Below are 72,089 nucleotides of genomic sequence, written 5' to 3'. Positions count from 1 at the left end.
CCAGCAGTCTCACATTCTCCCGGGGACGCGGGGCCCCCTGCTGGCTCCAGGGCTGCAAACACATCTCCACAGTGGGTCTGTCGGGGCTCCTTTCCACGTGTGGACAGACGCCCTCAGCTCAGAGAATATCAGTGCTCACCACGCTGGGGGAAAGGATGGGAAGGAGCTAGGAAAGCCGTCCCAAGTCCTTCGGGGTACACCCTGCACTGAACATGCAAGACATGTTCACTGCTGTGGAAGGAAGCTTCTGGACTAAGTGCAGCTTGGGTGGGCTACAAGGAGGAGGAGGGCACCTCACCTCTCTCGCTTTGCAGTCCACCAGAGGTCTTTTGCTCTCGTTGGTCCCATCTGCTCCTTCAGAGCAGCTGCTCTCAAGTCACTTTGCAAGCATTCAACGCTGATCAGTCTGGCTGGTGGCTTACACATTACACAATCTTAGGACAACTGTTCCCCTCCCCCTCTGCCGATTTTCCGGGACAGGCTTGGGCGGGGGTCATGCCCCCTCCCAACTCTGGTGGAGGGAGGCTGGGTTTGCCCTGGCAGGAGTGGGGTGCACCAGCTTCGAAGCAAGCATGACTTGCCATTAAGGTGTCCGGACCATTTACTGATGGAAACCTGAACAAGAGGTACGAGAGATGCTCTGGGAGGTAGGGGGCAGGGAGCTTTAACCTCTCTCTCGGTTGTCCTCAACCTCTCCCCTTCCAGTAAGATCCAGTACAGGTAAAACTGTGGTTTTACCAAACAAACAAAACAAACAAAAATGTTTGTTCCAGACCAGTCCCAAGCCATCTGCCCTGTTTTTCTAACTGCTTTGCTGTCCCTGGTCCCTTCTATTTAGATGTTTAGAGCCTGCACCGTCTGCGTGCTCAGTGTTTGAACTGGTGGCACGCCAGTTCTGAAGCCCGTTCAACGTGGCAGTCATTCCTGGCTCAGGGCTGATGGCTGGTTCGGCAGATAAGTCCCCTTCTCCAAGTGACAAGGGACAAAGCAACGTGGGTCAGTTTCGAGAAACAGACACCTGCTCCTTAAAACTAGAGAGAGAAAGGCTGGGCAGGCATGGGGCCCTGGATTCTGGGATGAAATTCCCCCTCAGGAAACACCCTGAGATAAAATGCTCCTAAAAATGTTACTGTAAATTTAACAAATGTATACTCTGATTTATAGACATTATGACCACTCCCCCACAACTCCCCCTGAGATAACCAGATACACCTGCAGTGTCACACCCAGAGCTGGGACTTACTGGCCCTATTGGGAAAGTCTGAATGAGTCTGAGGCTGAGTGGGGGACGACCCAAGTCAGAAATCTCCAGAGTGTTTCCTGCAGAGCCTAAAGGACAGTATTAGACAATGGTTGTAGAGACCCTGTGGGAATAGCTGTGCTGTGAAAACCAGCCAACAAATAAAAGGCAAGTGTCTTAAAGGATTATGTTTCTTTGCTAAAATCTTGATGTGAGGGGTTTCGATCTGCTCTCAGAGTGAACAGAATGGTAGATGTGTCCTCCCCCGTGAGCCGTGAATCTAATTCTGGAGGGAGTGAGACCTGGGGCTCCCACTAGCCTCTGTCACCTCTGTCCTCCAATAGGCTTTGTAAGCAGGTGCACAAAGTGGTGGCCTAGGTCTCTCAAGTATCTGAGCGCATGCCCTACGGAAACACGCAGTCTCCGTGCTCACAAGCAGCTCACCAGCACCCCCCGCCCTAGCCCCAACACCTGCCTTCTCCTCCGGTTCGGATTTGCCAGGGACTGTCCCTATCCAAAAAAGTGTATTGTATCTAATTCACAGGCATGGATTCCAGGATGCCACAACTCACCAATTTGCACTTAAATGGCTACCCTTCCATTTAGCCAAGTGTAACGAAGGATGGTGTGTGCTGCACATTCCAGGCCAGAAACCCCAAGAGAAGCTGGCGTGCACACTTACTTCCTGCCACGTAGGTGCCCTCTTTGCCCTCTGCTCCTCTGCTGTCACCCTCTCCCCCTGACTCTCTGTAGCAGACAAATGCTATGAGTTCTCCACCACATTCTTCTTAGGCACACAGCCGAGCCACGTTTCCCAGCCTCCTTTGCAGCTGGGGTCACGGGAGAGTGTCTGGACGGATGGGACACAGGCTGACGTGACTCATGCCACTCGCAATCCTGGCCCTGCAGAACCTTCTATACAGTCTCCAGATCCGTCCTCACCTGCTCCTGCAGCTTCGGAGCTCAAGGGGTCTGGATGGCGAGCCTACAGCCCAGAGGCAGGCCTCGTGACCTGCACTGCAGTGTGCCCAGAGTGGTAACGAAACTTTCTGGCAAGCCGCTGAGTTTGGTTATTTGTTGCTGCAGCTTAGCTTAACTTAGCCTGGCCAACAGGGCCCTCCTTCTAGCAAAGCTCTTCTCCCTCATGCCAAGAAAACACTTCTCTAGGCCTCTTGAGTGGTAGCCTAAGGCCAGGAGCTCCCTCCACCACCACCACCACCACTGAGCTCTTCTGGGTGTCACTGTCCCTCAAGAAGCTGTGGCCGGTGGCCCCATGACCCACCACCCACTGAAATAAAGACCAGAGAGTGAATCTTCTGCATAAATATCTAAAGAGGAAATGAACACTTCGCTTATGCTGATAGCCTTCAGGATTCTTTCCAAATGACAATTAATAAACCCTTTTTCATCCATTCAAAACCATTTTATCTTGCATCTACAATGGATCTCGCTGTGTATAAGGCACTGAGGATTGTGGGGGAGGAAAAGTAAAAAGAATGAGAAAAAAAATTTGAAAAAATCTTTTGTTGAGAGCAGAGAAGAATATCCTTCAAGACTCTCCATCCTTATTTTATTTTTAAGGTTTTAATTTATTATTAAAGACAGAGTTTTTAAGTTTGCCAACAAAAAACCCCAAACTAATCCAGTGACATTCCTTGACTACGTTAATTTCCAAAAAAAAAATCAACAATTATTCTAGAGTTTCAATTTTCACAATACGGTGAAGAACTGTCTACCTAATTAAAGAATACCAAATAAAGTTCTTTAACGTGTCTGTAAGAGCGGGGAGGGCGGTTCCATCACCATGTAGGTTTGGAGGTATCACCTGGGTGGCACTTAGTCAGGCAGCCATTTCCCCCCCACACACCACTAGTTCCCCTCACTCTCTCCCTCCTGAGGGGTCAGGGTATTTGGAGGAGGGATATTCTACAGTACTGGGTCAGACAAAGCCTTAGTGAAGTCTTGGGGCCCAGAATAGCGTCCCTCCTACAGGTCTCTTGGTGGGCGACCTGCTCCCTGCTGCCATCTTGGGCTTCCCCTAGACAGCAATGAGGATGAGAACTGCGCACTAACTCAGTTTCCCCAGTGTTCTCTGGCACTGGAAGAAGACGGTACCTGCCCCAGCACAGATTCCAGGTTTAATCTAGGAGTACCTCCTCTCCTCCTCCCACCCATCCCCAACCCTAGGAATTTTCTAGCTAGTTTGGAGAAAAAAGCAAACATATTCTACAGGAATATCTCAGACTCTGTTTCACACCTAAACTAGTGACTATTGAACTTAACACCACTTTTTAAGTTCACCATAGCCACCCCCTTTCCCCAAAGCTGATGTGTTGGACCGGGCAGAGGTCTCTGGAGTACAGGTAAAGAAATGAAGTGAGCATGGGGGAGCATAAAAACACGGCAGACAGAAACAGTGAAAAATATCCATCCACACACATCGGCACTAAACTAGAAGCTCTTTGCTTCAGATTTTTTTTTTTTTTACTTCTTACTGCACTTCATAGCTGTTCCCCCCCAATATGCTTGCTATTTTCTTTTTCAAATACATAATATAAAATCTATTTATTCCATATCAACTAATCCTCTCTTCTTTACATCAAAGGAGAGAAAATCTTCCTATTTTACTTAGTATCTTGATCAGGGAGCATTTAATAAGAGAAACAAAAACCCACTTAAAACATCTTCAGCAAGAAGCAGGAAAGTGAGAGCAAGAGTGCATGGGGGCGGGGAGAGAATGAGAGTCAGAACGTGCAGTCCAGTCCCTCAGGATCCACTCCCTCGAGCAGACGCCCACCTGCGCTCCACACAGCTGAGGTGAGGGAGGGATGAGTCACAGCTGCAGGGAGGGCAGGGCATGGGGGGTGCACGCATGTGTGTGTGTGCACGTGCGTGTGTCAGGGGAGTTCTAGCAGAAGAGCTTGTGAGTTTGAGAGGTACCCCAAAACTACCCACCATGGCTGGTTATGTGTTTCTGCATCTTACATATTAATCTTTACTCCTAGGAGTCTTTTTGTCTAGTTTCTTGCTTTATGACTGACCATCAATCCTAACCCATTTCCCTGTTTTCTAAAATCAGAGAGAAGACAGAGACACATTGAGAGAAAGGCCTGGAGACACAGCCTAACTTTTCTCTGTGTATCTCATTCACAGATATCCCAGTTGACTGAACAGTACTTCCTTTGAAAAAAAAAGAAAAAAGCACTTGATTTTTACTGACTAGGCAAAGCAGTTTCATTTCTAGATTTCTTCATGCTACTCAAACATGACAGAATGTTTTCATCCTCCTCTGGTGTTCCCTCACTTCACAGACCCCTCTGGCCAAACCTGCATGTACACAAGAAGCTGGGTGAGCAAAATGGCCTGAGCTGAGAGTGTTCTGATTAAGTTTACAAACACACATTTCTCTGCAAGAAGCTAACGTCAAGCCTTCTTATCTCCCTCCTGCCTTGCTTCCAGCTCTTCTGTGAGTCACATTAAAGTTCTTTATCTCATGAAACACAGGCGAGATCGATAGCCACAGCTTTCCTGTGTGTTTACTGTCTGCTGCATAAAGCTGCAGGGCCTGACTTACCATGGGCATCCTCGCCCCGAGCTATGGCAGACAGATGTAGTATGAACTGACGAAGACTCACCATTCCCTTCAGGGTGACAGCTCTCCTGGCCTCGTCGTGGGGCATTTTGCTTGTTAAAGTAATCCCACCGCTCAGCCACAGAGTATCCTGTTTTGGGGAGATTCTTCGAGAAATGTCCTTCTGGTCTTAGTATTAGGATTCATTGTGCTTGTTCTAAAGAGCCGTGGTTGTTTATTTGTTTCAATGGTATCATCACCCACTGTAGGTTAGTCACTGAAAAGCCAAGGCCGCATCTGTGGCTCACTCGTTGCTGTGTCTAGGATTGCAAGGGTGCATGTTGTATCCTCATAACTAGCCTTATTACTGCTGGGTTTTGGGTTCCAATGCTTTTTAAAATTGTCTAAAGTTCCTTTTACTTCTTCTACTTCCATTTTAATCTTGATGAATTAATTGTATACTACTTTATAAGTTGCTTTAAGTTTTTTAGAACAAAGTGGCATATAAATTTTACAAATCCAAGACTGTTCATCATCTTAGGACTAGAAGGCCATTAAGGAGAAATGTAAATAAAACATAACCCCATCCTTAGGGCACCTGGGTGCCTCAGTTGGTTGAGGGTCCAACTCTTGATTTTGGCTCAGGTCATGATCTCAAGGTCATGAGACTGAGCCCCTGGTCAGGCTCTGTTCTAGGTGTGGAGCCTGCTTGGGATTCTCTCTCTCCTCTCCCTCTTCTCCTCTGCCAACCCACATGCTCATGTTTATCCACACACACTCTCTCCCTCTCTCTCTCTTTCAAAAAAAAATAATATATATATATATGTGATATATATATATATATATATATATATATATATATATATATATATAACCCCCTCCTCAACATGCTTTCACTTTAGATCAATTCTGTGTTGTCCACTGCTGAATCCCTGGTCCCTAAAACAACAATCCCTGATGTGTATTAAACACTAGATAGATATTTGTTGAATGACTATTTTCAACCCTTCTTTCTGTTCCAGAAAGGTGACTGCTTCTTCTTCTTCTTTTTTTTTTTTTAAGATTTTATTTATTTGAGAGAGAGAGAGAGGCGGGGAGGGGCAGAGGGAGAGGGGAAGAGAGAGTCCCAAGCAGACTCCACACTCAGCGCAGAGCCCGATGCAAGGCTCTATCTCATGACCCTGAGATCATGACCTGAGCGGAAACCAAGAGTCCAATGCTTAATTGATTGTGTCACCCAGGCGCCCCAAGCTGACTGCTTCTAACCTGTGTTGGAGTCCCTAAACCGAGTCCCCTCCCTACCATCTTGCATGTGCCCCTTCTCGGTCTCCATCTAACCATAAATCTTCCAGGGCCTTCAGGCCCTCATGTTGAAGGGAGTGATGCTTTTGAGACATACGGTCTATTATACTGCCACATCTCCCCAATCCTTTGCCAGCAACTGCCCACAACACACAAGAGAAGATGCTGTTGTCCGCTCTAAGGAATGAGTCAGATGATTCATGCGATGATGATTAAGCGTTAGCCATGTGCCCTAATGGAAAGAGAAGCACAGGACATGGTCCCTGTTCTTAGAATTTAAGTCAGTTTTCAAAAATCACAGAAACAATGCTGCTGCTTAGATACAGACCATTTCCTCAATAAGCGAACTCAAGTTGAGCCAGCTTGTTGAAGGTGGGGAGAGACTTGGTTCAAGGCCAAACTCCTGCTCTCCCCAGTTCCCCAGCGCTGGAGAACACCTAACTTTTCCTGACATTTGTGTGCTTATCTGAAACTAATCTACATGTCTGCAGACTTCCCCAATCGATGAACATAAATATAATCACACAGTATTTAATTTCCAAATTTTGATGGCTCTTAATACTTAGCCCCCTGCCAAATAAAGAACCAAGGCATTGCTCCCTGCCCTCTCTCCCACGGCCCTCCCATTTCATTCTGGGAGTGTCTAAGTTCTGTTTCCTCAGGAACAAGTCTGTTCACACCAAGGCAGCTCACAGCCTACCTGCCTCCCAGGCCTCTGTGAGGAGACCGTTTTCCCAAAACAAAGGGATTGTTCCACGAAGGATACTCTGCAACCCTAAGGATCCAGAATGCACTGAGGTCTGTGACAGAGTGGGGGCAGGGGCGGAGAAGAGCCCCTCCTCCACTCTGTTACACACCTTGTCACCTGTTTTCCCAACTAGCCTTGTTTGTGTCTGGGATGTCACATATCTTCCAAGAAATCTCAAAAACAGACCCACAGGCTGAGCATGACACAAAGGCTTACCTGCTCTCCTGTCACAAGACCCTTCTCTCTCCTCTCCAGATACCCAGCTACAAAATTCTCTTCTCCACCCCAAAAGAAGAAGCCTCATGCATATCAGCTCTTGTCAATGTCATATCAATGCATCCAGAAGGGTCCCCAACTCACGTTCTGTAGCGTCAGGATTCAGTCCACAGCCGGATTATTCACAACATGAAAGATGATCTCTAGGATCCCTCACAGCTAAAACAGCCAATGACGCGAAGGAATCCAGGTCTTCTTGAGGGCACAGTACCACCAGCCGGGCAGCGCATCATTGCAAGCACAGACTTCGGTGGCACGAGGGTGGGCAGAGGATAGTAGGCCTGCCATAACCCAGTGGCCCCACATCAGGGCATTTGGGAGTCTGTTCTCTGTGCGGTTCCTCCATGCAGACCAGAAAGGCAAGAAGGTGGACAGTCAGTATTTAAGGCTGTCAGTATCCCTTGTTCATCTAATCTTTGAGGTTTCGTCTTCCCTTGTTTTTCTTCTTCCTTTATATTAGCACTACTTTCCATTTTTCTCTAAAAGGCTCCCTTTGGAAATTGGAAGTTTCTGTGTCGGTCACCTCAGGGGCTTTCCAAATCTGCCCCTTGCTCAGAAAGCTGAAAGCTGTATCTTTAGCACCTTGTGACTTGTGAATATTCCAGATGCCAAGTTAAATTAATCACTGCCTTTAGCTGAGGTTTCTTCCACCCGCTGAAGGTAGGGAGGACTGTGTTGGTTTAGCAAGCTGAGGTCATAGCCCGAGAAGGCATGTACGATGCTGATTAGATCTACCTGGTGGCGGCAGTGTGGAGAGTGCTCGGCGTCCATGGGAGGCCAGCGGCATAGAGGCGCCATGGCGGAAGCAAGCACAGAACCCAGGGAAGGGCCATGCGGGCTGGCAGTTCCACCATTTCTGAGGAGAAATGGCACAGTTGGATTTACACTACAGAACAACCACCTGCTAGTGCCTGTGGAGGAGGGATTGAAACAGAGACTGGTCAACCAAGAACATTTTACAGAAACTCAGGAGAAGAGAGGCTGTCTCAGGCAGTGGAGGGAGGCAGACATGTTTATGAGGCAAAGTTAGCTAGGATTCAGTGATTGACCAAATGTGAGGAGTGAGGAACCAGTTGTCTTTGCCGTACTCAGAGCTGAGTTGTCTCTTTCCCTTACTGCAATAGCTTGAATAAAATCTCTCCTGCATTTTTAACAAGGGTGTGGTGAAAGGGTGTTGTACTGTACCACCGCCGAGCCACCCAAATGTCCAGAGTTGGTGAGGAGCGAGAGGACGGCAGGACTGGAGCCTCAGACGTGGGGTGCACAGGTCAGTGAGACCCATGGGAGAAGCCACACAGCAGGTCTAGGTGCTTGGGGGGAAGGGGGCGCTCAGAGGGAAGCAGAAATCGCCCGGGAAACATGTGAGGAGCCAGGTCTTCTTTCTTCAAAAGCTAGATGGCTAAGCCTGCATGTGATTGCACAGTGTGGCATGGATGCGTGCTGATGTGGGGATGCACACGTGTGCGCACGCACACAAGCCATCTAGACAGCCACCTGTGCAGACCGATCTCAAGTAGAGGTGGACAGGGTTGAAAGATCGTCCCTTCCTCCAGGAAGTCCACCCTCATCTCTTTCCTGATATATCAAATCCCTTTGTTGGGGAAAAATATGTGTTTTTTTATGTAATTAGAATTAAGGATAACATTGTCACTGGAGGAGAGGTAGATATCCAAAAACTCACACGTTTTCATGTGATTGCTGTCGGAGCCTTCTCTAATGGCTAAATTTGAGTGGGAAAAAGCGTGACAACAGGAAGAAACCATAACTTACCTTTCACTTTGAGAGGTGAAAGGGCATAGATTTTTAAGACGAGGGCATCAAATGTTAAATTTTGCTAAATTTCCCAATAGCCGAATTGCTTAGTTTAAGGTTCTTGTAAGGAAGAGAAACTACGCTAACAAACGTCAGCAAAGAAGTGAAACGTATTGAAGAAATAAGGTATCTCACAGAATACAAAGACTTGCTGACTTCCAGGACTCAGAAAAGACTCCAGGACCCCACATTCTCTGGAACGTTCCTGCAACGTTCCTCCAGACCTTGGCCTCTAAGAGGACTCTGTCATCATCAGCTGACTCTGAAGTCCAAATACATGTTTCCAAAAGCAATGATCAAGCCAATTTGGGACAAGAGTCTATGTCCGAATCACCCAGCTGTGACTGGGGTGTGGTCCTGTGTACGAGAAGGTTAGTGTGATCACATTCAGGGACAAGACAGTGCACCAGGGTTCCCTCCACACATTACTTTCCAGTAATGTGGCTTTTTCTTTAAAAGCCCAGGCACTTCCCCATGACTCTTCACACCCTCACTTATCACAGAAGATAGGCTAAGCAAGGGCTCTTTCCTGTGATGCAGTGATGCTTTCGTCCGTGTGAGGAAGATGGGGCTTACAAAGCTTAGCTGACCTACCCAAGGTTACATACCGGCTAGATGAAGGAGGCAAGAGTAAAAACCCATGCCTCCTGAACTTCAGAACCAACCACGTGACTGTGGGTGTGGATGTGGGTGTGGGTGGGCGGAGCGGCTGGGTGACGGCATGGATAGGAACGCATGCACAATAGGTGAGTGGGTGTCTGGATCAGAACCACCAGACCGGAAGAAATGTGGTCACATGGGTTCCCACACCAAGCTGTTTACGAGAAGGTAGGGAAAAGGGGAGGAGAGGTCAGAATACAGATGGAGGAGAGGGAAAGGCATAAAAATAAACTCATATCAAGAGGGAGACTCCCAGAGTTTGCATACAAACATAATGTAAACATAAATATAAACATCCACGGCAAAGGCTTGTCATTGTGCCCCAATAGCTATTCTCTCCTTACTGTGGACTTAAAATATTCCTAGTAGAATGAATGGCTGCCCAGCTAAGGACTACATTTCCAACCTCCCTTCCAATTAGTAGCCACACAATTCTGGCCTGTGGAAGAGAAGCAGGAGTGACACGTGCAAATTCTGTATCATGCCCTCAAACGGCATGTCCTTTACCTTTTTCCATTTCCTGCACTCTGGAATGCAGAGTTAATGGCTGGAGGTGAAGCAGCCACGTTGGGCTATGAGATGCAAGCCCAGCAGGAGGATGTCGGAGCCACAAAATGGAAGTGGCTGTGGCCTGAGGCCCGAATGTCTGATGATTGAGAAGCCACTACACTAATCACTGAGAACTCAGATTTATTTTCAAATCCAAGAAATAATTTTATGACAGCTATATTGATGAAATAATGAAAGTCCATGTACCATGCATCATATCATAGTAAGCACCTGACAAATGGTAAATGTTTCCATGACTGATGCACACGCTAAAAATACAAAAAAAAAAAAAAAAGTTGATTTGACTAGGGAATTAGTGGTAATTTCTATGTCTTCTTTATTTACCTACTTTAAATTTTCAAATGATTTTTTAATCAATAAAAATTTTATTAATAAGATTGAAATTGAAATTTTTAAATGCTTACAACCATTTTCCCCCAAGGATTTTTTTTTCTCATATGAAAATTTGTTTCTAAGTATTTCCATTATAAACACAGCTACAATGGCTGTAATTATACACTTTTGGCAGTTGTGTGAAATTTTTCATAGACCAAATTCCTTTTAAGTACAAATTTTTAATCACTGGTTATGAACACTAAATATTTTAAACTTTTCTTATGGAAAACTTCAAATATATCTATGATTAGAGAAAGTAATATAATGAACCACTATGAACCTATTACACATTTTCAGCTACCAACTCCTGACCAATTTTTTTTTTTTTAATCTATACATCACCCACTTTCAACCCTCCGCAACTGGATTATTTTGAGGCAAATTTCAGACATCACATCATTTCATCCATAAACATTTTAGTATGGCCCTCAAGATAAGGACTCTTTAAAAAAAAAAAAAACTTAATGACAGTACCATTATCACGCCTACAAAAATTAATAATTCTTTATTATTATCAAACATACAGGGCTTACATGTCCCCAATTATCTCATACATTTTTTTTTTTTTTTTGCGGGATCCAAATAAATTCTATAGATTGCAATCAGTTGATGTCTTTAATGTACTGGTTACCTGGACTTTTACAGAAAAGTCCAGTGAGCTGCTGGTTTGTTGAAGCCGCTATTTTTCAGGTTCTCTGTCACAGCAGGAACATCCTAACACCTTATCCGTTCACTAGGCCTGCAGGAGCCTCAGTCCAGAACCCCCACCTGTCCCCACTCTAAGGGCAAACCTGTGGCTCATGACCCTGGTCCTCAGGCCTGAGCCGACCCAGCATGAGGGCAGGGCCAGAGTCTAGCACCCCATCTTGTCTTGGGCCCAGACATATCTAGTTTTTTCAGGCCACCCCAGGGCAGCAAGCAGGACTCATTGGAAGTGCCAGATTTCCTGGAAGAGCGGCCCAGGCGTGGTTCACCTGAAGCCTGGAATTTCTTGTCCAGGGTAAGAGGGAGCTGTGCGAAGAATCGGTCAATTTGTAAAAGGAGTTATAGGGACCTAAGAGACAATCTAGCTCAGAGGTCAGCAAACTTTTTCTGTAAAGAGCCAGATGGTAATTCTTTGAGGCGTTGCAGGCCTTAACGGCCTCTGTTGCAACCACTCAACTCTGCTACTGAGTGCGAAAGCAGTCGCGGGGGGCAGGTAAACAAATGAGTGTGGTTGTGCTCTGATAAAACTTTATTTGTGGATGTAAATTTGAAAATCATAATTTTCATGACATATTATTATATATTATTACATGTTACATCTTATAACTATATATTGTTATAGTATACTATGATATAGTATAATATTTTGTTTCATGAAATATTATTCTTTTCATTTGTTTCCAACCATTTAAAAATGTGAAAACCACTCTGAGCTTACAAGCCATACATCAACAGACAGCAGACCGGATCTGTGGGCCTCCGGGCCATAATTTGCCAACCCCTGATTCAACCAACGCTCTCATCTCTTTCACCGAGAATTAAACTGAGGACCAGAGAAATGAATTAATTCGCCCAAAGTCACACAGCATGCTGATGACAGAGGCCAGATTAGACCCAAGCCTTCATCTCTCCAAATGCACAAAAGAGTTAAATAATTTCCAAGAAAAGTCTACTTGAGAGCCATTCGAAAAGGCCGAAGACAGAGAGCCGGAGCTTCTACTCAATGCCATATGGATACGTAATGACAGCAGAAAGCCTGACGACGGGGCCCGTCTCCTAGTAACCACAGCCTCTCTGATGAAAGATTGCTCTGACTTGGTATTTATAACTTATTTCCCAATAGGGAGGGTGAGTGATTTGTTTATATTTAGTTACAAGGGCCAAGGAAATCCTCATCTACCATCTTAGGATAGACACAAACCTTAGCGCCACAGCTGCCAGGAGATGGGTGAAAGCAAAGAAAACTGCAATGTACAGTGTTGTCCCCGTTACCAACAACAAGGGTCACATATAGCGATTACTGACTGCCTGACACAAATAACAGATGGTGTGAGGGGCGACGGGGAGGGAAGGGACGCATTCCTATTTATACTCTACGGAGGCGGCCATTATGAACCCTTTCTGCACCTTGTTCATTACTTGGAGCATCTGTTAATTTTGCCTGGCTTTTGAGGTTGTTAGCATTACTCTGCTTCTGGTTCCTGGAATTACATTCCTGAGAATGAATTCTGCTGTCTCTGAAGGGGCTTTCTTGGTTCCATAGAAAACTGAGTAATCTGAAGTCCAGGGAGAGGGTACAAAGTATTACAAAACCTCAGTCTATAAATAAAGAGGGCTCAGAGGCCTGAGTCAAGAGATTCGGGTGGAATTAGGTAGAATTGACAAATGAGGCCCAAATCACAGAAGGTAAGCACTGGAGGGGTTATCAGGCGAGGATCTAGTGTAGTCCAATGCCTTATTTTACCTTCCCAGGCCCAGAGAGGGTTAGTGACTTCCATAAGACCACACAGCAGATTCAGTGAACCCACATGTCATTATTTGCTGCCCCATGACCTTTCTGACACCTGAGCAGCCTCTAAGACAAGACAGAAAATATCTCAGAGCAGGCAGATGTGAAACATCAACAAGATGAATCAATGCAGAACCTCTGCTTCCCTCCGTCCACAAATATAAAGAGACAATTACGTGTCATTGCACATCAGAGGAAAGAAATGAAAGGCTATATTCGTTAAGAATGAGGAAGACAAGCCCTAAAACAATAACCCATCTCATTTGTGTGATTTTTTCAGTTAACAGAGATGTCTCATCCCCCTGAGTTTTGTAACAACCCTGGTCAGGTGATCAGAAGTACCAGAAAGCGGCAGCAGTTTTCCCTATTTTGAAGAAAAATAGCTAAAAGTCACTGAACACTTGCTATGTGGCACTGTTCTAAATGCTTCTTAGGTACTAATTAATGAATCCTCGTAGTGAATCAATAAGATAGTTAATATTATTATACCCATTTTACAAGAGTAGAAACTGAGGCACGTAGATGAAGTGATTGACCCAAGATCACTGCCAGCATGTACATGTGGTGGACACAACCTAGGATGACCTCCCTCCCCCCTGACAAGTGTAATGTCCTCCCCTTGAGTGTTGGTGGGACCTGTGACTTGCTTATCAACAGAATATGGGATACAAAAGGGAATTACATAATGACATAGGGGTCAATTCTCCAAGAAGACATAACAGGTCTTAATGTGTAAGCACCTAACAACAGAGCGTCAAACCATGCAAAGCAAAAACGAATAGAACTGCAAGGAGATTGCCCTGGGTGTTATACACAACTAATGAATCATCGAACTTCACATCAAAAACCAGGGATGTACTGTATGGTGACTAACATAATATAATAAAAAATATAATAATAATAATAATAATAATAATAATAATAATAATAATAAAGAACTGCAAGGAGAAATAGATGAATCCACTATCATAGTTGGAAACTTCAATACCTCTCTCTCAGAAATGGAAAGATCTAGCAGGCATAAAATCAGTGAGGACATAGTTGAACTCAACAGCACCATCAAGTACCTGGATATAATTAACATTAAGAGACTGCTTTATCCAACAGCAGAACACATATTCTTCTCAAGCTCATATGGAACACTCAAGACAGACCACATTCTGGGCAATAAAACACACCCGCCCAGTCAACTGGCTGACCCCTTATGGTTGTTATAAAACTTAACAAATTTAAAATAATAAAAATCATACAAAGTCTGCTCGCAGACTACAATGGAATTAAACTAGAAATCAGTATCAGAAAGATAACAGGAAAATCCCGAATACGTGGCAATTAAACAATGCACTTCTAAATAACACATGGAGCAAACAAGAAATCTCAAGAGAAATAAAAAATATTTTGAGCTAAATGAAAATGAAACACAACTTACCAAAACTTGTGGGATGCAGCAAAAGCAGTGCATGGAGGGAAATTTATAGTATCGAATGTATATATTAGAAAAGAAGAAAGATCTAAAATCAATAATCTAAGTTTCTACCTTAGGAAACTAGAAAAAGAAGAGCAAATTAAATCCAGAGTAAGGAGAAGAAAATAAGTAATAAGAATTAGAGCAATTGAAAACAGAAAATCAATAGGAAAAAAAAAATCAATGAAACCAAAAGCTGGTTCTCTGAAAAGATCAATAAATCAATAAGTCTCCACCTTCGGGGCACCTGGGTGGCACAGTCAGTTAAGCGTAATCGGACTCTTGGTTTTGGCTCAGGTCCTGATCTCAGGGCCTTGAGATCAAGCCCCGCCTCACATTAGGCTCTGCGCTCAGGGTAGTCTGCTTAAGACTCTCCCTCTGTCCCTACCCACCCCCTCTCTAAAATAAATAAATAAATCTTTAAAAAAAAAAAAAAACAAACAGTAAGCCTCTAGCCAGGCTAAGAAAGAGAGAGGACACAATGGCTAATATTAGAAGTGAAGAGGGACATTCCACAGATTCCACGGACTTAAAGAGGATAATAAAGGAACACTGTGAACAACTCTGTGCTCACAAATTTGATAACCTAGATGAACTGGACCAATTTCTCGAAAGACACAATCTGCCAAAACTCACAAGAAGAAAGACACAATCTAATAAGCCAACAGAATATGGCAAAGGTGAGGGGTTATCACTCCCATGATTGTGTTACCTTATCCAGCAAAGGTGAAGGGCTTTTCCAGATGTGATTAACGTCCCTAATCAGTTTGGACTTCAAAGCAAACAAAAGGGAGACTATCCCGGGTGGGCCTGACCTAATCAAGTGAATTCTTTATAAGGGAGCTGGAGCTTTCCCCATGATCCGAGAGCCTTGAAGCAGCAGGGACTCCCTTTTTCTGCTAGTCTTGAAGACACTAGCTCTGTAATTGCAAGGAAATGGATTCTGCCAACAAGTCATGAGCTTAGAAGAGGACCCTGAACCTCAATGGGAACCGAAGGGCTGGCTAATACCCTGACTGCAGTTTTGTGAGACCCTGAGCAGAGCACTCACTTAAGCCACGGCAGGGCTCCTGATGCATAGAATCTATGAAATAATAAATGGATGTTGTTTGAAGCTGCTAAGTCTGTGCTAATCCGTTAGTCAGTAATAGATAACTAACACAGTAAAGGAGCAACGATTCCTACCCAAGTAGCCTGACTCCAGGACATATGCTTTATATGCTGGTTGCCAAGTTGTTTCTGACACTTAAATGAGAAGTTTTTTTCCCCCACACCAACCAGTTCTCCAATTCTCCAACTAGGTGAACTAGGTGTCCTACAATTAATTCAATTCTGGCACTAACTATCTAAAGTTAGAATCCATGGGTTTAAGGGCTCAGTTCCACAAGAATGTTTTCACCTCTCATTATAGTCACCAGTATCAGATCATCCTGACCAACTGGCTAGAATCGGGGCTTCTCACAACCCCCTCATCAGTATCAGTAATTTATTAGAACAGCTCACAGGACTCAGGAAGCCCTTTACTTACATCACTAGTTTATCATAAAGAATATAAATTAACATCCAGGTGAAGAGGTTCATAGGGTGGGGTCCAGAAGGGTCTCAAGAGCAGGAATCTTTGTCCCCAGTGGAGTTGGGGTATGTCACCCTCCTGGCACACCAATGTTTGGGGGTTTTATAGAGGTTTCATTACACAGGCATGATTGAACAAATCATTGGCCATTGGCTATCAATTCAATCTATGGCCCGTATGCCCTCCCTGGAGGTTGGGGGCTAGGGCTGAAAGTCCTAGGTGGTCCTATCACTCTTTGTCACTCAGGAAATTCCAAGGATTGTTAAGAGCTCTGTGCCAGTAACCAGAGACAACGACCAAATATGTATTTCCCATTATATCACACTGGTCTTTAAGGTCTTTTGGATGAGAACTGGGGCCCACATGAGTGACTAAATGACCAACCAAAGGCCACATGGACTAAAGGACTGATGGGGACCAATGTCTGCATTTTCTTACTTTAAAGACTTTGACTTCTGGCTCCATGATGCCCATGATGTGACTCTCAAAATGCATGAACCCATGAAAAAATAAAATGTTTAAAGTTAAGAGTTTTTACATACGGGAGGCAAGAAAACATGGGTGAAAGATTAGGAATTTTCACGTAAGTTGTATTCATTATGATTCTATGAATTAAGTCAAAGGAGCCACAGGAAATGAAGCTCAGACAGACTAACTTTTCCAAGGTTACCAAGTCATGGGGGAGGCCCTGGGGGTTGACACTGGGCCTGACACCCTCTTTCTCCTCCTCATCTCATCACCAAAGAACAAAAAGAGAAGATATCAGCCGTCTTCTAGTTTCCAGTGGATTGGCAGAATTCTTTGAGTAAGGAATGTAATTAGGAAATTTCCATCTCCACAGAAAGTAGAACTAAAGAAAATGAATGATAATCAAAGCATAAAGGATTTAACTTAATCCTAAGGAAGAGCTTTCCAGGGGTAAGGTTAATTAAGCACTAACGAGATTCTGTTTAAGAAAAAAAAAAGTCAGAAGTCTCTAAAATTTTACTTGCGGATTTCTGTTTATGAAGCATCATAAGAAAACAGCAAGAAGGGGGGTTGGGGATCATTTTGCAAGCTAGTCAAAACGCTTGCAAGCCCAACATTTTCACATTGGACCATAAGGCTGATTGAGTAAGTGATTGTAAAGATCAATCATAGCTTTCTGGGAAACTATAGCAAATGGTAATCACATTACGTTTTTACATCCTATTTTCCAAGTTTGGAATAGATACAAGCTTTTCTTGTGAAATCACTAGTACTATGTTTCAAAATGATCAACAAAGAAAGCTAATGGATTCAGACGCAGGTTTCTGCACTTACCTAGTGCACTCCCTTCACAGGTGAATGATTTCGGACCCTCCACCGTCACACACTGCCCCCACTACACAGCTGCAAAATCCTCCTCCTGCCCCACCGTCCCTGTTTGTTCTTGCCTTGCCTTTTGCCGCTGCAGACCTAGTGCTGCCCGAGACTCCATTTCCACCCCCAGTCCTCTGCCACGGCACGGACAGTCTTGGAACAGGAGCTTTAGGTGACTGCACATGCCATGAGGTAGGAGCAAGGGCATAAGAATGTAGAAAAGGATAATCCCAGATTCCACATGTTTCTGGACCCCTCTCCTGCCCTGTCCTTTCCAACCTGGCCCAGGATCCCCAATCCCATCTTTCCGTTCTACCCCACTTCTCACACCCAGACCTCCTGCTCTAAGTCTTGACAAAATGCCCAAGGCAGGGGGGGGGAGGGGTAGTTTCCTCTGAATGTGGCTGAATCACACATTCTTGACTCTTGGTGTATTCCAGAGGCCAGCCCTTTTCCATCTGTAGAGCCCTTATCAGCATCCAACTGAAAAGGGAGAGCATGGCAAGCAAGTAAAGGCAGTACTTTCTTTATTAAAAAGAGCAGAACCACGAATTTCAACTTAAGAATGAAAGGAATAGGGGCACCTGGGTGGCACAGCGGTTAAGCGTCTGCCTTCGGCTCAGGGCGTGATCCCAGCGTTCTGGGATCGAGCCCCACATCAGGCTCCTCCGCTATGAGCCTGCTTCTTCCTCTCCCACTCCCCCTGCTTGTGTTCCCTCTCTCGCTGGCTGTCTCTATCCTGTCAAATAAATAAATAAAATCTTTAAAAAAAAAAAAAGAATGAAAGGAATAAGAGGGGCTGAACAAGGGATGTTCACCAACAATGATGAAAGTTGGAATATGTATCTAAAGTCTTTAAAATGACCATACCATTTGATTCAGGCATTCCACTTGTGGGGATCAAACGATGGGCAGAGAAATCAGGTCTAAATAAGTGGAGTGACATACTGTTTTCATAGATTTGAAGTCCTAATATGGTAAAGATATGAAAGTATCCCCACTTCACAGATGAATAAACTGAGGCACAGAGAGGTTAAATAACTTGTCTGAAGCCATACAGGTAGCAAGAGGTGAAGCCATGCTTCAAAACGAAGTCGTTTGGGCCCAAAGACCACATTGTTACCCACTCTGCTTTCCTGCCTGTGTCCTATGCACCCACAGCCCGCTGAGCCTGTGTTCACAGCATTTTCCTCTCTCAGTGTGTCTGTTTCCACCACTAGAGAGGGCAGGAACCTCATCGTATTCACCTTGGCATTTCCAAGAGCCTGGCACGTAGGAAATACTCAAAATATGCTTATTAAACCCAACAAAACAGTTTACTGGTTAAGTTGTCTATTCACTGGTATTTATGCTTCTACCTTTACAGAATTATCTGTAAAGAAGGACAGAGACACAAACAAAAATACATAGATTTAATAATGATTCTTAAGAAAAAGTCTTTCTTATGATCTCAGGGATATGTGAAATTTAAGAAACAAGGCAGAGGATCATAGGGGAAGAGAGGAAAAAATGAGACAAGAAATCAGAGAGGGAGACAAACCATAAGAGACTCTTAATCATAGGAAACAAACTGAGGGCTGCTGGAGGGGAGGGGGGTAGAGTAACTGGGTGATAGATATTGGGGAGGGTATGTGTTGTAATGAGCACTGGGTATTATAGAAGACTGATGAATCACAGACCTGTACCCCTGAAACAAATAAAATATTATATGTTAATTAATTGAATTTAAATTTTTAAAAAGGTTAAAAAAAAGACAAAAGCTTTCTTAGCTACTCTCCTTTCTTGGTTTGGGGTTGTTAAACAATTTAAATGGCAGATGCAGAATTTATTCTTTAACATGACTTTCTAAATAGGGAAATCCAAGACATTTCTCATCATTATATTATTTGAGAGCAAGGATCACATAATTTATTTTTTTCTATACTGGGAGTGCCCAATAAATATTAACGACTGATGCCACTATTAAAACTATAAAATTATAAAGCAGGGGACAGTAAGGATTTAAAAAAAGGATTTATGGTTAGAGAAGGGAAATAAGAAAGGAATTATTTGTGCCTCTTACGTTTACAATAAAAACATGAAATCTGATGGAAGTTTATGGAACTTGTGAATATGAAATGGTTCTACAACCACCAAAAGTTCATTTAAGAAACTGGAGGTAGAGAAGTCCAAAGCAACCATGGACACCTAAATCCACCTATGGTCTATTTAGTGACTTGCTGTGTTTCAGGGTCTCTGCCGTATTACGTATAACCAATCCCCCCAGCCCTGACCACGCTAGTCATAAATCCAAATCACCTCTTTGCCTTGACCTCTCAGCATTCTCAGGATTTTACAAAACTCGTGATCAAAAATGTTCAAAGAGAAAAATGACCTCCAGAGGCTCAATTCTGATATTCAACCAAATCAGAAGAGACAAGAAAACTGTTACTGGTAGACAGTATTTGTTTTCGATAAACACTATTGTATTACTCAGGGTTCTCCAGAGAGAGAGAGAGAGGGAGAAAGAGAGAGAGAGAGATCTTTATTGTAAGGAATAGGCTCACATGATTGTGAAGGTTGATAAGTCTGAAATGTGCATGGCGCTTCTCTGGCTGGAGACTCAGAGAAGAGTTGCCGCTGCACTCTTGAGCCTGAGGGCTATTTACAGGCAGTGTCCTTCTTCCTCGGGACAGCTGAGTCTTTTCTCTTAAGGCCTTCAGCTGATTGGCTGAGGTCCAACCACATTTTGGAGTGTAATCCACTTTACTCAAAACCTACCATTCAAGTGTTAATCACATCTAAAAAAAAATTAAAAATACCTTTAGAACAACATCTAGATTGGTGTTTGACCAAAAACTGGGTTCCATGGCCTAACAAGAGGACACATAAAATTAACCATCCCAACAATGAATATTCGTTATTATGCTGGTGATTGCAGCTACATTTATTTCATTTAGCCAACAGGACATGACATAATTTTAGACCTCTCCCTGAAACAAATCAAACCAGTCCTTCTTCAAACTGTGTGCAAGATTTCTGTGTACTCAACTCTATGTCAAACATCTGTTGGCCAGTTTCTTCCTTGGCCTGCATATGATCCAACAGTAGTTGATACAGTTTTTAGATATCAACAGGATGGCTATTACCCCCCTCCCCCGACTTAGTATTTCTGTACCACAAGCACTTCCACAGAAGCATGGCAGCTGAAAGTACTATCATGTTCCACCAGGACGGTATCCTTCGTCAATTACATTATCCCAATTGCTTTGATACAGAGGAGTAATTGCAATCCTTTTGTTTATAAATCCACGTCTTAGATTCAACATTCATGGCATGTATACAGGGCACAACAATACAGAAAGTATTCCAGCTCTAATGAAAGTTGAATCATGATCTGATAGCGGGGCTTACAGAGAGCCCAGAGAAGCGACCGTGTGGTGTCATCTCCTCGCTGGTCAAAAGTCGGGGCGGCACTCCAGCTGGCCAGTGTCTCACTGCCCCACGGCCAGTCCTCTCTCTCCCAACCTAACAACTCCCTTCTTCAGTTCCCCACGTTCCTCCAAAGGACTATGCAAGTCTCAGACCAGGAACAGTGCTCCCGGGAGCTGGATTTGGAGGAGATAACCAGGAAAATTTCATTTCTTGACAAATGGCGGCAAATCTTTAGTTGTCACAGGTAAGATGTTCTTGTTTTCTCATTTCTCTAGAACCAGAGGGATTTCAGGTGTTGAAATAATCAGCTTTTACGCTCGCTACATGAGAAGTGTCCATTATAGGTTTACATTTAAGATGCTTCCGGTATAACCATTTGTGGAGAGAGACTTCCCTAGCAAGGTTGGGTTTGAGAAGGTTTGAGGGTTGAATAGAGTGAGTCTTTTACTTTATGTTTTCTCTTTCATTTCTAGGTTGGGAACCAATAATACCACTCTTCAGGTAATTACTTTTCTCAAAGCCAATGTGTTTTCCTCCAGCTGCTTCTTCAAACAATCACATTAACGGCATAATCCGCACTTATTCTACGCACATAACGTCACTCAGGCACCCGGCATTTAACGTGTGAACACAGAAAACTAGAAAGCCCGTTGAAATATTTTCTTGTGCTTTCTTTTTCCATAAAAATCTCTTCCTACTTTTAAGTACTTTTCATCATTAAGAGCACCATATGGTTATTATTTTAGAAAAAAGTAATATTAGAATCTAGAGTTCTTACACTTGTGAAATAACACTAGATTCTGACATCCAAGTGCTTCAGCGTTCCTGAAGAAAAGTAATTTTGAAAGTAGCTATCATCTTTATTCAGCTTCGGAAAACCTGTTTTCCTTCATCATTTTCAAATAAGGCAAAGGTGACTGAATTCAGGTGTTACTAGGTATTTTAAAATCTGTTATACGATATAAGATGAAAGATGTGTTTTATCTTCTGTAACCTGAAAAGGTTACAAGGTAATGAACTTGGTATTGCGGATATTAATTCAATCTCTGAACAAACACAGCACAAAATATGAAGGTGATTTTCCTGGCACTAATATATGATATGATCAAACAACTGAATTATTAATATTTTAACTGTAACGCTAAAGCATCTTCCTCCAAGTAACCTGACATCAAAAGCCTTATTGTGCTAAAACTTTCGTAACCACAGTCTAAATTGGAATCAGGGAGATAATGCTTCCATTTTAGTCCTGGAAGTATTAAGTGGAAATAGCTACCATTTGGGAGAACAGAATATTCAAAAGATAAAACAATCTTTGAAAGGAAAAAAAAAAGTGTCAAGTTACGCTTTATACAAGGTGAGGGAAACCCATCGCTACAAATGTAAAGATTTTCCATTTGATTTACGGAATGCATCATATCCCAACAGTAGTCTGCAATTTGGATGCTGTGTTTCTGAGATAAGAAAGCATCTTAGCCTCTAGGAATCCAGAAAACTAAGAAGGCAGTTTCCTTCATGTTTCGGCTACCGATAGGGCAGATTTGTTTCATGACATCAGTACAGAAGTTAAGTAAATTGGAAGAAGACTTGATGCTAACATATTTAAATGCCATAAGAATCAGTCAAACAAAGTAAAAATAGATTTTTTTTTCTTAAAGGTAGGGGATGGATTTTTTAAAGAAAAAAATTATTACAGCTCACTTATTAGGAAGAAGGAATCTGAGAGATTTAAAAGGAGGTAACCTGACTTCATTCATTGGCCAGTTAACAACACAGGGAGGAATACCTCATATAGACTGGAAAGATTCATTGATTGTTTATAAAATGTTGTCTTGTCAAAACAAGAGACAGTGACATTTACATTCTTCTCTAAACATAATTTCAAGTCAAGGTCTTGATAGCATTAATTATGTTTCCATAGTTACATTTAACCTCTCCCAGTCACATAAAACTTAGGAGAAACCCCTTTGACACAGACCCTGGGATTTTTCTGCCTCTTTTATCGCTATTTATCACAATTTTCAGATGTCTGTAAAAGGGAGGCAATATTTTCTGAACACTGCTATTTCAGAGAGAAGGAGAGAAAAGGGGGAAACCAGGTCATCACCAGCTCTGTTTACTTTGTTTTTTGGTGGTGGCATTTTACACAGAATCATGAAGGCAACCATATACCTGCTGATGAAACAGAAGATGGAATGGGAATACGTCAGCCCAAAGGACAAGGACATTTGCCATCAAGTAGCCTTTGTTCTATCCCCAAACCCTCTATCATCTCTTCAAAATCAGGCGGCTTTCCTATCTCCCTAGCAATGGCCACGGTAAGTATAGCTTGTCAATTAAACATGAAAGGAAACGTAATCTTCCCCAAACAACAAGACTGGGGAATCTTATCTGCTGTCACATGAGAGTATTATTGAAGATAAGACTACAGATGGTTGTTATTGGTAAAAGGAGAATATAATTAAAATGACTTATTTATGGTATTTTTCAAGGACGCCGGTAATGTTACAGTCTTTTCCTCCCAAACTCGGAGAATCTCTCTATTCACTTCCTTGGTCTGCCAATTAACTCTGAGGGAGTGAGGGAGTTAAACTCAAATTAATCGCTCGACAAGGTAAGATAGGGCAGGTGACGAGTGCTGCCAACAACAGCGCAGAAAGCCATGCGGCTGTGAGAGGAAGGGCCCTGTCCGTGTGCGGGCAAGAGGGGGGAGGCGGGGCACTGTTGCCAGGCCTGGTCCTTGGGCAAGAAGCTGATCTCAGGAAATGTTTTCTGGGGCTGCCAACCAACAAACAGATTTGAAAAGAACCCGACACTGAGGATTCCAGTGGCTCTGGAAACTCCTGGTCCCGGGGACCATTTGCTCCATTCCAAACTTGATTGCGGGGTTGAGAATAGGGCTGAAGCAGAGACCCAGCCAGGAGGTGAACTAGCAGCATCTCATTGGGTCAAACAGGCCAGGGCTGGAGCCAATGCCTTGGCCACGGTCCCGAAGGCCCAGCTGTCGAGGTCCTCACATGGGACATCAGCACGAATAGGGACCAAGCCCCCACGTTCTTTTTTATCACGAATGTCCTCACCAGCTTCATAGAGCAACTCTCTTTCCTGTCATATTTGCAGTACCAATGGCCTGGGAGGCCCACCGCTCTTTCTCATTATCACAAATCCTTCTGCCTCCATCCACCTTCCCTCTGTTGCTCAAAGGCCAGATGTCACCAGAAGATAGGTCAGCAGGGCTCTGCTGAGACGCTGCCCTTGCTCAGGGCCCTCACAGCCCCTGGATGGTGCCCTAACTCGTGTCTTATGGATCTAGTTAATGGCTCCCCCTTTCAGGGAATGAAGACAGGCAATGAATGGGGGATCCTGTTCGAGTCTCCAGCCTCCGTGATTATTCTGCCGATGCTGTGCCACAGAACCGGAAGTTAGAGCAACTGCCTGTATTTTACTGGACAAGATATGTTTTTACAAACCATCTTTAATAAGAATGTATTCCCAGCTCTGTAATGAAATTCTATGGAGACCATCATTTTAGAATTTATTCCTATCTGGAAATTAGACTACCTTTTCTATGAAAAAAGAGAAAGACCGTGGATCTATATCAGTATGTGCCCTTATATGCTTACAGAAATTCCAGAAGCCTTCACGGAACGTAGCAGTGGAGGGAAAGAGTGGGGTAGGAGACACAGGTGGGAGGGAGTCTTCTCTGAGCGTACCTTTTTGTACTCTCTGGATTTGGAACCATGTGAATGTGCAATCTATTTTTAAAAACACACAGAAATTTTAAAAACAGAAGAAAAAAAAAAAGCATTCGCAGATGTTTCCAAAGTCTTCTAGTCTCTCTTTATATTGTGGAAACAAGAGAGCCTGGGTCTGAATTCCCCCACTTATCTATAAACACAAATGTGGTGTGATTGCAGACCTCCCCCATGACTTTTCCAAGGTAATTCTCTCCCTTTGGAAAAGCCTGCGGGACAAAAGAATCAGACCACTCTAGCCTGAACAGGAGTTGATGGAGTATTAAGGAAGTCCCAGAAGTGGAGATAATTGATTTTTTTCTTGGAAAAAAAAATGAATTTGGACTTATTCCCATTACGTGGGCCAGATGATAGTGTGTCCTTTAAATAGCAATAGCATTAATTAAACACACCCTGGGATTTCGAGATGCTGAGCCTTGGGATTCTGAATACGTGTGTGCCAGGGAGGTGGTTTGGAAGCTTGACCAATTCTAATCGACATTTCGGCAGTGTAGCCACCTGGCAAATTATCAGAGCTATTGAATCCTAATACTCACTTGAGAGCGCCTTTTGTTGTCATTCTGCCATTCTCTTTTCCCTCCTCCATTTGGGGTTGTGATGCCTGGGATTTCCTGACTTTGGCACGCACTCTTTGCTGGGAATCCGCTGAGAAAGGAGGGGGTGAACCTTCTCTCTCCCCAGCACTCCTGTTTCTCAACTTTTGTTGACCATTTCCACTACAACAGCTTTCTTCCTTCCCCCAACCGAACATCTTACAGCGCATGAGGTATAATGACTGATGGTCAAGGCTGCGGGCCCAGGTCAGATTGTAGAGAAGGTGAACATCCCTCTCTGTGCTCTTCCGCCGGCACCTCTCCGCCCCTCCCCCCCAAAACTGCCTGCCTCCCTCCAGGGCACTTTCCCATCCTCCTCCACAACCAGGCCCTTCTCCAGAACCCAGCCTGGAACACACTCCTGTAGCCTCTTTGATCAGCAGCCAATAAACCAGCCCCTGGTGTGTTTGCAATACCACCCAGCAGGATCATATTAAAAATGTAACACTGGGAGATCAAAATATTCTGGCAGAGCCCCAGATGAATGAAGCTTCCGTGGAGGGCAACAGGCAAGGGGGTGGCTTTTTGGAAGTGGGAAGCACAGCCCGGTGCCCCAGAATAAGGTCTGCTCAATAGATGGACCTTAGTGGATGTCTGCCTAATTAATTCACTGTTCTGGTCAATTCCCCAGAGAGGCATCTCAGTATGGGGCAGCAAGCATCATCCATGTGCCCCTCAGGTGCGCTCTCTACTCTTCTCCACCCTGCTTTCTCCCAAAACTGACCTGGAGGGACTCCATCAACAGGGCTCCCTCCTCCTCTGGCTTCCTATTAGCCCCAGAGGGAGCCTGGAGGCTGGAAAGGGAGAAAAGTCAGGGCTGTGTAGCCAGCTGAATCCCTCTTCTCTTCCAGCAGTTCTCTCCCCGGGACTTTCTCCTTCCTGTTTCAGGTCACTCTCCCCTCTTCTACCATTCAGGTCTAGGGGAGATAGTGTTGCTAGCTGCATTAGTCTGCATTAGCCACTGTGGTTGCCCCACATGCAGCCCATATCTTTGTAGATAGTCCCTGTCTTAAAACTTTCCTCAAGTTAGTTATCCTGACTTAAGCGCGCCATCTGTTTCCTGCTGGGACTCTTACTGGTACTTGCATTGGGGTCCTGGAGCTGCCATTTACAAAATACCTGACCTTGGGCATACACGTAACTGCTCTGCACCCCAACTCTTTTAATTGTAAAATGAAAGGGCCAAATTAGATTTTTTTTTTAATTCAGCAAATGATTATTGCAAACCTGTTCTGTACCGCTCTCTGCACCAGATGCTGAGGAATCGTGGTGAACGTAATCAAGCCAAGAGTCTACCACTCTAGTTGACAGGCTAGGAGAAAAATGTTTCTTAGGACTCACTAATTCTAAAATCTCTGATTCCATGATGAGCTTGTAATTTCTAAGGCAAGAAAAGATTTAGAGAAGAAGCTTCAAAAAGAGTTATTCTGCCTCATGTTGGGGGTGGGGGCAGGTGTGGAGATGCTCCCAATTGGACAGGCAAGGTGGTCACAGGGATAACCTAAGCCCAGGGACCAGACACAAGGCAGTCAGGGCAAGGAAATTGCGTGTGTCTGGAAGAATGATCCAGGACCTCCGTGTTCTTCTGTGTGAGTGTGTGAACATGTGCGTGTGTGTGAGTGTGCATGTGAGTGTGAGCGCATGTGTGTGTCTGTGTGCGTGTGAGCACACGAGCTAATGATCATCATCATTATCATCATCGTAGCAATCAGGAAAGAGACGTATTCATTACCAATCCTTGAAAACTAACAAAGTGAAAAGAGAAAAACTATAAACTGTGCCTGATTGTGTTAAATAATAATGATCATTAGAGTCATTTATTAGGACCACTTACCATTTGTGTCTAATTACCAGGCAGCACGATGACAGATGCCTATTATTGAATATACCAGGCTAATCTTGTGATAAGTTATATTTGATATGGAAGGAAATGCTGTATAGGTAAGATGAGTCACCTTTACTGTCATGCGGACAAGTGGCCTGAGCGGCCCGCAGCTCCTCTGTTCAAGGCCTGCCCCGGGTGTATCTGGACAGGGACGCTCCCTAAGGTGGAAGTGACAGAAACAAGGGTTTGGCTTGGCTTGCAGAGTTTTAGTAATTGAATTTGAATTCTAAGACTTCTTAGTGTCAACAGTCTTAATCTCTCACATTTAGCCACGGCTTTCCCTCCCCTCCTCCTGCCAGCCTCTTCTCTTTTCTCATCGTGGGGGGACTTTCTTCCCTGTAGCGGTCCGCGGAGACAGGCTGTGTGTGCACAAGGGTAGGAACACCCTGCATTTAGTCAGCGCTCACAGTGGTTCCTAAGGCCCTTGTCCATACGTCTTTCCTTTCGATAATAGCCACGACATGGACCGAGCAAGAGTTATTCACATTTCAGGATAAGCAAATAAAATCTTAGCAAGGAAGGGCAGTCTGTCCAAGTACACGTGGTTAGCGCGGGGCAAAACTGGGCTTCTCAAGCCTGGAGCAGAAAGGGCTCCGTCCTTCTTCTGTGTTGTGCTACCCTGATGTCAGGGAAACACTTGGATCATTTTCAGTCCTCTCCTGGGGATGTCCTGGGTTGGTGGCTCATTGGCCATGGGACACACCCAGTCTGTGTCTTCCAAGAGCAGTTTCTATGCCCTTCAGCCCCCTCTCCTTGACTTGCTGTTGCCCTGAGACACCAAACAAATTATTTTTCTTCAAGTGCACTCCTGGGCCCTTGCTCACGCTGGGCTGCACCTGCCTCTATTCCTTTGTAGAGGCAATCTTTTATTTTGATGGTGGGAGCAGAGATGGCCAGGAATAGACTCCAGCCCCAGAACTGGACCCTGGTCCGGCAAGGGAAGACCATTCCAGGTGCAGACTTCTCTGCATCTGTACTTCTTAGAAACCATTAGGCTCCAGATCTAATGGCTGCATGTTCCTTTTGTCCACACCCTTCAGCTGGCTTTGAATGCGTGAATGTGGTATTCAAGGCTTCCAAGATCAGCCCCAAGGTACTTTCCAGTCTCAACTTCCACAGACTTCCTGCCCCAAGGTTCTGGAACACACACATACATGCACACACATGCGCATACCACAGAGTCTCCCGGTTCCACTGAACCACTCCCTGTCCCTGGATGCTCTGGGTACTCTGTGTGTGCATGCATGCGTGTGTTTGCAGCTCTCTGTCTAGCCTCCCCTCCATTATAGGCAATAGGGCATTGTCTGGTCTGTCCCAAAGTGTGGGATATGTGTGCTTTTAGGGCTACGTCATTAGGTAACATATTAAATAGACTGGGTCACCTCGTGGACAGGTTAGCTCCTTTTTCACTCCAGCACAGCCCAGAGAAAGACGCTGTAAGGGGTACACACTTTGACACCTCTTCAACACTTGCTATTTCCTCTTTTAATTAAAAAGAATGTGAGCTCAGGCAGAGCTTTTGCATGCAACAGTTTCTAGCATAAGTCAATAACACTGTTTTATGTCCATTATTTTTTTTCCATATGGCAAGTGATTTTGACTCCCACTTAAAGACGTGATATGAAGTGTCCTTATTAAATAGATATTTTCTAAGTTATAAAAGAGTAGCTCAAGCTAATGAAAAATATAAATTCAATAATGATTGGCATGCAAAAAGGATAGCAATCATAGGATGACACCTACTTAAAACAGGGGAGGCAGAGCAGTGAGGTTGGAATGGACGTAAAGCCCAGCTGTTTCTACCAGCTGGTGACTTAGTCAAATACCTCTCGGTGAAAGGGGGATAATAAGAGTACCTACCTCAAAGAATTAAATTAACATAACGACCATAAAGCACTTAGGCCAGTGCCTGGAGCATAGAAAATGCTCAATAAATCCTAGATGCCATTTGCCAGCCTAGTTCAAATGCCACCTCTTCCAGGAAGCCTTTTTGAGTGTTTAAGTCAAAAGTTCTCCTTCCTCTGTTCTCTCAGAACTTCACACATTCTATCTTGCACATAGTTGTGGGGTATTAGACTTTTTACATATCTATATCCTACATAGGATCGAGCACATGCTAACCAAGGAATATGTCCGTGATTATGAATGCATTCCTTTTTTTTTCCCATGTGTTTGGTTTATAAAGGCTTATTTTTTCTGGGAAGCTCTAGAAGACCCTCTCCAATCTCAACATGCTATAGAGTATCCAGGAAAACCTTAAAGATTCTGGGGCAAGAGAACAGAGAATGCTTGTTTAGTATCATTGAAATCAATATTGCACTCAAGCTAGAAATGCAGAGTACTCTCTGTTTCCTGTTTCTAGAGCAAGAGAGAAAGACTCAAAGATGGGAGAGGTAGGGGCTGCAGAGTCATGGATATAGATAGTGACAAGAGGCATAGAGGCAGAGCAGCAGCCCGGGGTGGACTGTAAGTTGTAAAGGAGAGACAGCTGGCAGTGGAAGGTGAGACAGACACAAGGGACAAACATCAGATGGGGACAACAGGGTGCAAAGTTGACACACTGAGCCTCTAGGATGAAATAGTCTAAGGACGCCTGGGTGGCTCAGTCGGTTAAGCATCCGACTTCAGCTCAGGTCACGATCTCAAGGTCCTGGCATCGAGTCCCACATCGGGCTCCCCACCCAGCATGGAGTCTACTTTTCCCTTTCCCTCTGCTCTTCCCCCTGCTTGTTCTCTCTCCTCTCTCAAATATTTAGAATATTTAAAAAAAGAGTCGACGTGAACCTGGTGTGACTCTTTTGCACAAGACTCTACAGTTAAAATAGGGGAATAAGGTAAAATGTAAACCAGAATGGTGGAAGGGGACAGGCCTCCCTCCACAAGACCCCCTTACTTAAGGCTGTTTGATGAACAATGTGTCTAAGAAGAATTATCTTCATTTGAATCCTTTATTTCCCCTCTTCTCAGAAGTTACGGCAAAGCCTCTTTGGAAATGCCATTCATGTCTTCAGCTACGACTGGAAAAAGGCCTATTTCAGGTTTCATGATCCTTTTTCTGACCTGGCTTTTGCTTTGGAAGTAGGAAAGGTAATGTAGGCAAAAAATTGTAAATATCCTAATCCCATATTCCCTATCCATATGTCCTTCCATTCTCATCCATAAGAATGTATGTTTTCATTTATAACCATTTGTAGAAGCATATTTCATGCAATTTAAAATTTAACCTTAAATGATAAGAGGCTGTTTAAAATTATAACTCACTGTCAGGATTGTGGCAAAGTCTCAACCTCCTTCCCTCCAACCCCCCCCCCATACACTCTGCCCTCCCCAGTTCTAGTTTTACTGGCTCTTCTTTCTTAAGTTCTAAGTATCCCTGAGGATGTGAGGGCAGGAGGAGATCCAGGAGCTTCTTTCTGGCTTGTTTAAAATCTCAGTAGTTCATGACATCAATTACCAGTCATACAGAATTTCAAGGACTAGCCAACAAGTTCCTTACATCCTCTATATCTGAAAGCTGGACAGGAAGCAGGAGCGTGGTGGAGGAGGACACATGTACCCAGGCGCCAGTCTACAGGGCTCCACAAAGAAGGTGGTCATTGCAGATTCTGGCCCAGCCATGACATCTGACCACAGCCCACATACATACTACACTGTCTCTTTGCTAAGCTGAGGGATGCCATATACCAGGAGGGAAAGGGCTGCACAGAATAGACAGCACCCATTTCCAAGAGTTCTCCTTTGTCCTGTTGGCCCCAGGAGGTTCCAGTACTGTTGTAAAGCCCTGTTCCCAGCCTTCACATGCCTCACTATTCCTCTTCCCATTTCAGGGCGGTGCCCGAAGCATTCAGATGGCTGTACAAGGATCCATCATCAAATACTTGCTGTTTACAAGGAAGGGAAAAGACTGTAACTTTCACAGGTAAGAGGCCTAGAACTACTTGAGAGAATTACCCATTTCATGAAAACCTTTATGTGCCAAATAGTCGCTATGGAAAATCTCCTGGGTGGCCTCGGGAAGGGGCCTTGCCTCACGAGACCAAAATGGCTCTGGTTCTCCCGGAGGGACTGGATTTTGTGGCTGGGGAGGACTCTCCTGGAGCCACTCTCAATGGTTGCAGGAATAACGCTGACGGTTTTTATGTTCCACTGCAGACCATCCTGTCAGGTAAAATGATGTACCTGGTCTCAGGTGGGCCTACTTGACAATATTTGAAGGGAAGCCCCAAACTAACAGTTTCAAGCAGGAACAAAAGGGCTGCTTTGAAAAAAAAAAAAAAAAAAAAAAAAAAAAAAAAAAAAAAACCTTGATAAATGAAGGATTAATTTTCCTATTCAACCAGGCTGATAAAGTACAGTGTTTGGTAGTTCCCTCTTTACAAAAATCAGTTCAAATGACTTTGCTTAGAAGTCAACAAACCCCTATCATGTACAAAGCTCTATGCTTGGTATTAGAAGAATAAACAAGTAAAAGGTATATATCTGCCCTCAGCAGGATAAGCCATCCCTCAAAACCAGAACTAAATGTGTAATTCATTCTAAGATCATGAATTGCCAGTTTCCTGAGAAGCAGAGCCAGAGGTGGGAATTCTTCTACAAGTGATTTATGAAGGGAATGCCCTGTTGGAGAGGAAAAAAAATTCTTTTACCCTTCTAGCTTCTTTGGCTGGTCTAATAATTAACCTGGCATAAGACAGATTAACAGGAGAAAAACAAACACAAGTTTAATAACATGTATATATCCTGTATACACGGGAGAGACCCAGGAAAATTGAGTAACTCCCCAGAATAGCCAAAGGCATCACCTTAAATACCATCTCTAGCTAAAGACCAAAGACGACGCTGGGGGTGGGGAGTCCGTTATGGGAGGTTACCAGGAAAAGCACAGTAAACAAGGGTCAGGTTGCTATGTAGATTTACATCGGTGCATTCTCTACTGAAAGAGGAGTTTCTAGAGATTTAGAGCTATCCCCCTCCTCCAGTGAGGGAGATAATCTTACAAATGGAGATTTCCCTTAAAATGTCTTATACAAAAGGCTAGCTTCTGAGTTTTCAGAACTTCTCTTGAGTCTGTAGTTGGTTTTTTTTTTTAAATAATCAGCTTAAAATAATCAGCATGCCAAAGACATATATGTTGGGTGGCAAGACTCGCTCCCCTTCAGCCCTCAGGAGGAACCTGTGGGAGCAAGGGAAGCAGAATAGGGAAGGAGAAGTGGAAGAACATGGTCTCCAGCGATATCCAGCCTCAGTCTGATCCCATGGGAGCTCTGCAACCGCAGTCGCCCCATCTTCAAAGAAGGAAATGGGGCCTTTGTGCTTCCTACACAGTCAGCCATTGGCTTTGAGCCATCCCTCAAAAGGCAGACATAACTCTTAATCACTCCCGGGCAAGGTGGCTCCAACTCTGCGAAGAAAGTTGAAAAGTAGGAGCCACTAGTAGCAGTCCTCCAAAGCAGCTGGGGGAGGTGTCCACCAACTAAGTAAAAGGGACCTCTGGGAACCTAGATTGAAACACATTTTGCTACACACATGAAGCATTTAGCACAGGACCTGGCATGTAGCAAAGACTAAATACGTGGTAATGAGGAACCACTCTCATAGACCTGCTCCGCAAAGACTTCCTGAACCTTCTCAGTCACAAGTCCTGTCTCTTTCTTCTGTACTGTCAGAGCACTGTGTTTTATTCTCATCCACCTCCTCAGACTAGGGTTTTGGAGTATGAAACTCCTTGTTGCTCGTTTCTGTATCGCCACAGGGCTAGAAGGATGATAGACATCATGGCTGAGCTCATTCACGAACCCCTATCATATGTTTCCCCAACAGTTGTCAGTGTTAAATATTTAGGAAACCAGCCTCGTAAAGCTCTACCCCATAAAGACTGGCTCCCATTTCCTGGGAAATCCTGACAGCCTGGGATGACTCCCTAGACTATGATGGCGAAGAGCAGGGAGGCAGGAGCCATGCTGCCTGATTTCAGGTCACTGCTCTACTACCTTCAAGGTGAATGACCAGGGGCCAATTACTCAACCTCTCTTTCTTTCTTCCTCCCTAAAATGCCAGGAACAGTAGTATCTACTTCACAAGGTTGAAGTGAGGATGAAATGAGGTGACATGTATGAAGTGCTTAGAACAACCCTGGGGACAGTGAGTGCCAGGTGAGCGTAAGCTACAAGTCAGTGAAGGTAACATGAGGTGGCCTCCAGAAAGGCATAGGACAGACATGATCAGGCAGGACACACAAGACTAGCACATTAAAGGTGCACCAGGGAATGAGCAAAGGCGTGGAGGTGGAATGTAGAAAGTACGTACAGGGCACTGGGCCATGTGGGCCAGCGGGTTTGCAAAATAACACCGGGAGATAACACTGCAAGGATTGTTTGGGGTCACACTCGCGAAGGGCTCGTTATTGGGTTAAAAAGTTTGGATCGGTCTCTGCTGGACTTCAGGAGAGAGGACAGGAGGTGGGAACTCAAGAGGGGTGATGACTCACAAGGTGGCATTGGCTAAGATCACCAAGAAAAATCATATGTGAGGATGCCAGTTCCCGTGACAGAGTGAAGACAGGCCCTCCGTGACATTCTCATGGGGTAGGTTGAGGAAGGAACCAAACAGACCCTCCTGATGTTCAGAAGAGGACTTCAAGGTGGAGGTACCTCGCGTTCAGCTCAGTGACTGTTCACACCACTGTTTTCCTCCCCGACCTCCTGCATTGTAGTTTACGTGCGATAAGCAAACGGGAGCAGGAGCAGGGCCTGGCTGCCGCCCTGGCGGGCATCCTGTGGGCTGCAGGGGCCGCCGAGAAGGCCACCGTCTGTCTTGTCACTGAGGACACTTACGTCACCTCGACTCCTGACTACTCGCGAGATGATTTCACTGAGCGGGTGAGTGCACCTCCGCCCGTCCTGCCAGATAAAGGGCCGACGAAGCCTAAGAGTGTACTAGACTCAATGCGGAAATGAAGGTGAGGCCCCATCGACGCTCCTGGAAGTGTCCAATGTGGCCAAAGGTGTCTTCCAAAGAGAAGGACCAAGGGTTGTAAGTGACCCAGACAGCCTAAGGGGAGAATCCTGCTGTGAATTTTCCTTCCAGAATTCACCATGATCAAGAATATCCCATACCTGAAATCATTACTGATTTTCCATATCCACTGTCTTAAACATTGCTGAGTTCTACCTATTAGGAAAAAAATATGGTTACGGTCTTATGGCACAAGATATCATACTGGCTTAAAACTAAGGAACGGACAAGTGAGGCCAGGCCATCCGCTCTCACTATGCGTGTTTTACACGGCCTCATGTAAGATAACATGTCAGGTTTTAGCAATGTGATTTTGCAATGAAACAAAAAGCCCCCTTGAGGAAATAACAGTAAGTTGACATCTTATAGATGTAGCTTTCATCTTCCTTTTCATTTTTATCTTCTATTCCTGATTTATAGCTCCAGCTGTTTGAACTTTTAGAGAAAGAAGCCACTGAGAGATTCATCTATGATCATTTACAATGTGTAAGTGTTTAAGTGTTGAGATAATTCCTTTATGTTGAACTGATCTTACAGGAATCTTCTTTCTTTTACAAAGTGTATTTCTAATGATGCTTATTAAGAAAACCAGGTCATTTTGAAAGCGAAGAAAGGGCCAAATGAGAGAAAGAGAAGCCCGCCTCTCCCTCCCCACAACCTAAAAAGAGGCCAGCTCACACACAGGCCGCTCACAATTGCCTCTTTGTCCCTGGCTAATCAAACCCAGAGAATAATACTATAGAGGGCATATGCCAAGATTTCTTTTGCGGGAAGAGAATATGTCAAAGCAGTCTTGCCTCATCTAATGGATAAAACACAAAAAACGCTCGACAACGAAGGCTGTAGTCTAAATTGCCAAAATGACTCCAAGGAAATGACTTCGGGTCTGAAAAAGGTGGCCCCATTTCACCTGTTCTACCAGCACCTTCCACATAGTGTCCTTCTGGCAATGGTTCTTGCCCACCTCCTAGGACAGGATAGTGTTGGTAGAAAATCTAAGGTGCTCTTTTAAGATTCCTCTGCAGGGAAAGGAATGAATGCTGATCTTCTAAAGAATCAGAACCCTGAGGAGTAAAAGACGACAATTAGCAGGGTTACCATGAAGCCATACAACTGCGGATTATACAGAAAGGGGAAATGTGTTCCATGAAACTCACTGCTCCGCTCCTTCTGAAGGCTATAAAGGCAGAAAACTTGGGCATGAGTTCTCAGCCACACACTGGCCATACGATCTTGATTAAACTGGTTACCCCAGGCCTATCTCCCCAACCATCTCATAGGTCTGTGTGGCAGGCAGAAGAAAGTCCCCTCCAACCCCCAGCACAAAGATGTCCATACCCTATGCCCTGGAACCTGTTAATTTTATTCTTCATAGAAAAGGGGAATTAAGGTTGCTAATCAGGTAAGACTCTTTTTTCTTTTTTAAAAATTTGTATTATTTAAGTATAGGTGACATACCATGTTACCTTGGCTTCAATGATTCTGTACATTACACAACGCTTTAAATAGGGTGAGTACTCTGGATTATCCAGGTGGGCCCAACATAATCACAAGGGTCCTGAAATGTGGAAGAAGAAGACAGAAGAGGAAGTCAGAGGGTGTGATGGGAGAAAAGTGCCACCTGACACTTCTGGCTTTGAAGATGGAAGTGGGGGGCAGGGCTACTAGAAGCTGTAAAAGATAGGGAAACAGTTTCTCCCCCAGAGCCACTAGCAGGCCAGACTTCAGACCGCGAGAACTGTAGGATAATAAAATTTATGTTGTATTTTGTTTTGTTAAGTGTTTAATTTTAATTCCAGCATAGTTAACATACAGTGTTATATGGGTTTCAAAATTTGTATTATTTAAGCTACTAAATTTATGGTTATTTGTGACAGCCTCAATATAAAACTAAGAAAACCTGTATGATAGATTTTAAGTACCTGACATGAAATATTAAGTTAGAAGCCTGCTTAGGGACTCTTTGTTGTGGGCAGGAGAGGTTTAATGGGGTGACACAGATAGAGAGGACCATAGAAGAAACGAGCCTTCCAGCAAAGAGAGGCAAACCCCTTTCTCTTTGTGTTCTATCTGCTCAACTCAGACCTGGGGTAGTCTGATCCACTAGGAAGGACCCCCACATCTGCAAGGGCTTCCTCAGTGTAGCCAGAGTTGAGAATCAGAGGACCAGAGCTGCGACGATACACACTAAAGACTAAGAGTCAGGCTGGGATGAGTAACACAGGCCTGAAGCAGAGCAGACCATGTGGTGTGGGTGGGCATGGCACAGGGGCTCCCCGGGTCAGACAGACCCATGCTAACCGTCACCACAGCCACTCCGGGGCAGCGCTGGCACCATGCCTGATGCTCCCCTCAAAGGCACCCCGGACCAGGGACTGCCTGTTATGATGAACCCCCATCCCAGACCTTTACCAAAGCCCATTCAAGAGGCACCAGTCCTATGTCCCATTCCTGCGTCCCATATTGAGATGGAAATCTCAAGATAGAGGTCTGAGGGCTATATGTGGATAGCAAGACCCATTGTAATGGGCTGAATTTCATCCCCCAAGAAGATATGTTCAAATTATCATATGGTTTCTCTCATCTATGGAACATAAGAACTAGGAAGATCGGTAGGAGAAGAAAGGGATAAAGAAAGCGGGGGGTAATCAGAAGGGGGAATGAAGCATGAGAGACTATGGACTCTGAGAAACAAACTGAGGGCTTCAGAGGGGAGGGGGGGTGGGGGAATGGGATAGGCTGGTGATGGGTATTAAGGAGGGCACGTATTGCATGGAGCACTGGGTGTTATACGCAACTAATGAATCATGGAAATTTACATAAAAACCCAGGGATGTACTGTATGGTGACTAACATAATATAATAAAAAATATAATAATAATAATAATAATAATAATAATAATAATAATAATAATAATAAAGGTATATTCAGGTCCTAACCCCCAGTGCCTGTGGAGGTGATCTTATTTGGAAAGGAGATCTTTGCAAATGTAATCAAGTTAAGAAAAAGGCATGCTGGATTAGGGTCGGCTCTACTCCAGTGACCGGTACCTTCAGAAGAAGAGGCCGAATTGGACACAGACACAGACATGCAGGAGAACACCACGTGATAACGCAGGCAGAGACTGGAGCGAGGCGGCCGACAAGACCCCGCACTCCAGGGCTTGCCAGCAGCCATCCGAAGCTACAGGATACAGGAAGGAGCCATCCCTATGGCCTTCAGCAAGAGCGTGGCCATGCTCTGACGCCTAGATTGCAGACATCTAGCCTCCAGAACTGCCAGAATAAACCCCTATCGTTTGAAGCATTCAGATTTCTGGCAATTTGTCACGGCAGTCCTGGGAAACGAATGCAACCATCCTACCTGATCTGCAGCATTACCCCGCACCGTGTTGCATCTTTAAAGATTTGACTCAGCAACTGTCAAAAACAATCAGGAGAGTCCACATAAAAACTTTTTATTTTTTAGCTTTTCCCCTCAAATCAGAAAATCTGGCTACACTAGCCCGGTCTTCTGGCATGTCCTCAAATTAGCTGACAGAGTTCAGCGACTCCCCTTGGACAAGGTGGGAGAGGCTGGATGATGCCACCTACCTGGTAAAAGGGCTTTGCAGATGGGATTAAGTTAAAGATCTTGAAATAGGGAGACTCTCCTGAGTTCTCCTGGTGGGCCCAATTATAAGAGGAGGCTTATAAGGGAAAGTGGATATCAGAAGAAAGAAAGAGGTGTGACGAGGGAAGCAGAGGGAGAAGAGGGGTCACCATGTACATTCACAACTTGGGATTATGAGCCAAGGATAAGGGCAGCTTCTAGAAGCTGGGAAAGGGGGACGCCTGGGTGGCTCAGTCGGTTAAGCGTCTGCATTCAGTTTAGGTCATGATCCCAAAGTCCCAGGATCGAGCCCCACATGAGGCTCCCCACTCAGTGGGGAGTCTACTTCTCCCTCTGCTCCTCCTCCCTGCTCACGTTCTCTCTCTCTCAAATAAATAAATAAAAATCTTAAAAAAAAAAAAAAAGAAGCTGGAAAAGGACGTAACAGCATGGCCCATAAAGCCTGCAGAAGAAACACAGTCTTGCCAGCATTTGGACTCAAACTCATGAAATGACACCGATTCAAACTTCCCAAACCAGAAGACAATGAATTTGTGTTGTTTTATGCCACCAAGCCTGTGGTGATTTGTTAAGGCAGTAATAGGAAGTAATCGGAAACTAATACACCTGTGTCCCCCGTTCGCCTCAGGGCCCAGCTTCCCCCATTTCTCTCTCACTCTGCGGGACACCCATTTGGTTTCCCGTCTGGCTCCTGTGGCACTGGAATTTGTTCTGCCTGAGGGTCCGGCCCCTGCCAGGTCACAGAGCGTGAAGGGGACAAATTAATCCATGAAAGGGAAAGCACCTGCATTTTAGCAGAAGCCTTCCTGATACAGTGCCTTTAAAGGAGAGGCTTCAACCCTGGGAACCTTGAAAGCCAGCCAAGGAGCTGCTTTTCAGCAGGCAGAGAACTGACATAAAGCTAAGGCTTACTACCTGAATGTTGCTTGGGCAATTTGGATTCGATCCTGGAGATCACAGGGCACCTTTAGAAACTCATGAGCAGAAAAAATAACCTGGGCAAGAGAAGAGACAGGGGAGAAGTGCCTTAAAGAGGGACGGATACTAATTTTGCTGTGGTGCTAGCACGTTCCAAGCACTAAGGCAGGTACCGTGCACGATTTCATTTAACTTTTGCAACAGACCTGCAATTTATCTGCAATTGCAGAGGAGGAAATTGAATCTCAAGCAAGTCAGTAACTGGGATTTAGAGTAGAACAGGTTTTGAACCTAGATCTGTATAACTCCAAAGCGATTTCTATAAAGCATCTCTGCTCCTCTGGGGCAATGAGGAAGGAGGGATGCCCCAATTGAGGAGAGGCTGGGAGGGGGACCAGCCAAGAGCACACAGAGGCCTGGGCTAGGGTGGACGCCGGAAAAATGGAGAGGAAAGATACACCACATCTTAGCCAGGATTCAAAGACAACCACATGATAGAAATGGAGGAAAGAAAAAGAGGTTGAAAAGCAAGAGAATGACAGTGCCATGGGTGGACCTGAACAAGGATGATGCATTTGAGAGTGAAAATGACCTAGGGGAACTGTCCTATCAGCAGCTTTTCTAGTTCCGTGGGCTATAAATCCTCGAATTCATGCCTAGAGATAGACATAGTTGCATTGCTTTTAGCCAAACATGTTTTTTTTTTTTTTGTCTCCCCGAACAGTTCAAAGGGGAAGGAAGCCATGGTGTCATCTTGTTTCTTTACAGCCTCATCTTCTCCAGAACATTTGAAAGGTAAAGTCAACAAATATTTGCCCGGGCATCTCCTACTCTGCGATCACATAAGCAATGTACTCTTTTGTTAGAAAATATTTTCATGCCCTATTGGAAACATGAGTATGGTTTTTTTTCGTTTTTTCTTCTGTTGGTTCATCGTTTTCTGTAGTCGGTTTGGCCATATTAATGGGTGAGTGGAGGTCACCAGGAAGGTTTGAATCTGCTTTTCTAGGACAGTGGTGGCTTCCTTCTCCTGGTGGTTATAAATACCGACAGATAACGCCAAAGCTTATTTGCATAATTTTCATAATAAAAAACATTTTTTATATGCACAATAAGATATATCCACAGATATTTCTTTTGTCTCCATGATATGCAAAGCCCTGTTCTTGGCACTGTAGGAAATACAATAAAAGAAGAGACGGTCTGACCTGCAGGGTCCGGTCTGGGAAAGACAGGAGATGCACACAGAGCTCCCGAGCGTGGCGCAGGTGGTAATTCATGTACCAAATGAGGTATAAAGACTAAGAGTCTTAGGGGATTCCAGAGGAGGAAGGGTCCCCAGCAGATAAACTAGCCAAGGAAGGCTTCTTAGAAGTGGACTTTCTTCCAGGCTCTAAACAGAAGGTAACCTCTTGAGAGTCAGAGAGAGAGCCTCTAGGAAGAGTTCCAAGCCCAGAATCTTTGTTCCTAACATTGTCTTTTACAGAACATCATCCCATTTTTGTGGCCTGTATTATTATTTGCTTAACAGCTTTCTTTAAATCACATATTTAAATATTAACTTCTTCGTAAACACCCATATCCTTTTAATCATGTATTTGCTGTACTAAAGAACAATGTATTAAGCACATCACTATACATTTTTTTTAAAAATCACACCACACTGTGGGCAATGCTGCCCTGAATTATATCTGATGCCACCAAGGCATTCATTGTGCTTGACCCTAGTTTTTAGTTCCTATTCACAGAAGGGCATGCCCTCCAGTCCTGTGAATAGATTCCTTCAAGAACACATTACAGCTCACGCCAGTACTCGGCAGCTCTCCCTGGTGACAGCAGGAGCCACATCCCATCCTGACTTCATACGCTCCAGGGTGGGACCTGCTCCCTGGTGAAACAGCAGAGGCTGCCCTTCTGCAGTCAGGAAATGGGTGTAACCCCCAAATTGGTATTTTCCACTTGGACAGTCTGTTCAACTCAGTCTTGGGCCAGCACCCTCTGGAGTGGTCACGTGTCACTGCCCTAAGCCAAGCATCCCTTGTCACTCAGAGCAAACAGCTTCTCCACTGTGCCCAGCACCCACACGGAGCACACACACAGGGATTCTAACACGTGAGTCTGTCTACAGCTTCCCCCACCTGCATCCTTAGCTTTTCCCATCACCTCTGCAGCCTCCGTCCCAGAGGTGTTTCCAGTGAGAGACGAAAGGTGCAAGGCACGCGGGAGGGGCGGTGACTAGGCACACCCACGGGACTGCTGTTTTGTGTTGGGAGGTGGAGGAAGGAGAGGCTGCAGGTTCCTGGTGCAGTTATTGTCTCTGACCAAAGGCTGATGGCATCTCGCATTCTGCAGGCTTCAGAAGGACCTAGATGCCTCCACCACTCATCTGTTGCAACCAAGTGCTGGGGGCTTCCTGTGCAGGCAGGTAGGTTGGGAGACTTTACCTTTCAATCGTAGAATCTGAGGCTTTTTTTTTTTTCAATTAAGCATATTCTCTCCTGAAGTGAAGAGTGATCGACTTATCTTTGAAAGGCTGAGAAGATGCTCCCCTGAGTTTTTTATCAGTCTACCTTCCAATTTCCATGACGGTCTTCCCAGTTTACCTCTAAGAGCCCCACATCCCTGAGATTCTACAGACCTGTTAGAAAATACCTTGACAAGACCCACCAGGAATCCCTAATAATGGAAAGGAAAGTACTATAACAACAGCTTAGCGTACTGCTTCTTAAATCACAACTACGGAGAACAGAGTTTAAAAGAAATGGAAAGGGAGGAAGGGTAATAAGATCTGGTGGGGCATGTGGGGAGCTGTGGGGTATGGCTCAAGAAACAAAGTCAATAAAATTCTGTTTTAGCCCCACCAAACATTTATGACCTGTTTTTCCCAAATTTGTTATTATGTGATTTCATTCTTTTAAGTAAAACTGGTAATTTTTCAGTGATTATTAAAAGAAAAAAGAAATGAAATCCTTCTAAAATGTAAACATTTGTAAACTATATCATCTAGGCAGTTTTGAACATGATTCTCACCGGCAGAGCAAGTCCGAATGTCTTTAATGGCTATCAGAAGGGAAAGTCGCAAGAAATATTACATGGAGTCCTGACCCGCAGTGACGTGGGGTATTTGCGGTGGTGTAAGGATGCCTCAGAGGATGACAGGCTTTCGCAGGTGAGTGTGTTTGGATTCTCAACCACACAACCAGAGTGTCAATGTTTTGATATTTTTTTCAGTCTCTATATTAAGGCAATGAAAATCTGAGCTAACTTTTTCCTTTACTATATTCCCACGCACCTCCCACCCACCACGTACACATATCCAAACAGAGAGACTCTCAGAGTCTCAATGTAAATATCCAAGTCTACTGTACTTGCTTCATATTTTACTGTATGCATTTTTATGTATATAGAGCACAGGTAATATAAGTAATAGACAAATAACTTTTTGGAAAACAATACTTGAAATATACAGATGAAAGGAAAGCCCCCTTTATCCCCATCCAGCTACAGGCCTCCTTCTCAGAAATCAACACTGTCAGCAGCCCATGGGTATCTTCCCAATCCTTTGTTTATGCAAATGAATGCATATTTTCTGTCTATTGCTTAAAGCAAAAAATCACTGGGAAAAAAAGCCCCCCAAACCCCCCTTGAGACTCCTCTGAAAATTTTCCAGCTCAGGGGATTTACAACCTCTGACAACCAGAAAGTAGAATGTGTGGTTGAAAAACATAACCAGAGAATTAAGTAAGATGTGATTCCGCAGAAACAAACAGGAGAGAGGGTGAGAAAGCAAATACACCCACCCCAAACCACAAATTAAAGATGCTTCTGTGATATTTTCACAAAGATCTCCATCCTAAAACCCAGGGAAGGCAAGGCGGGTTCTGTGAAAAGCCACGCTTCTTTGGAGAGGCCATGAAATCAGCTGAGATGTAATTCAATAAGATGCTGACAACGCCCCCCCCACCCCCACCCCAGTCCTTCCGCAGCCCCAACCTCTCCCAACCACCAGCACCAAGTAAGGGCCTTGCTGCTTAGCGCCTGTCCCGTCCTTCACTCTCCCAGTTCAGCTCAAAATCCCTTTCGTGGGCACGAGACTTCAGGTTTTAGAAGATCCTTTTCGATCCAGAGCTTCGCTCTTCCCTCCTGCTGTTGGCTTCAGCCACAATGCCTTATTCATGAAATCTGCATCTCCTTACACCTACAAACCAGGTATCTGAGAGCACCGGAGAAGGAGAGCTGGACCACAGCAGAATTAAGTACGTTTCGCATACAAGCGTGTTTAAAAGTTTGCTTATTATTATTCCTTGGGTTTGAAATCTAGGCCCATCGTAGAAAAATGAGAAGTGGCAGAGAAGCTAAACGTAAAAGGAATGAACCCATCCCATCACCCAGGGGTCAATCCTTTCAGCAATGCTTCCTTCTCTTTTTCTTTCTTACATTAACATGTCCTCTGCTACTCTTTGGGGAAGCTGACTTTTATCATTTAACACAGATTGCCGTATGTGTCAATGAATGTATGCCCTTCGTCATATTTAATGAATGGAAAGAGTTCCACCGCATGAACGTGAAAGACCGTACTTTGAATATACCCTGGACAGAGAAGGGATTTGTTATTGCTATAAAATTCCTAATCACTTGGTTCGAGAATATCTGGGAACTTATCTTAGAACTTGATAGATCTATAATAAACAGGAAAAGCTACAAAGAAGGGACCTATAGATTTCAGTTCACATATTTTTCTCTTTTTTTTCAACCACACGCGGTCCCTGGATGTTCATGGTCAAGCACTCCCTACCTCTCCTAGTTCAGTAATAGGCCAAGACTTAGTTTGGAGAAAAAACGGCAGGATACACAACCGGGGCGGGGGGGGGGGGCAATTTTCAAGGAGCACTGGCACAAAAGCCACAATCGTAATTTGACTGCTTTGTCTATGATTACAAAGCTCTTTCACACGATTTCACTCTGTTCTCATTAGAAACTACAAAGATTTAAAACAGTGTTTCTCTCATTTCAGTCATTTGTGGAGGTAATTCACAGCTCTGTCGTAGCACAACACCTGCTGTGCGCGCTGCTATTCTTTGATTAATATTTTTCTTTAAATCCACTCGCTTTAAAAACTTGAATGCAACCTTTTCTGCAGCAGCAATACAAACCACGGACTTGACATGCTCACATCTTTTTTTCCTAATACGTATTCAAAGAAGTAAATAAACAGGTTTTGTTTTAAACCTTATCCCTGGGCCACTGGCTTTCCTGCCATGTGCCACCAAACAGCACTCGCGCCACACTTTGGGAACCTGGAATAAAAGGGGGGGGGGGGGTTCTGTAATACGCAGGAAGCAGCCCTGACCTGAAAACCAGGAGACTTGGTTGGAGGCTTTGCCCTGCCCCTCACAGGGGTGTGACTTGGGCCGGTCACTTGCCCTCTCTACACCTCTTTCCTCGTCTCAGACTAGTGTCCCAACACTAGTTGCAATCAAGTCCCAACACTAGTCTGCAACCATGGGCCAGATGTGAAGAGCAAACAAAATCATGAATGCCAAAGCCTGCTGGAAAGCCAGAGTGACCTGTACACACCTAAGTTTATAATGGATGATGAAGAATGACAGCAGAGTGCTTTATTTGGCCATGTTCATTGAGCATCTCCTAATTGTGAGGCTCTGTGTCCAGATACAAAAGATGAGTTGCAAGTGGGCCAGTACATACACATACACCGATTGGGGAAGGATCTCGGCAATAAATGTTAGGGAACAGTGCTCTCAGCACTGGCTGCACACAGAAATCACCTGGAGGGTTTGGGTTTTTAATTAACTTTATTTTTTAGAGTAGTTTTTTTCCTCAACAAAATTAAGCAGAAGGTACAAAGGTTTTCCATATATTCCCTGCCCCCACACAGGCATAGCCTCCCCCTTTATCAACATCTCCCACCAGAATGGCGTATTTGTTACAATTGATGAGCCTACGTTGACATAGCACGATTATCCAGGGTCCACAGTTTACATTACCATCTTGGTGTTGTACATTGCATGGATTTGGACTAATGTATAAAGACATGTGTCTACCATCACGGCATGATACAGAGTAGTTTCACTGCCCTAAAAGTCCTCCGTGCTCCAACTAGTCATCCCCCCCTCCCCCAACCTCAAGCAACCACTGATCTTTTTACTGTCTGCATAGTTCTACCTTTTCCAGAATGTCATATGGTTGGAATGGTACAGTATGAAGCATTTTCAGATTGGCTTCTTTCACTTCAAGGTTCTTCCCTGTCTTTTCACAGCTCAATTGCTCCCTTCTTTGTAATGCTGAATAATACTCCATTGACTAAGTCATATTCCACTGGTGTACCATGGTTTATTTGTCCATCCACCTACAAAAGGCATCTTCGGTGCTTCCAAGTTTTGGCAATTATGAGTGAAGCTGCTGTAAACATCTGTGTGCAGATTTTTATGTGGACGTAATTTTCAACATCTTTAGATAGATACTAGGGAGAATGATTGCTGGGTATATGGTAAGAGTGGTCAGTTTTGTAAGAAACTGCCGAACTGTCTCCCCAAGTGGCTGTACACTCTTGCATTCCCACCAGCAGTGCGTGAGAGCTCCTAGAACTGCACGTCCTCGCCAGCATTTGCTGTCATCAGTGTTCTGGATCTAGGCCATTCTCATAGGTGCATCGTGGCATCTCATTGCTGTTTTCATTTTCATTTCCTGTACGATACGTGATGTGGAAGATCGTGGCATATGCTCATTTGCCATCTGTATATTTTGTTTGGTGAGGTGTCTGTTAGAGCAATGGTCTGCTTTGAGAGCTTTTAAAACTACCAATGCCCAGGTCATCCCCCAGAACACCGTCAGAGCACCGTCAGCTTCATGTGTGGAGGACCTGTGCAGGCACACGGGGCCCACACTCAGAAGGCCCTGCCCTTCGTCTAATGCTCTGCTGTTACCACCTTAAAATTCTTACTAACTTTTGAATAAGGGTTCCCATGTTTTCATTTTGTGCTGGGCTGCAATTGCATAGCCAGTCCTAACCAATGACCCTATTCTACCGGGTCTAGAGAGCATCTGAGCATTAGAATTTTAAAGCCTGCGAGTGATTCTCATGGGCAGCCAGGTTTAGAAACCTCTGTTCGAGAGCCGGGCTGCTCAAGCTTGGCACTAGTGACACTCTAGACTGGGCAATGTCTGCGGTGGGGGCTGTCCTGTGCCTTGTGGCATGTTTAGCGGCAACCGTGGCCTCTGCCCACCGGATGCCTCTAGCTCTGCCCTTCGATGTGACAACCAAAAATGTCTCCAGACCTTGCCAAATATTCTCTGGGGGGACAAAATTGCCTTGGTTGAACTAACGCTTTAAAGGAAAGGCAAAAATTCTCCTTAGACTTAACTAATGAAATCCACGTGTGTAGAATTGGAAAACTAGCTATTGCAACTAACATTATAAGAAAGAATGTCATCTTTCAAGCTGTATCAGAAAGGTTGACAGCTTTCTGCCCCTGTAAACATCTGCAAGGCTTTAGGGACAAGTCTCAGGCCTTATCTTAAATTAAAATTAAGTACGTGTTTGCTAAATAGCTACTAAGTGGCTCTGAGAATAGCGACTATGTCAAAGAAAATGCCACAGAAAGGGAGAGAGAGAGAGAGGGACTGAGAGAAGGAGAGTGCATGCCTCAAAGAGTGAAGAATTCACAGAGATCCGGTGCTACCATTTTCTCTGGAACACATTTCTTTCTAAACAAGTCAGCTCAGCCCAATAGAGCTGCTAAATCATGCTTTAAAGAAAATTACCTGCAGAGCCTAAAATATCCTCCAGTAATAAAGTGGATGTTTGTCAGGACCTTAAAGCAAGCCAAAAGGCCAAGGTACGAGGTAAAAAATAAGAGCTTTCCTACTGAGAAAGTGACTAATGTGGCGAAATGTACCAGACAACAGGACCACCATGCAAATGCTTGCTCATAAATTGGAAGTAGGGCAAAGCAAGGAAACTGCCCACGTTAGTGTTAAAAGCTACACAGAAGACACATCTACAACGCTTCTGTCTTTTCGAAAAGGGACTCATGTGACTTTTCATCCTTGCTTCTTGGACTCAGTGTTCTCTCTCCAGGGAGACTCCTATGAATCCTACCCTCAGTGAAAATTGCCTGCAATTGTACACTAATGGCTTGAACCCCCGAGGATGTTTATTATGTCGTCTCTGTCATGCACTTGGAGTTTGGTTTCAGAACAAATGTATTAAAGAGCAAGTACTGGCTGGCGGTTAGTTTTCTTACTTGAACTGCTGAGACATATGCATATGTTAGACATATACACGTATACATATGAAGTTTTTTTATCGGAAGGGGCTTTTTTATTCTTTCTATATCCGCTCATTATTTGGGGATAAAAACAATACATAGGGGCGCCTGGGTGGCACAGCGGTTAAGCGTCTGCCTTTGGCTCAGGGCGTGATCCCGGCGTTATGGGATCGAGCCCCACATCAGGCTCCTCCGCTATGAGCCTGCTTCTTCCTCTCCCACTCCCCCTGCTTGTGTTCCCTCTCTCGCTGGCTGTCTCTGTCTCTATCGAATAAATAAATAAAATCTTTAAAAAAAACAACAACAACAATACATAACCCATCTGCATAATTCAAATAATTATATCTAAAATTATGTTTTATATATATATATATATATATATATATATATGATGTTACATATACTTTTCAGCATCCCTGAAGATGGTACTTAAAGGAAGTCTATGAGAAGCTTATTTATTCATTGTGGTGCTAACAGCCTCTTGTACAGAGCACACTGTGTGCTAGGCTCTCTCTGAGCCATTCATTCACAAGGATACCTTATTTCATTTAATGCCCACTTCCACTCAAAGACACCATTTAATCCAGTGTCTGTTGTTTGGCCATTAATTTTAGACCTGAGAAAATCCAGATTGAGCAAGGTGTAGGCGCCTGCCCTGGGCCACCCGCGAGGTGTCCGAGCCAGGGTTAGGATGCCAGCTCCACCCACATCAGAGCCCAGGTTCTGCCCCCTGGGCCACGCTGTCATTACCATCTTTTCTTGTCTTCTGATAAAGTGATCAATACAAAGTGCCAGTTCTTAGAATTATACTCCATCATAAAGGCTTTTATAATCTATCATAGCTTTATATTTACAAATAGATATAGATTTGTATCATGTCATCTGTAATATGTTATAGGTACACTCGTGTTAGACACTAACATACATTTATTTATTTATTTTTAAAGATTTTATTTATTTATTTGAGAGAGAGAGCATGAGAGAGAGAGAGAGAAAGCATGAGTGGGGGGTGGGAGTGGAGCGCGGAGGGAGAGGGAGAAGCAGACTCCCTGCTGAGCAGGGAGCCCAATGCTGGGGCTCGATCCCAGGACCCTGGGATCGTGACCTGAACTGAAGGCAGATGCTTAAATGACTGAGCCACCCAGGCACCCGTCTAACATTTATTTATTTTTAAAGATTTATTTATTTTCATTTGAGAGAGAGAGAGAGAGCACTTGTGCGAGCAGGGGGAGAGGCAGAGGGAAAGAGAGAGAATCCACAATCAGACTCCCCACTGAGCACAGAGCCTGAAGCAGAGGTTCGATCCCAGGACCCTGAGATCATGACCCGGGCCGGAATCAAGAGTTGGACACTCAACCGACTGAGGCACCCAGGCGCCCTAGACGTTAACATTCAGATGGTGGCTATCCCACAGCTGGGATTTAGAAGACATGACTCAACAAACTAGAACTTTATACATTGATGACTGGGTTAAAGCAGCTGTGAGTTTGCGCTGATCATGAACGACACGTCCTTGGGGCACACCCTCTGAAAAGTATCCGCCCCCTTCACCTGCTGGTTTGGCAGACCGTGCCTGTCAAGTATATGGCCGAAGGAAAGCTCGGTGGCCCTGAGAGACATGCTAACCAGAAGACGCACATGACCGTCGTGTATCCAGAAACCTCATAGTTCACAGGATTCTATCGTAGAACTGAAAAACCTTGCAGAGCCGAAGTCTGCTCAGAAAGACCTACATATGATTCCAGAACAGTGCTCTCTGTATCGCTGGATTGAAGACCCCCAGGGTCAAAACCCTTCCTTTCTGCTCTGAGCAGGTAAGTCCTCCACGCAGGACCCCTGAATGTGCCAACTGGGTACTTAAGTGCTGCGTGGGTCTGTAGGGACCCCTGCCTAGGGAGAGCGCCGCAAATCAGAAGATTCTGTGTAGCCACTGATAATAAAAATCTAATATAAGAAAGGTTTCTGAGTTCAAAAGAAAACCAACGCGCTAACAGATTCTGCTGTCCAGGTGAAACCCATCCTGTAAGGCTGCATCTGTCTTCCTAAAGTAAAGCTCTTCTTACTCTGGGATAGAATTGCAGAGACTGCAAAAACACATGTCTTTCAGTCCCAATGTCACAGCCCAGCGGGTGAGATTTAAAAAAAAAAAAAATGGAGCTCTCATTAGATGCCATGGCAAGCCCCCCAGAGCCCACCAGACTGACAGTTCCCGCGGAACACAGCCAGCTCCCCTCAAGCTGAGGCACTATTTTGAAGCCTCCCGTCACTTTTCTATTTGAAGGTACAGGTTTGAGTGTGAGGTTCCAATACCTAAGTGAGAACATAAAGCAGTTTGAGTCTAACACCATCTGGAAAGCCTTAGGAGGTTCGCATTATCTTCGCACCTGCCACCGAGAAGAAAAATCAACTCTGATTTTTAGAAGGGACTGAAGCCATTTAGGTCTTGCTGGAATTACTCCCCCGGCAGCCCTGGCAGAGCACACCACCATCCCAGCCGTACCCTCTTCCCTCTTCAAACTCCCTTTAAAGAGACTCGTAGGAAGAAATCCTTCCATAAAAGTACCACGTGAAGCTCCACCCACGGCGCTCTCCCACCGAGCTGCTGCGGTAGCACCCCGCAAACACGACAACATACCTGCAAACTCGCCAAGGGAATTACATCAACTCTGTGTTCCAGGTGCGGAGAGGAGAGCCGGACCATTCACAGTCACGCGCGCGAATCGTCACCAGGAATCAGGCACGAAAGCACAGATCTCCAACACCTTTCTCCCATTCCCATTACCACACTGGGCCCTCGGGACTTGCAGTATCGAGCTCATTATGCAAAAGCACATTCTAAGCGCCGTTGTTCTAGATGGCAAAACAAAGAAACAAAAAATTACATGGACTCTATCCTTGCCCTGTAGTGTTTAGAATTTGTCCATCCCTCGCCCTGTCCTTACAGTTTTACACTGGCTTAAACGACACATGTTGTGAAAGGCTTGATTGCTGCATGTAACACTGGGCTTATTACACAATGAGTGAACTTAAGGAGAAAGGTATTTTATTTATAGCACTACTGTATCACAAGTTAATTTCCTTTTTACCATGGCAACGCGAGGCAACATGCACAAATTCTGCACTGGGGGAATCTCACCAATAAAACATATTTAGAATGCTGCTTTTGGGGGTGGAGGTTAGCTGATACACTGTCTACCCAAAAGCAGTATAAATTCTTAACTGAAAGTTCCAAAACACAGTCTGTGGTGTACTAAGAAAAGAAAGGGATATAATATTTGGCTGCATTTAATTGGGAAGTGCTTCGTTTTGTTTTTGCAGGACTCACTTTAAACCAGGTGTACTCTCAGCTGTAAGCTTAAGGCTTGCCTCTTAGCGTTAATAGCCAAACTGCCTTGACAGTCATGCATGACATTTTCCTTTCCACTAGAATCTCTGAAGGCAAGCGAGGCTCTGTCTGCTCAGCGTGCAGTCTCTGTATGGTTACTTTGGGCGTTGGAGATTGTTGTATTTATAACTACTTCATCTTCCTCCTACTCTAATAAAATCTTCAGAAGAGAAAACTGTTGCGTTGTTGCAGAAAGTAACAATCCTGTGTTGTCAGCACCTCGCAGAGAGGTACCTGAGTGCCAGTTGAATTTTGCCTCTTACAAAAACTCTGAAATAATAGCATACAGGTCTATATTCTATTGCATCCGGCCAGACGTAATTGACAGGAACTTTGACTTTCATTGGTTGAAAATCAGTCAAAGTTCAATTCTTTTGAATTTCAAAAGAAGTGACATTTTATTCCAAACGATGTCCCGCAGATCATATTTTGATTACATCTAACCTTAATACACAAGGTGCCATCACAAGAAGGCCTAAGAAAGAAAGTGCTTATTTTATAACTAATGAATGGTTAGAATGTTATTTGGAACTTGTGGGTGGATTCTTGGAACGTAAACACATTCGGTGGCTTCCGCGGCACATCCTCTGTGCTTTATTTCCGACCTTAGCCAGTGGGCGACTTGCCCGTTGGACATGTGAGATGCTCATATTATACTCAGCCCAAAGGGGCTAATTCTAGTGTGAGAAGATAAGCAAATCCTGCACCCACTATGAGCATGTCCAAATTGAGGTGCTAGGCTTGCACCCCTTTTTTAAACTATTAACTAAAACAGATTTTGTGTCTTTCAAACACAGTAATACATTTTTTTCTATGGTAGCTGAAAATGAAAATCTTGAAGACAAAAGCATTTCTGATTCACCCACTCACCCACAACTGAAGAATTTAAACTAAAGCAAAACGAAGAGATTTGAATAGAACTATTGAGAAATCAAAATGTCAAGTTATTAGCCTTTAATACTTGGGTTTATGAAAAGTGATCATTTTTCAAAGCTGGATTTTCCATAAAACAGAATCTGCTCCTGAACCCACAGTACAACTCTAAGGACTGATGGAGAAAAGGAGCAGAATTGGATCCTTCCATTACGGGAAGGCTGGCCAAGGCTGAGGGTCCACTCTCTCTCCCTGGCATCACATGAAAATGCTGGTTTTTTTCTATGTAGTTCATGCTTATTTCTCTACATAGAAAAAAGTAGTTTTTAACATTAACAAGTTTTGATGGCAATCTTTTAAGAAACAGGTGTTTTCCTGCCTCTTTAAACAAAATGGTAGATGTCATAAATGGAAATGCACTGTAATATCATGATGCCCTTGGGGGCTACGGAAGGTGCCTCTCGGAGTGGTACTTTTGTCAATCTAATTCACTAGCTATGAGAATTCAAGGCCGAAATGACAGTTGACTGGAAAAGCTAGATAAACTAGTTAAAAGAGCAAACTTCAGGGGCACCTGGGTCGTCGTGCCCAAGGTCCTGGGATCGAGGTCCACATCGGGCTCCCCGCTCAGCAGGGAGCCTGCTTCTCCCTCTCCCACTCCCCCTGCTTGTGTTCCCCCTCTTGCTATCTCTCTCTGTCAAATAAATAAATAAATAAATCTTTAAAAAAAATAAAAAGAGCAAACTTCATATTCTTATTGTAACGCTAAACTAGTATGCTCAGCTCTCAGGACATCTTCACATCTGACGCGCGTGTTAACATGCACATGGGTGTACCTGTGTACGAACATTTGTACGTACATCTGTGTTTCCCCCTCATTTCCCAGGAGCTCTTTCCTCCATTCAAAATATTCTATATTTCTATATTCTAAATATTCTCTTTTTCCTATATTCTAAATGGTTCGTGTTCGCAGAAGTTTGACCACCTGCCGAGTAGAATATTGTCCTATCTTGGGCACAGGAGTAAATACACCAGTCAATGACGAAGACAAATTGAAGTTCTCTTATTCCACCCCTACACTTCTGTTTCAGTTTATCTATTTATTCTCTACTTAACTTCTAAGGCAAACTGAGGGGGCTGCACGTCCTCCGTGAGGCCATCCCCACACTGCAGCATCCGCACTACACGACGGCATTCGTACGTGTGAATTCGTTCAGGACGAAGCCTGTGCACCTACAAGTGTGAGAAGAAGCCTCCGAGCTGCTTTTTGAACACGATGATGTATCGGCATCTGCCGTGATGCGGCCCAATCTATATATTCATCTGCATTGTCCTCTCCCCTCCCAGGTGGGCAGCATGCTGAAGACTCCCAAATTACCCATTTGGCTGTGCGACATCAATGGGAATCCCAGTGTCCTTTTTAGCACAAACAGGCAGCTCTTATCAGACTGGAAAGCGGAGTGTCACTTTGATCTCTACCTGTACGGTGGCCGGCCCCCGCAGAAGAAGCCTGTGCATCTTACCGTAGGTGAGCATTTCAGACTTTAACACGCTCAGAAAGATGCGGCTGCCAGCGTTTCACCGCTGTGTGGACATTCATGCTCGCTTTGCAGGAAAATGCTTATTAGGCTTGAGTTCTGAAATGAGACCCATGCATGAGTCCCATGGGCCTAAACCCAAGCACGGCAACCTGGGCGTTCTACAGCTGCTTTAAATAAGAGCCCGGGTTTGGAAGTAGCACAGAGGAACAAACGACTTCCAGGTAAGAGAAACAACAAAAGGGAAAGAATCACACCTCCAAAAGCCCTCTCCAGGATCTTTTACCTGTGAGCATGAGGCACTTAATGCCTGTGGGAAGAACTGGAAGAATGGACAGATTGGGGCAGGGGTGTTCAATTTGCTCAATTCTATCCTACTACTGATCAGATGATCACCCAGTGACGTAAGTCAGCAAACTGAGAGTGCATTTCTGTTCAGATATTTGAGGGCCTACTAAGTGCCAGGCACTGTGCTAGACACTAGGAAAGTCACAATAATTAAGGCACAGTGCCAGCAAAACTTAAGAGGTTCTGGTCCAATGAGACAAGCAGACAACCACACAGGTCATTTTATTTCAATAACAACTATATTCATTTAAACTCATAAGGAAAAAAGGCTAAACTTTAAAGGTCTTTAAACACTGGCCTTTTGGACAAGGGAATAAACACAATGAGACTGGGATTCTGTATTGGGTACCTTGGTTCTACTGGTGGAGGCTTGATGGTTTGATGCTTGACTCGGTGTTTAGCATCATGGGCCTGGTATTAAAAATTTTTTCATTATAATGACTAAATCTGGAAAAGTATCTTAGTGACTCTATTATCTGTGCAGCTCCTAATTCTTTAATTATGAGAGATATATATTAGCCATTTAATTTAGGGGGACATTGGCAATATGTTCCTTAAAATATTGTTCCTACTTTACTGTCTTCTTCGAGGAAAACATCATTCGAGATTTATTTATTTATTTATTTATTTATTTATTTGAGAGAGAGAGAGAGAGAGCACGTGTGCACATGCCCAAGCATGGGGGGAAGGGCTGAGGGAGAGAGAGAATCCCAAGCAGACTCTGAGCTTTAGCACATAGCCTGATGTGGAGCTCGATCCCAGGACCCTGAGATCATGACCTGAGCCAAAACCAAGAGTCGGACGCTAACCAACTGAGCCACCCAGGCGCCCCAGAAAACATCATTTTTGTATTAAGTCACACGCATTGCAAGCATTCTCTTCTGGGCACTGTATTGGAGCTTTACATGTAATCCCATTAAGTTCTCCCAGCAGTCATATGAGGTAGATACTTTGATATCTATCTTCACATAGAAGAAATTAAGGTAGCCAATAGTTAGTAACTGAATAAATGAGGCTGAGAGACGTTAAGTATCTTCTCAAATGTCCTATGAGACAAAACGGACTCTTGAATCCAGTTCTTGACTACCTCACTAAACTACCTCGCCCTTCACCCAAAAATGTAAATGTATTCTTAGAAGCACAGAGAAGTGATGAGCTCTCCCTTCTCCTGGTCTTCCGGACAATATCCTGTGGCTACCAGATGCTCTGTGCATCACACCACAATGCTGGAATGTGCATACATGACTTATCCATATTCATGTTCCAAAATACACAACAACCTATGTTCCCACAGACGTGTTTGTATGGGGCATTTCTACATACCATCTACTGGAATGTCCCTCTGCTTAACCAGTTCTAGGAACACAGCTTGCTGAGCCCAACTGCTGCCCACCGTGGTGTTTTCCTTTGTTCCTGGCTTCCTCTGGAATGGTGTAAAGAGGCTAGGGCCTAAAGGCTGGCCGTTCGGGGCGCCTGGGTGACTCAGTCAGTTAGGCGTCTGAGTTTGGTTCAGGTCCTGATCTCAGCGTCCTGCGATCAAGCCCTGTGTCAGGCTCCCTGCTCAGAGGGGATGTCTGCTTCTCCCTCTCCCTCTGCCCCTCCCTCTGCTCTCTCTCTCACTCGTTCTCTTGCTCTCAAATAAATAAACAGAATCTTTAAAAAAAAAAATGCTATCTATCCTTCACTCAGATACTCACTCCCATCACTGGGAAAGGACCCGACATGAAGATGAGCGTGTGCCAGGAAGACGGTTCTCTCCAGTGGAGATGGCCATCAGAACCAAGTGGAGAGAAGCCACCATCAACTGGAATGGAACTGTTCCCTTTCTCTAAAGAGAAAGCCAGGATGTGCAATGACTTCTGAAGCGTCAGAGCTGCTGGGGCACAAAGCCTCATGTGAGGGGGAGAGCACTTCACTTCTACATTCCTGATTCATGAACCCCACTGAAAAACCCCATTAGCCATTCTCTCTGTCTCTCTCTCTGTGTCTCTGTGAAGCCCTCTGCAGTTGCTATCTGTGTTGTAGAAGAAACACAGGCCCTTCCAGCAGGGGCTGCAAGGTGTATTCTCTATACTTGCATAGACTGATCCTTCATTTTATTCAATAGAGCAAATGAAGGATCTTTCCTGTCTGTTATTTTCAAATTAGTCTTTTCTTGGTGTGATTCTCCCTGAGGATTATGGACACAGGCAGCTAGCTTTCATTTGGGGATGAAGTCATCAGTAATGCATCATCAGATTTTTAGTTATGGCAAGAACTCAAGCCTTCTCAAAGACTTCCTGGTATGGAGAGCATTCCTTTCCAAGGTTACATTTCACATGCCCACATTAGCAAGTTCTGGTCATTAAAATAGTAAATGGGGTTCTTTGGGCTTGGAGCGGGGACTATTCCTGGTAGTGCGGCAGTAATAGTCATTGGCTTATGGGTTCAAGCCGTCAAGGAGAGCACACAGAAGGAGACATTCTTTCTACCAGTGCTATGTTTGTTTCTGGCCTTTATAAGCTGAATATAAATACATAGACAGACAAACAGAAAAACTGAGAAAGAAGTTTTATTCCTAGATAAAATAAAATTATATATAAAAATAGAATCTCTCCTTATGTCATTGTTAAAAGGGAAACAATCCTTTTTAGAATGTGATCTTTCCCAGTCCTGTTGAATGCCTACATGTTTTCTGAAGAAATACACAGAGTAAGACACATATTCTTTCTTTAAAAAGTACATGGAAACCAACTAGACCTTTTTCCTACCCACCCCACTGGTCTTCCAACTCACAAACTTACGGCTCCATATTCACAAGCCAAAGGTTAGATTGCTAAGAACAACTTTCCGCGCCCATTTTCCAAATTAATTTGTAAAATCCATTTTCATTTGGCTCAAAGAATAATGTTTTAACTTAAGGAGCACGTAGAAAATGAAACTTCAAGGTGAATAATAAATTATGTCAAAAAAGAAAGCCAATTTGGCTTGGATTGCTGAGTACGTTATTATATTGGTGTTCTCGTGCGGGATTTTAAATCCATTGGATAAATACGTGGATACTTTCCGACCCTTGTTTTATTTGGTCTTAGTCTTAGCAATATTGTGCTTTTCCTGAGGTGCAGGCCTGTTTTTTGTTTTAAGGATACTGAGTCATTTGTAACCAAATGTCCCTGTTTAGTGGACTGCTGGAAAGCTTAGAGACAATGAGAAACAACAGCACATGCCTCAGGGAGGAAGTCCCAGCCACGAGTAAGAGATTTCACTCAAGGTGTCTCCAACAATAGGAACATGCTTTTCCAAAAAGAATGGTCCAGCAAGGACTCCATGACTCTCTTAGATCAGTCATAATTCATCCTCTAGGGCTGAGAACAGGACACGTGTTACCAGAACAAAATCGGGGCTCCCAGAAGGAAGAAGGGCAAGATGACTGTTGTGTAGACAACCAGCCCACCGTCCTGACAAAAGGCATTTTTTAATTGGCCTCATTTCTGAGTCTATTTTCGGTCCCTACCCTATTTTTCCTTTGAATTTCTAATTTATTTATAATTTGTGTTATTTTGTCGTATTTTGTGTTGTAACTTGTCTTAAATTATTCCCGGAACAAATCTATAAATAAGTAAAATAATAGAGGAAAGATTAAGAACCTATGTTTTATATATAAAGGTATAATAATTTTGATATATATAAAAATATTAATCACTTTTCATGTCAATGTTGGAAAATGAGTTTTTATTTTGTCTTATTACCAGGGCACCCAGTGACTTTTTTAAAGGCACAAACATGCTATTTAAAAGTAGCTAGAAATGTCCTGGGACAATCAGGTCACTTTTGAACTTACATGTTTTGAGATAAATGACTTTAATTGTCCTGTCAGCTTCTTGTTCTTTTTTTTTTTTTTTTTTTTAATTTTAGGTTTATTTATTTTTTTAGAGAGAGAGCATGGGGTGGGGGAGGAGGCAGAAGGAGAGAAAGAGTCACACGCGGACTGTCCGCTGAGCATGGAGCCCGATGTAGGGCTCGATCTCAGGACCCTGAGATCTTGACCTGAGTCAAAACCAAGAGTCGGACACTTAACCGACTCTGCCACCCACGCACGCCATGTCCTGTCAGCTTCTTAATCTATCAGGAGAAAGCTATTTGCCTGAAGACAGATTTTCTGAATCATTACCTAAGCTGATCGTATCCACAGTGGGACAACGTCCCTGAGGAGACGGCAAATACTTTTTTTCCCCTCGATATTGACTTAGACTGGTATGGCCCTCAAAATCACTGTTTGTCCTTAGAGAAGATGCGCAGATGATTTTTTCAAGTACACGTTCACCAATGTGGCAAGACCAGGTGGGAGCTGGCCAGGGGGCAGGCAGCCTCAGAGTCCCTTCCCCGACACGGGCTGGGTTCGGCATTGCGCTCACCAGGTCTGCGCCACCCGTAGTCACGCCTGGACCTGATTTTACTTACAAGTAAGTAACACAAACTATGGATATAGACTGTTGACTGCTGTAATTGCCTTTTCGGGGCCTTAGAGACACAACCGTTTGTTCATTCATTCAGGGAACTTTTCTAACATCTCCTATGTGCCAGGCGCTCTGCTGGGTGCTAGAGAAATACAGTGAGCACAATCAGCCGTGGGCCCTCTTCTCTCACGGAGCTTAGGCTCTTCTGGCATTAATCAGAACACCACCGTAATGAATATAAACTTGAAAACGGAGATAAGCGTTCAGAGGAAAGGGATTTCTGATGCAAAGAATTTTTGAACAAAAGCCTGGAAATTCAGGGAAAGGCTTCTCTGTGAACAGATGGGTTTAACTGAGGTAGAAAGGTAGGTTAGAAATAACCAGGAGAGGAATGAGCAGGGGCAAGGTGGAGAGTGGCTGGGAAGCAGCTTGTGGTGAGGGGAGGGAAGGACCCGCCACAGGGCAACCTTGGAAACTTTTAAGAGCCTGGTAAGATTTGCATTTTGAAAAAAATGCCTCAGTGTGGAGGATGGGCTGCAGAGAGCTGGAGGGGATGCAGAGACAAGTTAGGAAGCTATAGCTGTGGTACAGGCAAGAGATGGCCAGAAAGAGCAGGGCCAATAAAAGTAGACCAAAGTGGGCCACTCAGGAGAAACCTACCAGTAAAACAGACAAGGCCAGGAGATTGACTGGGGAGGGAGGGCTCAAGAGGAGGGGAAGGGGGAGGGAGGACTCAAGAAGGACTTCCAAGTTTCTGATTTGAAAACGGGTGGAAGGTTGTGCCTCCAGTGAATTTGGAAACACCGAAAGAATGGGAGATTTGGAGAGGAGAAAATCCCAGGTTCAGTCTTGGATGGAACATTCACATGAAGAGGTGGAACAGAGGATTAGAAAGAGGAAGCTCAGAATCAGAGGAGAGGCTTGGACCAAAGAAATACATCTGGGAGTCTTGATGGGAAGTAACATGAGGGTCTAGAATAAATGTGCCTAAGGAGAGAAGGAAGCAAGAAGAGGACTGGGTCTAAAACTAAGCCTTGAAGAATTCCAGGGTCAGTAGTCAAGTCAGGCTTGATGGGCCTGGAAAGTAGGCAGAGAAGGAGTAGACAGATACGAGAGTTGGCTGTCAGGTGATATCTAAATAAAAGGTATTCTCAGTCAATGACTCTTGATATTAAAGTCAACCAGAGGGGATCAAGTCTGAATAAATGAGACCATTATTTTAAGGATAGCAGTTTAACTTTAATTCTATAGATGTATTCATATACCATCTCCTTCCAAGAAGGACTTGGAATGGCTGATAACTGGTGAGACTCTTCCGAGACCTTTGTGTCTTCTTTCTGTTATTGAACCCAATAGGAAAACTTCTCACTACTGTCCACAAGGTGGTGCTATGAGAGTGACTTTTTCAATCTCATTATCAAATCTAATTATCAAGTAAATGTGGGTGATTCAGTCACACACACACAAAACCTCAGTTAATAATTATAAAATTGATGTAAGGGATATTTCATCTTTGTGATACTTGGAACTGGTATCTCTAAGCATGGTGGGTAGAAGTGCTGTAACCTAGGAGTCTTCCTCTCTCTTCTGCTCCAATAAGGGCAGCAAGAACTATAAATGTTAACCTCGGAATAGCCCCACGCGCACCACCACCTTCCTGGTGTGGGCACCCCCTGCTCTCCCCTGGACTATTACAATAGCCACTCAAGTGCTCCCCTTATTTCTCTCATACCCCTTCCAGTCCTTTTTCAACACAGCAATCAGTTCTCTTTCTAAAATTTGAATTGATCATATTGTAGTAATTCATATTAGTGTCATTTTCATGTAATGAGGACAAAATGCAAAATCTTAACATGATCTACAAGAGCCTGTAGGATTGAGCTCCTGATTCACCTCATGCCACTCTCCTTCTCATCATCATACTCTACCCAAGCCATACTCGTCCCCACTACAGGGGCTTTGCTTGTACTGTTCCTTCTGCCCACAATGATCTTCACTCTCATTCTTCAGATCTCTGCTGAAAACCACTTCTTCAGAGGGGACTTCTCTGACATCATTCCACTTCCGATAGCTCTCCCAGATTCGTTTCTCTTAGCACTCTGGTCTTTGTACCACTTGCCATGATTTACAACGACATGCTTACTTACAAGCTTATGTGAAATGCCTAGCTGCCCACTAGACCAGTGATTCTCAAGATTTTTGGTCTCAGCACCCTTCTACACTTTTACAAATGATCAGTGACCTCAAAGAGCTTTTGTTTGTCTGAGTAATATCTGTTAATATTTGTCCTATTGAAATTAAAACTAAAAATTATTTTAATATGAATTCATCTAAAATAGCAATGGTAAAACTTATTACATAGTAGCTCAAGACAGTATTTTATGAAAAACAACTATATTCTCCAAAGAAAAAAAATAGTGAAAAGGGTGTCATTATTTTACATTTCTGTAAATCTGTTTAATGGCCAACTTAATAGAAGACGGCTATATTCTCACATCTGCCTCTGCATTTAATCTATTGTGATATGTTTTTAGGTTAAAATGCATGAAGAAAATCTGTCCTTATGTAGATATTTAGCTAGAAAAGGAAGGAGAAATTTAACAGCTTGTGGCTATTCTTCTTTGATACTACACCAAAACTCTACAAGTGGTCATTTTTTAAATGTGTAGTGTAGAAACTGGATTCCAGTGTAGATTCCAGCGTAGAAACTGGAATCCTATCAACGAATTCTTCAAACTCTGTTGCATCAAAATCCATTCATGTATATTGCACTTTAAGTGAACCTTTCCCATGCATTTGTCATTTGGAAAATACTGGTTAATAGGGGCGCCTGGGTGTCTCAGTCAGCTGTGCGTCCGACTCTTGATTTCATGACCCCCCTGAGGGTCATGATCTCAAGGTTATGAGATTGAGCCCCACATTGGACTCCATCCTCAACAGGGAGTCTGCTTGGGATTCTGTCTCTCCCTCTCCCTCTGCCCCTTCCCCCACTTGAGCGCTTGCTAGCTCTCTCTCAAATAAATAATGTTTTTAAAAAAGAGAAAATACTGGTTTGTTGAATTACGAAGATGCTTAAATGACATATTTTATAATACAATATCAAAAAATTGCATTAGTTACTAAGGAACTATTGCTACATGAAACAAAACAGGTGGAGCTCACAAACACAATGTTGAAGGGAAAAACACCAAACAGGAAATAGCCAATTCTATATGGTTCCCTTTATATATAGTTCAAAAACAGACAAAACTAATCTGTGCTGATAAAGGTCAGGAGAGTAAGTAACTTTGGGGACAGTGACTAAGAGGAGTAAGGGAGTCCAGTGGGGTAGTAATAATGTTATATTTCTAAGTCTGAGTGCTGGCTACACAGTTGCATTCACTTGCAAAATTTTTTCAAAATTAAACACATTTAGGATCTTTTCTATGCATATGTTTTAGTTAATAAAAAGATTTTTTTGACGAGGACTTTTGAGGATAGACATATAGATCAATGTAATGGAACTATGAGCCCAGAAATGAACCCGAAATTTCATGGTCAATTGATTTTTGATGAAGAGGCCAAGATAATTCAATGGGGGAAAGAATGCTCTTTTCAACAAATGCTGGGAAAACTGGCTATCCACATGCAATAAATGATTTTGGACCCCTACCTCACACCATATACAAAAAATTTAACTTAAAGTGGGTCATAGATTTAAATGTAAAAGCTAAAACTATAACACTTTTAGAAAAAAAAATAGGCAGAAATCCTTGTGATTTTTAGGTAGTGATATCTTAGATGCAATACCAAAAACACAAGCAATAGAAGACAAGATTAATAAGTCAGACCTCAAAATTTAAAACTTTTGTACTTCAGGGCGCCTGGGTGGCTCAGTTGGTTAAGCAACTGCCTTCGGCTCAGGTCATGATCCCAGGGTCCTGGGATCGAGCCCCACATTGGGCTCCCTGCTCAGTTTGGAGCCTGCTTCTCCCTCTCCCGCACCCCTGCTTGTGCTCTCTGTCAAATAAATAAATAAAATCTTAAAAAAAATAAAATAAAAAAACTTTTGTACTTCAAAGAACACCATCAAGGAAAGACAATCCACAGACTGGGAGAAAATAATTACAAATCATGTATCTGATAAGAGACTTATATCCAGAATATATAAAGAACTTGCATAATTCACTAATAAGAAGACAACCCAATTTTAAACATGCAAGTGATTTGAATAGACATTTTTCCAAAGAAGATCTACAAATGGCTCAATAAGCACACAAAATGATTTTCAACATTATTAGCTATTAGGGTAATGAGATACCACTTTACACTCACTAGGATGGTTATAATCAAAAAGACAAGTGCTGCTGAGTATGCTAAGAAATTAGAACACTCATTCATTACTGGTGGAAATATAAAATAATGCAGCCACTTTAGAAAAGAGTTTGGCAGTTCCTCAAAATGTTAAATATAAAGTTACCACATTACCCAGCAATTCCACTCCTAGGTATGTACATAACCCCAGAAAAACAAAAACATATGTCCACATGAAAAACTTGCACACAAATGTTTATATCAGCATGATTTATATCAGTCAAAAAAGTAGAAACAACTCACAGGTCCATCACCTGATAAATCAATAAACAAAAAATCATATATCCCTATAATGTGATATTACTCAGCCATAAAAAGGAATAGATAACTATATCATAGTTGGCTATAACATAGGTGAATTTCAAAAATTATGCTAAGGGAAAGAAGTCAACAAAAGACCACATATTGTATGCTTCCATTTGTATGAAGTGACCAGAATAGTCAAATATATAGAGGCATAAAGCAGATTAATGGTTGCCTAGGGTGGGGGGCAGGGGGAGGAGGAGGAGAGGGTAGGTGGGGAGGGGGGATGAAGAGTGACTGCTAATGGGTACTAGGTTCCTTTTGGGGGATGATGACGCATTCTAAAATTAGATTATGGTGTTGGTTACGCACTCTCTACATATAATAAAGAACCCTTAAACAGGTGAACTTTATGGAATGTAAAGTATATGTCAATAAGGTTGTTTATAAAAAATAGCTATCTATAAGGGTAACCAAAACCATTCCTGTGACAGGGACCATAGCAAAACAATAAGGATCTGATAGATTTGCAGAGACAAAACATCTCTGCCTCTAACCAGCATGTTTTGAGAGGCGTAACTGTCTCTGGGGGTGGGAGGAGGTGAAGGTTTCATCACCATCTCCCATCCCCAACGAAACCGACACAGCTCCCAACAAAGACTGGCATTTGACTTGTTTCATGTCCTGAAATCAGACTCTTCCTCAACCTGATCAAGTCCTTTCACCACTAATTAGCTTTTCTTTTGCCTGCGATTATAACCCCACAGGAGGGATGCAACCAGCCCCTTCCTCTCCCTTGGGGGCTCCCAGGGACACCCAAGTTCACCGCACTCTTCCTTCCCCCCACCTTGTGCTGAAATGCCCGACCACCACCCAGTGAGATGCGCCGCAGGGAACATACAGCTTGCCCCTCAGCAGCAGCGCAAGAAGCCACACTGTGCACGAACTAATCAGACTTGACCAGGCAGAAAGACAGGGGAGCCCTGATGGGCAAAACAAACGTGGCAGCTGAGCAACCTGCTTGGCTGCTACTTAAAAGTAAGACAGATTCACTAACTAAGCAATTTAAAACCACAGGGGAGGGAAAAGGTGTGCAAATGAGCTGGCGAGATGAACCCAACTGTCACTGTGACTGAACACAACTGCTACTGGGCGGTTCACAGGACGCTCAGAACCCCAGCAGTGCCAGCTCACCGATGAGGTGTGCGCGCACGTGCACACTGAGTCATTTCCTAACTGAATCCAGTTCAGAATAACATCATCAATAATAGACTCCAGAGCCTGAATTTAATAAATTGAATCAAAATGCAGAACGCGCTGTTACGTGCACAAGGCTGTAATCACTGCTTAAAGTTAGTTACAGCTGCCCGCAGCTATGGGCATGTAAAATGAAAAGCCAATTTGGAATTTCTTCCACAGAACGAGATTTCCTATTTTGAAAAAGAAATGGTACAGCACAGAAAACACTTTGCTCCTTATCATGATCTGGGTCACTTTGCCCTGCACACTCAGGTTGAGGCTGCTAGCATATGGAAAAGGATGAAATTGTTACCCAAGAATTTAATAGATCCGAGGATGTAAGGTATGATGGATCTCCTTGTTCTGCCCTCAGCGTGGTACCCCTTTCCAGGAAACACCGAGGAAATGTATGTTCCAACCAACAGGCCACATCTGGGTTGTTGTTTTTTTGTTTTGTTTTGTTTTGTTTTCCCCTAGCTTCTTCTCCCCAGAAATCATCACAGAACCTCTGGACAGTTTTGTTTACATGGAGTCTGTTACTAAGTAAACGACTCTTAAAATCATAAAATCTTAAAATCTTAAATCATTTTTCTCTGCTCCTTCTTTTCACAAACTTCTTTGTGAGTCATCTTGTGGCCTGAGAAATAGATTTAATCAGTCCTTTGGTGTTGATGGAAAGGTATCTTTTGGTGATCTAATCAAACAGTTCCCCCTTTGGTTGAAGAGAAGAGAACAAAGCAGGGGTGACGCTGATGGGAGTGGGGAGGGGAGAGGGTGGGAGGGAGAAGAGGGGGAGGAGGATGATAAGAGGGAGGGCAGACAGACCCTCCAGGGTATCTCAAGACAGACTGATAAGGGGCAAGCTTCCCGGAGAAGACAGAACACAGTACAGCCTAGTAACTACACACGTTTTCTAGAAAGCTGTAACACATGCCTGTTTAGTCTGAAGAGCTGACTCCTTGTAATAAGTCTGACTTGTCATTTTGTTTCGGAAGGAAACAGTATTCCCACCCTGAGCTTCAGTTTTCTCATTTTGAAATAACTACAACCCACAAACTATTTCCAAAACTACTAGGAAGACAGGAATTCCATGAACTACTTTAGGCTCCATCAGACAGTAGGGAAACAGGGAAAGAAAAAAAAAAACGACTCAAACTTCAGTGAACTTTAACAGTTAAGAATTTGGCATATATTTTTCAACACAATGTGTCCACAGCACTTTAAGGGTATAGTACTAAAGAACATAGACAATGTTTCCTTAACCCTTAAATCGCATTCCTAGTTGTTCAAAATAGTTGGCTGTTGATCTAGTTGTATTTGAAGGACGAGGAAATTTTAGGGTCCCCCTATTACTTTGCCACTTTAACTCTACCCCCTATAGACAATGTTTCCTAAAATGTCTTAGGTCTTTACTTTGCTAATTGCTGTCTCTCTCCTCCACACTCCCACCTCTCCAGCTGTAAAGATTTCTCAAGTACTAAATTTTAAAAGTGCCCTTGACATGACCTGGATGTTCTTAGCGCATCAGCAAACATTCTGAGTGTGACCCAAAGAGGCTGCCTGTAAAATGATAGTAACATTGTGGTATCACACATATAATGACCAGAAATTACGTGTGTTATTTAATTCCAAGCAGGGGCACCTTACATGTGTAATTTACAAGTATAGGACATAGTTTTTCCCTTAAATTCCATAGAACAGGGGCGCCTGGGTGGCTCAGTCAATTAAGCGGCTGCCTTTAGCTCAGATCATGATCTCAGGGTCCTGGGATCAAGCCCCGCATCGGGCTCCCAACTCAGTGGGGAGTCTGCTTCTCCCTTCACTACCTCTCTATTTCTCTAACCCACTTCTGCTCTGTCTCTCTCTCTCTCTAATAAATAAATAAAATCTTTTTAAAAATTTCCATAGGACATAATTTTTTTAAGATTTTACTTTTTTTTTAAAGTAATCTCTATACCAAGCATGGGGCTCAAACTCATAACCCCGAGATCAAGAGTCACATGCTCCACAGCCTGAGTCACCCAGGTGCCCCCACAGAACCAAATTTAATGCAAGACGGCAGAGAGGTTCAGACTTGTAAAGTCCACTATCCACACTGACTAAGGCAGTCTTTCCCCCAGTGCTCCTATACGTAAACATTCTGTCACCACCCCACCTCCCCCGGAGTCCTACAGCATCCTGGGAGCCTCTCATTCCTTTTAGCGACCAGGCACAAGGAAGCACCCCCTGTGACCTTACTATTAGGTCAAATCCCAAGAGCCCTCTGCTACCACAGAGGAGGTTCACACTCAAGCAGAAGGCTCACCCTACCACCACCAGCTACCTCACATGCTTCTTTAATATTTGATTTAAATCCCCACTTGAAAATTGCTTCAGTGTCCAACATTGTACTGGAAATGCTGTTTACATGGCAAGACAGAGAAAGAAACACATGACAAATTTCCAGACTGACCCACCTCAGTCACTATATGTTTTAGCTCATAATCAAAATAATATTTTAAAAATTGCATTTAAATAGTGTTGTATCAGCTATTGGTCTGGGTTGAAGTTGGATTTAGTAGCTGTTTTCCAAGTGAGGAAATAGATTCAGAGAAGGTAAGCAAGCTGCTTCAAGTCTTATGTTTAGTAAATCGCAAGGCCAGGACTCAAAGCTGGGGCTTCTGGTTTTATCTGGGGCTCCTTCCCCCCTTTGTTCCACCGACACCTGTGTGCACTACCTTAGTGCAAGATACACGGCTCAGTGGGTGAGAGGATGGGAGGTCAGCCACCTTTTCTAAGGGCCCTTGGACCAGGGAGCCTGGCAATGCTCCTGGACCTCCGAGTTTGAGTCTCAAGGGGTGAGGGAAGGGGTGAAATCAAACCTGAGCACTGTCCTGCCATCTCTGGGAACCCAGACAGCGCCTTTCCAGAGTCTATGGCAGGATATCTGAGTTTCGAAGCCTTTCTGCAAGACTCTAGGACTCCACTGCTTCCTCTAGCAAAAAGTGCTGCCCCCCCCCCAGGCCGTTGGTCCTTGTTTGCGCTGCACCCATTCACTCATTCATTCATTCATTCACTCATTCATTCACTACCTCGTTCATTCATTCATTCACTCACTCACTCCCTCAATCATTCATTCAGTCTGCCCTTCCTCACCAGGATGTAAGCTCCATGAGCACAGGAATTTTATCTATTTTGTTCACTGATAAATCTCAGTACTTAATACAGTGCCTGGCACTTTGTAAGCCCGAAATAAAAATATGCTGAAAAAAAACACAGATCCTACAAGCATCCCCTATTTTGACTCAATTATATCTCACCAGTACATATGTTAAAGGCCATAGGCAAAATCCCCAGAAGACAGGGAAACATGATGGGAGGAAGCTACCCCAGAAGGGGGCTCTCTCTGTGCTAGAGGCTGGGGGGTTGGGGGGCTGGGGGGCAGACTGTGGCTTAGCACTAACAGTCATCTCTCAAAATAACCACTGAAAAGAGGGGAAGGGCTGATTATAGTGTAACTTGGCATTTCTTCTTCTTTTTTTTAATCCCTAGATACTCTTTTGAGGCAAAACTCTCAAGTTCAATATTATATGTATATCGTAATTCACAATGAGATCCCTAAAGGAAACATACTGGCCCAAATGCTTAACAAGAGGCCCCTCATTGAAGTATCACACAACTTTCAGCAACATATAAAACGTGAGCCTTCAGGGTCTAGGAATGGAGTCCAGAGCTGCCCGCACGGTGGACCTGGCTTCTCAATGTCTCTTTTTCCCCAGCAGTTGCAAAGGAAGGCAGGAAGGAGGGAGAGAAGGACAAAGGGAGGGAGATAGGACAGAGGGAATGGCATTGGTTAGCAAGGAGGTGCTTCAAGTGATGGGCACCATGTGTTTTAACCAAATAGAGACACAAAAAATAAACCCGATTCTCTAAGGGGGTTGATAAGTACAGAAAAACTGGGTATCTGGAGCTTTATTTTGATAACATTTAGAGAATATACTGTCTGGTTTAGTCCCAGTTTTTAAGTATATAATGGAGTGTACTTTATTTATTTACTTACTTAGAAAAAGCTTCCAGCAGCTCTCTGGTAGCAAAAACAAGAGGTATCCTCAGAGCTGTCATCTGTCTTGCCGGTCACTGGAGGCAGTGGTGTGCTGGAGGTGGCTGGACTCCCAAGAGCAGAGGGTGCCAACAGCAGGCATTAATTCTCAACTCAAAGCCCAGGGCCATCACCCTGGTAGGCTGAAATTGGCCATGGTAAGAGTATTCACATTACACAAACTGGCAAACAAAAAATCAGGGCTTTTTATTTTTTTCAGAGATCTGGTGGTTAAACATTTATCAATGTGGTACTGCTTGAGAAGTCCTTTTAATAATAAAAATGTAGGGTGGTCACCATCCATAGTCCTGGAGAAAGGGTGTAACTGCTCTCTATCTTCTGTGGAGCTTAGTGAAGGCTCCCCCACCACTGTAAGGCCAGAGGATTGTGGGGACACATAGATCTATAATCATAAAGCATCCAAACTCCTCTGGGTGAGAAGGTACTCTGATGCCCCCACTCTTGCTTACTGAAACTCAAGTTAGGGACATTTATTATGGGAATCATGCTGTGATCCCAAGCAAGACCCAATATTAGCAGAAGCCAACAAGGTCATGACATAAAACTACCTAGAGGAAAGGGGCTAGTTTGGATCTGGCCTAGACTCAACACAAAGGTCTTGAGGGTTTGGTGGGGACTATAGATTCCCCAACTCTGTCATTCCTCAGCTGTTTCATGCTTTGAAAATCCATGTCCGTGAACTTGAAGCTAACATGTGAATCACCTCTGTAACGCTTTCAAGAGCACCCGAGTCATCTGTCCAATAGCACAGAATTGGCTGGTCTTTGAGAGCAAGACTGTCATGCATTGAGTGACAGAGGAATGATCACAGCTTTTCCTGCTACTGACACCTGACATTGGCAAGCAGGACTAAACCACTCTATGTTGAAGCTTCTCAACAACAAGTTGTGGGGAAAGGGGGGCATCGGTAGGACAGAATTAAAGAGGAAGATACCGGGCTTCATGCTCACGAGGCAGTATGGGTGCTCAGGCAATCACATGGTAAGCCGAGAACACTTTATATGTATATACGGAGGGGAATATACTCAAGTAGTAAGAGTGATTATTACAAGGTGGTGTATTGCAGGTGATTTGCTCTCTACTCTTTATTTTCTACAGTTATTTAAGAAAAGTAAAGCCTAAGCGCATGTATTTCGCTAATGTATCAAAAACATTCACGTTCCCCCCTAATGGCAGGAAGTTGCTCCCAGACCCAGAGGGTTGCCCTTTTAGGGCTAATGAGGGGAACCACCTGGATGGCACCCTCCAGTTCAGACCATTCCAGGATCCACTCCACTCAGAACACAGGGGAGAATGGTGGCACTGGGGCTCAGCTGGGGGCTGACAGGAGGGCTTGGGAAGGTAATGGGCTGTCACCAGCATCAGCAGGACAGGGAAGAGAAGCACAATCACAGCCAAGATCCAGAGTCCTAGACACAGGCAACACCAAAGGTCAGCTACCCCAGCCACTCCCCGCAAGTGCCGACACTAGATCAAGTGAGGGGAGATTGCGGCTTACCTTTTATCTTTTTTCTTAAATTTCTTTTATGTCATTTTCTTGTATTTTAAAAAAAAAGGCAAAAGCAAGATTGGTCAACAGATAAGAGATAAGATTTCCTCTGAGGATCATTTAAAGTATTGACTCTATAGTCAAGATGAGACCTTTGTGCTGTTTGCCCTTATTGAATCTCTGAGGGAAACTTTTTTGTGGGTCTGAGGTCGAGGAGGGGAACTGTTCTTCTAACATGAGCTTGACTCAGAGACGTGTCTCCAACTTCTGAAGGGCGTCTGGGACGCCCGATGCCTGCAGCGCCACCTCCCTGCCTGGCTCCCCCGCGCCGATGACAAGCTCCTCTGACGGACAGAGGCAAGGGCAGCAACCACTCAACCACAGACTTTAATAAGTCTCTCTCTACATGCTAACATGGGATCAATGAGATCTAAATTGAAATGTGTGGTTGAATGGCTTTCGGAAAACGTCCTGCATCTCTAAGTCCTTGCAGGAGTTAAAATCCTCTTTGGGGAAAGGAGGAAAGAAAGTACTCGAGTGGATGGCGACCGTGTACCTAACCCTTTCCAGAGATAACAGAGAGGGGAATGGATTTATGTTGCTGATGGAATGCGAAATGGGACTTAAGGAAACAAGGTGTTCTCCAGAAAGCAGAGTCTGAGAAGCAAAGGCTTCCGTACTCCTCCTTTATCAAGGGTGGCAAGACCGTGGAGCAGGAGTGAGGGATGAGGGGTAGGGGTACAGCAAGGAAGGAGGGAGGGCCACGTGAGGGTGCAACCTGTGGAGCGCACCTGACTGCCTGACCTCACGCCACCCTTCCGAGAAGCCATTTAAAATGTGCCTCAGGACCATTCACCTGGGAGAGAAAGACATAAAAATTACCCATAGGTTCTCAGCTCAGGTTGAAGGCCCTGCACTTCCGGGTGTGTAAGTGTAGGCACCAAGTGGCTCCAAGTGTGTAGGCACACAACTTCCCATGCCTCGACGTTCCCAGGGAAGCTCCCAAACAGAAGGCAAGAGGTCTGAGGTGCAGGCACGAGGCGGGTTTGCTGTCACACGGTAACTGCGTGACGTTGACAGGAGTCCGTGCATAGCTGGTCACCACGGCAGCCACTGGACCCGGAGACAAGGGCTTGTCTCGACCTGGCTAACTCCTACACATGCTTTAAGAATCACATCAGATCCTCCTCCAGGAACCCTTCTGTGAAAAGCCTCTCCTCTATCACTCCACCAAATTGATTCACTTCATAATACATACGATGACCAATTATTCCAGCCAGGAAATGCTTCATTTAAAGGCTTTAGAGTCTATAAAATAAATGACTACTGAGTAAACTAAAAATTCAACAATCCACCTGTTGATTTAACTCAGCACAGCATAAATATATACCTAAGATACAGTGATTTTAACATTCTTATTCACTGTGGCAGAAATTGACAGTTATTCCCAAATATTCATTCCCTTTCTTCTACAGGAACACAGCAAGATTAATAGTTTCTATGTGGGCATGTGGCCTCCCAGAATACATTTCCCAGGCTCACTCATAACAAGGGGCAACCATGTGTCACTTGGTTCTGACCAATGGAATTAAGCAGAAGTGAGTTGTACAAATGCCTGGCTGGGTCTTCAAGGGAAAGAGGGAATGATCCCCTTACTCTTTTCTTTCTTCGCACTGGTTTGAAAGAGGGTGAACATTGTGGTGGTGCTTCATCTAGGCCCACATGGACACTGTGAGCAGCACCTTTGGGATGGTAGAAGAGAAAGATAGGCGCCTGGGGCCCTTCTCCCTGGTGCTGCAATCCCAGCCCTGAATGCTTAAATCCAGACTCTTAGGTGAGAAAAAGTTCATATCATGCACTCATTGCCTACAAGAAAAATCTGTATGGACTGTCTTACTATGTACTTAGGGTTTCCTAAGTTCAAGGAACTCAGAGTAGGGATATGGAAATCAGAGATGTAGTTCCAATGTAAAAGAAGCTGTTAGCCTAGTGAGGAGGGAGACTGTAAAAAAATCACACACACACACACACACACACACACACACAAAGTGTGACAAGTTCTAAGAGGGAATGAACTGCAGGTGCTATGGGAGTGCATGTGTAGGGCTTCCTGAAGGAGGTGATGTCCATAAGGACTTCTAAACAATGTAAAGAGTTAACAAGGCCTGAGGAATGCAGGAAACAGCATAAACAGAGACAGCAAGGCCAGAGAGAGCAAGGTGCTGTCAGGTAAGAAGGCGGTGGGGCCGAGCACTTAGGGGCATGGGGTCTGTGGTCAGACTATGTGGGCTCAAATCCTAGTTTAGCACTTATTAGCTACATGACCTTAGGTGAATTACTGAACCTCTGTGGGTCTCCTTTCCGGAGTTGTCATCAGGATTAAATGAGATAACCCATGTAAAAATCCTTAGCCCAGTGTTTGACTCGTGGTGCCGAAAAGGTTCAGCAAACAGTAGCTTAAAAAAAAGAAAAACGTACTTAGGCATGACTGGAACCCAGAGGACAAAATGAAGAACGGTCAGAGATGAGGCCAGAGGGATAGTCTGTGACCAGACCATCAAAGAGTTTGGATTTCATCCTGAAGCCTAAGGGATTTTAAGCAGGAAGCTGACCTGGTCAGATAGATTTCTGCCTTTGAGCGCTCAGTTTGACAGCAGAGTGACACATGGATCAGAAAGGTCAGGCCTTCTTTCTTAGTGAATCTCAACTTTGCACAAAGGAAAACATTATTCCACACAGTGCACCCCCAAGACAAACATTTTTGTGAACCGTAGATGGTGAAAATGGGTGGCCGGAGTTTTTTATCAACAGATGACCTACCCGGTAATGACAATCCACAACTCGATCTGAAGGGGGCTCACTGCTTTGTCTCTGCTTAAAAGGAAAGCTTATGACTGCTTTTGCCATTGTTATTCTGTAACAGCTTAAATTTCCACTTCCTGTCTTGCTAAGAAAAATATCCACCGTCAGATGACCGAGAATATCATTTTCCACCTGGATGGGGCTAAGCCATTGCAAAAGGCTCCCTCATATGCAGGGGTAAGTTCACTGAAGCTCTTCTTAAGACGAAACCTGACTTCCTTACGAGTCTGATTTTCCCATGCAAGCATATGAGAAAAATAGTCAGGACTTTACCCATTTGTTTACATCCTTCGGAAGTCCCAAGTGGATTGAACAGA

General features: G+C 44.0%; 1 protein-coding gene across 1 annotated transcript; it reads left to right on the top strand.

Annotated features, from left to right (window-relative positions):
- Nucleotides 1-20,978: 20,978 nt before the first annotated feature.
- On the top strand, nucleotides 20,979-56,006 carry MINDY4B (MINDY family member 4B). The gene is made up of 12 exons (XM_045811073.2): nucleotides 20,979-21,085; nucleotides 21,315-21,342; nucleotides 22,992-23,159; nucleotides 30,042-30,161; nucleotides 30,902-30,993; nucleotides 33,787-33,952; nucleotides 34,509-34,574; nucleotides 39,344-39,414; nucleotides 40,972-41,044; nucleotides 41,627-41,788; nucleotides 52,513-52,693; nucleotides 54,741-56,006. Exons 1-12 carry the CDS (start codon nucleotides 20,979-20,981, stop codon nucleotides 54,881-54,883), a joined length of 1,377 nt encoding a protein of 458 aa, XP_045667029.2. The 3' UTR covers nucleotides 54,884-56,006.
- Nucleotides 56,007-72,089: the final 16,083 nt, after the last annotated feature.

The sequence above is a fragment of the Ursus americanus genome, chromosome 20 (genome assembly GCF_024610735.1).
Source record: "Ursus americanus isolate L20-20 chromosome 20, mUrsAme1.1.p, whole genome shotgun sequence".
NCBI classification, from domain to species: Eukaryota; Metazoa; Chordata; class Mammalia; order Carnivora; family Ursidae; genus Ursus; species Ursus americanus.
This window is presented reverse-complemented; position numbering and strand designations above follow the sequence as displayed.

What these genes read in the sequence shown, in the direction of transcription:
- MINDY4B (XM_045811073.2), top strand. Translation starts at nt 20,979, where the DNA reads ATGCAAGTCTCAGACCAGGAACAGTGCTCCCGGGAGCTGGATTTGGAG. An exon ending in TCTATGATCATTTACAATGT is followed by an intron (nt 34,575 to 39,343) that starts GTAAGTGTTTAA and finishes CTCCCCGAACAG; the next exon opens with TTCAAAGGGGAAGGAAGCCA. An exon ending in GGGGCTTCCTGTGCAGGCAG is followed by an intron (nt 41,045 to 41,626) that starts GTAGGTTGGGAG and finishes TATATCATCTAG; the next exon opens with GCAGTTTTGAACATGATTCT.